At 32.4% G+C, this 70020-nt stretch overlaps 10 protein-coding genes across 11 annotated transcripts in view; 9 read left to right on the plus strand and 1 right to left on the minus strand.

Annotated features, from left to right (window-relative positions):
* The first annotated feature begins 8321 nt into the window (after positions 1-8321).
* LOC129894981 (GATA transcription factor 12-like) lies at positions 8322-10022 on the plus strand. Its single transcript, XM_055970584.1, has 2 exons — positions 8322-8832; positions 9134-10022. Exons 1-2 carry the CDS (start codon positions 8518-8520, stop codon positions 9860-9862), a joined length of 1044 nt encoding a protein of 347 aa, XP_055826559.1. The 5' UTR covers positions 8322-8517; the 3' UTR covers positions 9863-10022.
* Positions 10023-18251: 8229 nt separating this feature from the next.
* LOC129895482 (uncharacterized) lies at positions 18252-19629 on the plus strand. Its single transcript, XM_055971206.1, has 3 exons — positions 18252-18422; positions 18504-18566; positions 19245-19629. The coding sequence occupies exons 1-3, from the start codon at positions 18315-18317 to the stop codon at positions 19446-19448; spliced, it is 375 nt and encodes a 124-aa protein (XP_055827181.1). The 5' UTR covers positions 18252-18314; the 3' UTR covers positions 19449-19629.
* Positions 19630-21773: 2144 nt separating this feature from the next.
* LOC129895585 (nuclear pore complex protein NUP35) lies at positions 21774-26023 on the plus strand. The gene is made up of 4 exons (XM_055971310.1): positions 21774-21931; positions 22172-22772; positions 24087-24198; positions 25425-26023. The coding sequence occupies exons 2-4, from the start codon at positions 22186-22188 to the stop codon at positions 25731-25733; spliced, it is 1008 nt and encodes a 335-aa protein (XP_055827285.1). The 5' UTR covers positions 21774-21931; positions 22172-22185; the 3' UTR covers positions 25734-26023.
* A 401-nt stretch (positions 26024-26424) lies between these two features.
* LOC129895195 (CASP-like protein 3A1) lies at positions 26425-28669 on the plus strand. Its single transcript, XM_055970877.1, has 3 exons — positions 26425-26739; positions 27523-27658; positions 28284-28669. Exons 1-3 carry the CDS (start codon positions 26474-26476, stop codon positions 28497-28499), a joined length of 618 nt encoding a protein of 205 aa, XP_055826852.1. The 5' UTR covers positions 26425-26473; the 3' UTR covers positions 28500-28669.
* Positions 28670-29221: 552 nt separating this feature from the next.
* Positions 29222-30536, plus strand: LOC129896370 (mavicyanin-like). The gene is made up of 2 exons (XM_055972250.1): positions 29222-29611; positions 30043-30536. The coding sequence occupies exons 1-2, from the start codon at positions 29422-29424 to the stop codon at positions 30396-30398; spliced, it is 546 nt and encodes a 181-aa protein (XP_055828225.1). The 5' UTR covers positions 29222-29421; the 3' UTR covers positions 30399-30536.
* A 2000-nt stretch (positions 30537-32536) lies between these two features.
* LOC129894333 (ruBisCO large subunit-binding protein subunit beta, chloroplastic-like) lies at positions 32537-37919 on the plus strand. The gene is made up of 15 exons (XM_055969977.1): positions 32537-32639; positions 33530-33774; positions 33875-34000; positions 34310-34447; positions 34540-34635; positions 34761-35003; positions 35105-35339; positions 35425-35594; positions 35674-35751; positions 35846-35917; positions 36021-36125; positions 36253-36345; positions 36434-36526; positions 37366-37489; positions 37646-37919. Exons 2-15 carry the CDS (start codon positions 33544-33546, stop codon positions 37657-37659), a joined length of 1818 nt encoding a protein of 605 aa, XP_055825952.1. The 5' UTR covers positions 32537-32639; positions 33530-33543; the 3' UTR covers positions 37660-37919.
* A 6364-nt stretch (positions 37920-44283) lies between these two features.
* Positions 44284-45438, minus strand: LOC129895412 (ethylene-responsive transcription factor TINY-like). The gene has a single exon (XM_055971128.1). It carries the CDS (start codon positions 45229-45231, stop codon positions 44476-44478), a length of 756 nt encoding a protein of 251 aa, XP_055827103.1. The 5' UTR covers positions 45232-45438; the 3' UTR covers positions 44284-44475.
* An 8403-nt stretch (positions 45439-53841) lies between these two features.
* LOC129895012 (uncharacterized) lies at positions 53842-57967 on the plus strand. Of its 2 annotated transcripts, none has more exons than XM_055970634.1 (9): positions 53842-54021; positions 54369-54450; positions 55484-55712; positions 55978-56132; positions 56233-56278; positions 56360-56451; positions 56553-56649; positions 57266-57322; positions 57564-57967. In XM_055970634.1, the coding sequence occupies exons 1-9, from the start codon at positions 53985-53987 to the stop codon at positions 57672-57674; spliced, it is 906 nt and encodes a 301-aa protein (XP_055826609.1). In that variant the 5' UTR covers positions 53842-53984; the 3' UTR covers positions 57675-57967. The 2 variants fall into 2 exon arrangements, with proteins under 2 accessions (XP_055826609.1, XP_055826608.1); XM_055970633.1 differs by having other exon boundaries at positions 54374-54450.
* A 1890-nt stretch (positions 57968-59857) lies between these two features.
* On the plus strand, positions 59858-63213 carry LOC129895140 (uncharacterized). The gene is made up of 4 exons (XM_055970798.1): positions 59858-60021; positions 61314-61402; positions 61569-61666; positions 62847-63213. The coding sequence occupies exons 1-4, from the start codon at positions 60012-60014 to the stop codon at positions 62947-62949; spliced, it is 300 nt and encodes a 99-aa protein (XP_055826773.1). The 5' UTR covers positions 59858-60011; the 3' UTR covers positions 62950-63213.
* A 3141-nt stretch (positions 63214-66354) lies between these two features.
* The window catches only part of LOC129894261 (kinesin-like protein KIN-13B), a 6263-nt gene continuing 2597 nt past the window's right edge, over positions 66355-70020 (plus strand). The window contains exons 1-7 of the mRNA XM_055969869.1: positions 66355-66843; positions 66975-67199; positions 67837-68031; positions 68268-68369; positions 68737-68814; positions 68907-68988; positions 69991-70020. The exon at positions 69991-70020 is cut by the window's right edge and continues 130 nt beyond it. Coding sequence (XP_055825844.1) covers positions 66682-66843; positions 66975-67199; positions 67837-68031; positions 68268-68369; positions 68737-68814; positions 68907-68988; positions 69991-70020 — 874 coding nt within the window. The 5' untranslated portion in view covers positions 66355-66681. The remainder of the gene's footprint in view (positions 66844-66974; positions 67200-67836; positions 68032-68267; positions 68370-68736; positions 68815-68906; positions 68989-69990) is intronic.

Consider the following 70020-nt stretch of genomic DNA (forward strand, 5'->3'; position numbering starts at 1 on the left):
TTTTCTTAGATTCAAGTTCCACCCGCGCTTTGAACTCTTTGAAAATCGGAAAAACATCTCTCTTTCTCTAGATTGGATACATCCAGCTTCTCCTAGAGTAATTGTCGATAAATGACATGAAATATTTCGCTCCTTCTAGGGACTTCACTGGTGCTTGCCAGACATTAGAGGGGACCAGATCTAGTATTTTCTTGCTTTTAGCAGAGGAACTGCTAAATTTCAGTCTATTTTGCTTACTGGTAACACAATGCTCACAAAAGGATAGTGAAACCTTTTTGAGCCCTGGAAGAAGCTTTTGCTCAGCAAGAATCTTCAAAACTCGTTTCGACATATGGCCAAGTTTACGACGCCATATCATTGTTGATTTTTTAAATGAACTTGCTGCCACGGTTGATGCTTCTCCTTCTTGGTGTGTTTCACTTTTAAGCATATATAAATTTGCAGGAAGTTTTTCCGCTTTCATCACTACAAGCGCTTCTTTGGATATTTTCATGACTCCACCATATGTCTTATATAAACATCCATTATCATCTAATTGTCCCTAAGACAATATATTCTTCCTCAAGTCTTTTACATGTCGTCCTCCTGGATGGTGCGTATCATGCCATCATACATTTTTATTTTGATGGACCCAATACCAATAACATCCCAAGCATGATCGTCTCCCATGAACACAGACCCTCCTGAGATAGAATTATATTGATGGAACCATTCCCTTCGGTAAGTCATGTGCCATGTTGGTCCTGTGTCCATGATCCAGACATCGGTGAAATGTTTTCTGTTTTCATTATTTGATATTGTTTCACTACATAAGATATTGTCATCATCTGAAGTACATGCAACATTCCCTTGAGCATTTGATGGCTCAGGGTGTTTTCTCTTCTTTTTGAACCGACAATCTTTCTTGAAGTGTCCTTTCTTGCCACAGTTATAGCACTTTATATTCTTCTTACTCCTTGATTGAGATCTACCATGATTGTGACTCCCACTGAGACCACGTTCCGTTGCTCTTTCTCTCACCATCATCAAAGCTTCAGCTTGCTGCGAACTTGGTTGTCTATCTTCCTTATTTTTGTGCCGATTTTCTTCTTCTAAGACAACGGCTGCAATTTCATCGAAAACTAAACTGTCTGTATTATTTGTCAGGTTGATAATGAGTTGATCATGAGAGTCAGACAGACTTTGAAGTAGAAGCTCCGCACGTTCAGTCCCCTTTATTTTGCAACCCATTATTGTAAGTTGCAAAAATAGAGTATTCAAAGTATTGATGTGTTCAGTAATCGACATGGACTCTGTCATTCAAATAGTATACAATCTTCTTTTTAAGAAGATTTTATTTTCCAAAGATTTGGCCTCATACAATCCCGTAAGAGTATCTCATATTCCTTCGCCGTCCGTTTTTCAGCCACACTAGACAACACTTGATCAGCTAGTTTCAAGTGTAGATCAGCAACTGCGTTGCTGTCTTTGTCATTCCACTTGGTGTCATCAATAAAATCTGTGGGCCAGCCTTCAATTGCAGACAAAAGTATTCAGTTATTGGGGAAAAATCTAAGCAATTGTCTTTTCTGAGTATCGCTTTTATTTTTATTTTCTACAATGAGAAATTAGTCCCATTGAATTTTTCAACGTCAAACTTAATCGTACTCGACATTGTTATTTGCTTCACACCTTTCTAGATCATTTCTGAATATTTTTGCAAACAATCGTGACAAACTATACCATCACTAAAATTAACTATTCACGTGAATAGTACGTGAATAGTACTATTCACGAAAATTTACTATTCACGAACAGTACCTTCGCATAAAACAGACAGAATAACCGAGGGCTCTGATACCACTGTTGGGAGGAGAAAGCACCACAACTAAAGTTTGATATGACAATAAATATAAAAATAAATTGAACACGAGAATTTTAAGTGAAAACCCATCAAACAGATAGAGGAGAAAAACCCACGGGGTTGAAGGATCTCACTATTAAAATATGAAGTACACTGCTCTCAAATACAAGAAGAAAACAACAATTAACACTTCTCTCTTGTAAACGAAACAACTACTAAGGAGGATATTCAAGACTAAAATATTTATCATTGTGTATAACTCTCTTTGTATTCTTACTCTCTCTTTCTGGGATGATTTAAAATGAGGGCAGAATGCCCTCTATTTATAAGAAACAAAAATGCGTTTCTGTCAAAAGAGGAACGCATTTTCTATGCGTTTAATTGTCAAAAGAAGAAAAATGCGTTTCTACCAATTTTCTTTTTTCCTTGTACGCATTCTTTTTTTTAAAAAAAAGAAGCAGCAATTGTTGACTTCTTTTTCTTTCATTTTTCAAAAAAGGAGCAGCAATTGGTGACTTCTTTTTCTTTCTTCTTTAGTATACAATTCGCTTACTTTCGGAAATAAACGATGCAGTTTAATATAAACAGCCTGGAGTAGTATAATATTAGTTAAGTAGCAGCAGGATGAAAGAATAATATCATTGTAATGCATCAAAGGCACCAAAATGTGTAAGACCAACGTTTTACAACTAAATTTAAACATGATATGCACATCGAACTTTAGAAAGAAATTTATAAGGTCTCTATAGGATTTTTGGCACAATTACATAAATAATATATTATATTACATTAATTATGAGATATATCTTTATCAAAAATAGCATTAATTTTGTTATCCCAAATAGTAAAACATAATAAATACACATTTTCTCTTTTATTTCTCTCTTTTTTTTTTTCCGGCCATTTTCTCTCTCTTTCTTTTCTTTTCTTCTTTATCTCTCTCTCTCTCTCCTTTTTCTATCTTCCCCTCTCTCCTTCTTCTCTTTTTCCTTTTTTGGTCACTTTTTTTCTCTCTCTTTTCTTTCTCTCTCTTTTAAAAATAATAATTAATTATTTTAATTTAAATCTTAATTTTGAATTGGATATTACGAAAATGAAAATTTTATTATTTTTTAAATTAATTTTTTTTTTATGTAAATACATATATAATGTATTTCTAACCCAATAAAAGAAATAAATATAAACGATAATTATAATACATTTTGAATTTAATATATTATACATATTGTAGACATTTTGTAATGTAGGTGATGAATACATAATTAAAATATTCTTAATACAATGATAAATTTTAGCATCTTTAATAAGCAAAAAAATTAAAAATAATTATAGGCATGTTTCAATGCACGTGGTGAATAAATAACTAAAATATGTGTGAATTTCAAACATTCTAGTACTATTCAAATTAATTTACGTTATTAGAAATGTATTAAATTTTTTGAAATAACAACAATCGAATTCATAACAATGTATAATATTGAATTCGAATTGTAATACATTTTGAATTCAATATATTATATAGGCATCTTTCAATGCACATGCTAAATATACAACTAAAATATTTTTAATACAACAATATATTCCGTTAATAAGAGAAAAAATAAAAAATAATTATAATAGATTTTGAATTCAATATATTATAATTAAAACGTGGTGAATATATAATTAAAATATTTTTAATACAAATATATTATAAGTATTATGTGTGAATTTAAAATATTTTGATACTATTTTAAATTAATTTTAAAGTAGAATATTTGTTTATTATTTTTAAAAGAGGAAAAAAGAGAAAAATGGAAGAAAAAAAAGAGAGAGAAGAAGGAGAAACATGTGCACAAAGAGAGAGGAAAATGGGGGAAAAAAGAGGAGGAGAAACAGGGGCTCAAAGATAGAGAGAGAGGGATCGAGGGTGTGTAATGCGGTGATTATAGTTATTAATTAAGCTAAATATGTTATAGATCGTAATTAAAAAAAAAGTATCCTAAAAAAGGTAATTATTAATCTAAAAGAGTTTATTTATGTAATTTTCCCATTTGAATTTTGATCACACAGGTTCCTACAAACCCAATGGGCCAAAAGGCCCAATACAAGTCATTTGATGTCTCAGATGTTTGCTGGCCCTCCTTAGGCTGATTGTATTTAGGCCTAAACAAGTGAAAATAATGTTACCACATTGAACGTTTTCGCCTTAAGCCCACTATAATGTAACAAGTATAGTTGAGCAAGAATCTAAGGTCTATGATACTTGTAAGGGAAACTTATGTGAACATATACTTCGGCCAACTAGTTTATCAACATGATCGAAGCATATACTATCTATATACTTCATTTGTATATATTGTGTATACTATATATGTAAATTAAATATATATGTATATGTATGTTAAATATAAAATAAACACTACTTATACACTATGTACATATTTTATTAACTAATAGTCGACTGCTATTTGACTCTAATTTTTCCTACTTGTAAATGATTAATTTTACTTTATTAATGGGCTCTCAAAATATTTCTCTTGAAAACTTATAATTATTTTAAATTCCAAGCAAAACAAAAAAGAAAAAGAAAAGGGCATATAATAGCATGAAGAAGCAATAATTGAGGAAGCATTGTGTAGTAATAGATTACCAATTGTCAAGGAGAAGGCACGTGCATTGTTAAGCAACCACGCGATGACCTTACACGTGCAACCATGTTAGCACTGTTGACGCACGTGTGAGAAGCATCAAAGGAAAAAAAAAAAGACATTAGGTAAAGAGTTCGTGAGAAACCTAAGGCAATAAGCTCACAAACAATGGGTTTTGTATCTAATATCCAGCTACACATTTAAGCAAATTGCAAGCTTGTATTAAAATAAAGGTGCAAGTATATAGTATACAATAAAAGAAGGTCGTTTGATATAATTTAAACTCAGCCTTTTATCCGCTTCAGAGGTTAATCAATAGGGAAATTCGTATTTTTTTTATCTTCCTCTAAAAAATGCTTTTTCATGGGCATCTTCTATTCAAAAGGATCTTACTCAATTCAATAGAAACTTAACTTCTACCCCACTTTTTTTCTTTTCAAGCTAAATTGTTGGGACGGACTTTTTATAGGGATTCAAGCTTGTGAAATGCTTTATCATTCTTACTAAAGAGTAAAATTCAACTGGCTTTTGACACAGATGCGAAGCAAGTCTATGTGAAAAGGATAAGAGTTCGATCTATAATTTTATTAGTTCGTTAGTGTGAAAATATTATTGCTGAAGCTAACAAAATGGGACAAGAATAGTTAAAATTATCTGTAAGAAAGTTGTTTCGAAAGACTAAAATATTTTTGAATTAATGTAGAAAAAAAAATTACTCATACGAGAGGCGTTTATAGTTAGTTAGCAGGAGCGGAGCTAGTTAGGTTAGGTCAAACTCCAGCAACTTTGTTCTAAATTCTGTAATTGTAAAGGGGATAGATACATAAAGCATTCGACGTTCGCAGATGAGAAAGATTGTACTCAATGGAGTGTGAAAAAATTATTGAATATACAAATTATTAATCTAAGAAGCCCAATAACTTTAAAGGACTGAAATCTCAAATTTATAAACTTTAAATTCTGACCCTATCTTTGTTTGTTAGAGAACTTTTAATACAACAACAACAATCCAGTGAAATCTCACAATATGGGGTTTGGGGAGGGTAGAGTATACGCAGACTTTACTCCTACCAATGTAGGACGGTTGTTTCCAGGAGACGCTCGGCTCAATAAAAGCATAAAAATTGGTCAGATACAGTTAAGAAAATCAAAGCTCTATGAGCTAACAAATAACTAATGCATCACAGATAAAAATAGAATAATCGAAATATAGAAAGTATTATATAATAACAGAAATTCGAGTACAAAAAATTGTAATGCACTACTACGCCTACGAATAGGGTAGAACAACGAGACTATGTGCTAGCCTTTTACCCTGATGTGGGTCCTCCACACCTTCCTATCTATGGTCATGTCCTCTGTAAGCTGTAACTGCGCCATGTTCCGTCTAATCACTTCTCCCCAATACTTCTTCGGCCTACCCCTACCTCTTCTGTAACCATCCATGGCCAACCTCTCACACCTACCTCTTCACATGCCCAAACCATCTCAGTCGCATTTCTCTCATCTTGTCTCCCACCGAGGCCACTCTCACCTTGTCTCGAATAACCTCATTTCTAATCCTGTCACTCCTGGTGTGCCCACACATTCATCTCAATATTTTCATCTCGACAACTTTCATCTTTTGAACGTGAGAGGTCTTGACTGGCCAGCACTCCGCCCCATACAACATAGCCGGTCTAACCACCACTCTGTAAAACTTGCCCTTAAGTTGTGGTGACACCTTCTTGTCACATAACACTCCGGAATGTTAGAGAACTTTTAATATTTTCATTAATAGTTTTCACTTTTATTTTTTGATTGGTGTAATATTGTTATGAATTGAATTTAAACATATATGTTTTTTCTTAATAAAACTTATTATGGTATGAATCTAAATTTGTTAGAGTCTAAATCTATCGATATTGTTAAACTATAAAACAGCAACTGTGCCTTGGCCTTTTGAATGAAGAATTGAATATGTAGCCTCTTTAGTTTAAAAGTCAGTCACATGATAGCTGACAATATCCCTATCCTTTGTCACGTGCTTAGTCGGACCCCACGAACCCACTTAATGCCCCCACACATCTTAACTTACACTTTGTCCCGACATATTTATTTATTTTTTTGTCAGTTCAGCTAAAAAATTACACATCTTAAGTTCTATTTCATCAATTAATGTATTAATTTTGAAATATTGCGAAGTCTTTTTATATTTATTAAATTTTGTATTCAGTAAAATTCTATAACATAAATTGAGATGAAAGAAATACTTTAGATTCAATTAATAACTATATCAAAATTTGATATTTTAAATTTTTTTGAAAGTTATTAAATTTTAAATTACTAATTTATATTTTTTTATATGTAAAAATAAATAGAAAATTGAAACTAAATGCTACTAAATTGAATGGAACTGGTAACTAATTCTCAAGATTCCTCCGAGAGTAGCGGTATAGTAGAAGAAGAGGATACTGTTAAAAGAAAAATAAAAGACAAAAAAAGTAAAAGAGGAAAGCTGGGAGAAAAGGTGGGCGAATGATTGGTTGTTAATGTAAACTAACTTTATCTGTTTTTAACTGAGTTTTCACCTTGGGATTTGTAATATTATCCCGCCCTGTAATAATTCTTATTACAAAACTCCATCACCCATCCAAAAGATCAAAAAATAAAGAAGAAAAAGAAAAGCAAAAGATTATGCTACAGAAATTGCGCTAAGTCACTGATACATCTGTTGAGAATTTCACTACTTTTAGAATTTAATGTTTATGAGTTTTTCTAAATTGTCAATGAAGTCGTAATTTGTTTGTGCTGTTAGATAGTTGAGTAATCGAACAGAGCTGAATATTTATGAAAAAATGGCGAATTAAACAATAAATTGGGAGTCTTTATCCAAACTGTAAATGAAAGATACAAAATGAAACTTCCAATATTGAAACGTGAATTCATCATGACTGAGCAATTTGAACCAGATTGAGCTGTAATGTTCGTGCTTAAACGTGGGTTAAGGAATATATTAACATGAGAGTTAAGAAGGTAAACAAAGTACTAATAATAGAGTTAAAAAATAGTAGTACCCAGGAAACAGCTAAAACTTTATTTTTAAAAATAAAACAGGGGACAAAGCGCAATTCCCGATGGATTAAGGCAAAGTTAATACATGTAATAATAATAATACATAGAAAAAGAAAAAAAACAGAGGAATCCGGCTGTAAACTTGGACTCTAATGGTAGCTTCACGGCGACAAAACCTGCTGGATCGATTCTTAAGGGTAAAGGGGTTGTATCATTTTAACTATTTCATTATCTTTCTTAATCCACTTCATTAATTTCCATTTTAATTTGTTAATTAATTACAGTAAGTACTAATTAACATTAATTGTACGGACAAAAAAGATAAATCCATACAGATTCTGCATTTAAATTATTTGCACAGCATATGACTGCCACGACATCCAATTTTAGAACCTTTAGTATTCAACTTTTGACCTTATAAAACAAAGTTTCAAACTCTAAAATTCTAAAGTAATCCTTTACTTACCACAAAGATAAAAGTAAAATTTGAAATCATTATCAAAACATTTAGTGGTAACTGGTAAGCTTTCAAATTTGCTTAAGAATTCATTTTATTTTATTTTTGCACTATAAAGAAAAGTAGTAATAGTACTTAAAATACAAGCATGTCAAGGGAAAATGAAACAACTTTACAGAAGTAGCAAGTGACTGTAATTTTTATTATTTAAATTGTGCTATAAAAAAGGGAGAGGTAATAAAATATGCTTAAAAAAATAATAAGAAGAATGTGTAATTTACGAAAAAGACCTTCATTACACTTATGAAAAGCCCACTGACCCGGACCCCTTACTTTTAGCTCTGGAGCACTTGTCTGTCCTCTTCACACTCAATTCCTTCATTCTCTCTTCCTTTTTCTCAGCTTCCGATTCTCCCTATAAAGAATAAGTCTCAAACGTACCGTTACTTTGCTTCTCCTTAAGCGTTTTACTCTCTCCCAATTCTTACACTACACACAACTTCTTCTTTCTCTCTCTTTTTTTTTTTCTAACAATGGAAGCATCGGATTTCTTCGTCAGCGGCTTTTTCTCACATGCCGGAGACGAACAAAATCCGAATAACAACAATAATAATAATAACGGAAATAATTTTTCTGTGGATGATCTTTTGGTTATCCCTAAGGAAGATGAAGTGATGGCCGACGCATTTTTCAACAGTATTACGGGAAATTCTGCTGATTCTTCCACCGTTACCGTCGTTGACAGCTGTAATTCCTCTGTTTCTGGTGGAGATGGCCAATTCAACGGCAACCTGAGCTGCCGCAGCTTCACCGATGCTCCGTTTCCTAACAGCGAACTCTGCGTTCCGGTAATTACTCTGCGTATCACTCGAGAAGATTGTTTCGTTTAATTTTTCCGCCAATTTCGGTATCAAATTATTATTTGGTGGTAATTATTTTGGTTCTTCCTCTTGGATTGACCATAATAATGTGTGAGAATTTGTTCTGTAGCGTAATGATTTCAATAAATTATCCCGTGTTAAATGCAAATAATTCATGCACCGTTTATATAGATTCCAAATTCATATAGTACTTTAGTTTGATTTTTGGTTGATATTCTGAAAATTCAGTGAATTTAACTGAGAATTTTTATTTGTATGTTTGTAACAGTTCGATGACTTGGCTGAGCTTGAATGGCTCTCAAACTTTGTGGAGGAATCATTCTCAAGTGACGACGTTCAAAATCTTCAATTCATTCCTGTAGCAAAGATTAATTCCTCCACCATCACCACCGACAGTTCCTCCTCCGCCACCACAATTTCAAACGGAACTAACTCGCCACCTGCCTTTCCTGCTGACACCTCTGTACCTGGAAAAGCTCGCAGCAAGCGCTCACGCGCCGCTCCCTGCGACTGGTCCTCACGCCTCCAGTTGCTCTTATCCCCTGCCACGTCATCATCGGAGAGTACCAACGTCTCTGCTACTAACACTACTCTCGCCATGGCCAAAGCCAGCAAAGCTCCATCGAAGAAGCGAGAGAGCATGGAAACGCCGGGACGGAAATGCCTGCACTGTGCTTCTGATAAGACACCGCAGTGGCGCACAGGTCCTTTGGGTCCAAAGACTCTGTGTAATGCATGTGGAGTTAGGTACAAGTCCGGTAGGCTTGTGCCGGAATATCGTCCGGCGTCGAGTCCAACGTTTATCTCGGCGAGGCACTCGAATTCCCATCGGAAAGTTCTGGAGCTCCGGAGGCAAAAGGATCTCCAGAGACACCAAGCACATCACCAGCATCAGTTGCTTAATCAATCCTCAATTTTCGGTGTATCAAACGGTGGTGATGAATTCTTGCTTCATCATCACCAAAATTGTGGTCCAAATTTCAGGCATCTCATCTAGTGTCAGTCAGCTAGTGTAGGGGATAACTACTTTGCACTTTTCTCGTTTTAAAAGTTTGAATTAACATCCCATTTTCCTAATTCCATCTAGTTTTAGAAATTAAAAAATGTTCAGGATATGAAGAGAGAGGAGGAAAAAAAAAGGTTCCTATCAATCCCAGGAGCCCCAAAAGGGGAAAAAAAGATTAAATGCGAAATAGAAATTAGAATTTTGTAACGTTTCTCATAATTTTAGTATTAATTTATTAGATTCATTTTAAGACTTGTTTTGTCAAATATTTTTACGTTATTATATCTTGTTTCGTTTCGTTTGTATTTGGTAATCATTTCAGGACTATATCAATATATCAACAACATAAAAATAAGTGTATAGTATACTTTAAGTCAGAGGAAAGATAACTACAAATATGATTTAAGTCTTATGCATGATTCAACATCATCTTTTCGACATTTATATTTTATACCATTCTATTAAGGAATTGTTTGGTTGGTGAACTAGTTAGAGTCTATATAAAAAGTACAAATTAGTAATCTACCTAAAAAGCAAGAGAGTTGCCGGTAATGACAAAGATAAAATTTTATTAAGAAACGTAAAATATACTATGTAATTTTGCACTAAAAAGGTTTCAATTGCCATTCTTGAATATGTACAAAGTATATAACATATGCAAATCGTAGTATATAAATAATGTATACTTCAACAATATTGATAAACTAGATGGCGAAAGAATACATTTACTTATTTTTCTTTACATATTGGTTTGACAAGGGTTAAGGAATTAGATTTTATTCGTTTGTTGACAAATGAAGTAAAGAGATTAAAAAAAAAAATAGTATCTGTAAATAATAAGCTGGAAAGTGGGTGAGGGGGGATGATCGATGCAAGCAAATTGTGCATTTGTCAATGAGGCATGGGCCATTGTGCCATAACTTGAAAACTTGAAAGGTGAGAAATTTGCACATGGAGGGCTCACGGGCTCAACTAATAAATTTCCTGTCTCAACTTCCATTACTATTATTTTCAAAAGCTATAACACCACTTCTTCTTTATTTTTCGAAAATAGTAAAAACAAAAATAGAAGTTTGGTATTGTATCTTTTCATTGGGTAGTGCAATCTAAATTCTAAGACTATATATATATTTCACCGACTTCTACATAGATAGCTTGCTAGAAAATGAGTATAATAGGTGTACTAAGAGGTTATAATTTTTTTTTAAAAAAAAAATACAAGAAAGAAAAAGAAAAAGGTCGAAAGTCTAATCTCATGAATATTCCACTTTTGACGAAGAAATGGCTTTGGGCGGAATTAATTTATTTTTAAAAGCTAGCTTATGAAATAAAAATTGTCCACGACTATACAAAAGATCTCAACACATATAATTAAAAAATTGATGTAGAACTCTAACACTCTCATGTTCAGGACTAAACATATGTAGCTTGAATAATATAAGATGGACTCCCAAAATTGAGTAAACAATGAACTGTGACGAACCTAACTCTAATTCAATGATAATTAAATAAATGATCATAGCCTAACTTAACTACTAGCTAACTAATGCAGATTAAGGCGATCCAATGGCTGTTCAAATTATATAAAAAGATCTCCCCGTCAATTTAGTCGATTTTATTATTAAAAAAATGCCGTTGTTTAATTTAGTCGATTCTATGTATTAATTGATGACCCATACTTTCTCAAATTCTAAATGAAATGAATAAAGAAAATATAGCATAGATTTCAGTGACTATATATTTAGGCCTATGAAATTAAGTATGGGGATAAAAAAATAAAAATGAAGAAGAATATCGTGCAGGATACGAAGTAGCTGCATGGAATTGCGTTGAGAATCAATGTAGGAAAAGAACGAGGAGCGGTTTTGATTAATAACCAGTAGCAAAATTTTCAAGAGAATAATAAATTGATTAGTAATTATATAAAATTAGTGGTATAGTACTATGTTAAATACTCTCTGTTCTCTTTTACTTGTCAAAAATTTCATAATTTGATTTTTCTTTTTACTTATCAAATTTGACAAATCAAGAAAAGTACAATCTTTTTTTTACCTATTGTTGGTAAAATTACAAAATTACAAATTACAATTAAAAAAAATTAATGAAGAAAATAAATTTCACTTCTTGGCTGAGGCGCGGATATCTCGCTTTCTTTAAGGAGATTCAAGTCCACTGCAGCAAATCTTTTCATCGGTCCAGCAATAATCCTCTTTACTTGTCCCTACAACAACCTTATCACAAAATGTAACTCAACAAACTCTGGACAAGAGTTGAATTTAAAGCTCCACAAAAAAAAAACACCTCCCTTCAAACAATAAGAACTCTTTTTTTTTGACAAACTTAATGCACTCAATGTTTTCTTCCATTTTGAAACAAAGAAGACCTCTCTATTTATAGGAGAGGAAATCATTCAAAGATGAAAAAATAATGGAATGCCATCATTATCACCATTATGATTTAGTGCACAACTTATTAGTGATAATTAGGTTAAAATACATAATGGAATGATTAATCCTGCACTAACTAAAGATGATAATGAAATGCATTTTTATGCACTAAAGAGAGAATTATAACATATGCCACTTATACAAATTAATATCACTCAATATTGATATTAATATGCTAAAACTAACACCTATTATACCCTCAATTCATTGAGAGAGTTAATATCTTTGGTATTAAAATATTTTGGAATTTGAATTATTGCTTTAGTGATAAATAAAGATAAAATGGTAAATTTACCATATCAATAATTGATTTATTAATAAATATGTCAAGTCAAAAATTGATAAGTAAAAGAGAAAATTGAATATGTAGTGGGGATAACCTAGGTCAAAGGACGAGCTATATATATCTATATATTAGATAAAAAATAATTATACACTAATATTTGGCCCCTATATAATTGTCTACTCGATCCTAGACATTTGCACTTCTGAAGGGGGCCACTACGTTATCTTTACCCAATCTCTCTATTATTTGCTCCAAGGTAAGTCCAACTATATTAAGTTATATAATCAAAAAAATTTATTGAGAATATTTAAAATATATATAACTTTGAACTTATATATGCAATATAAAATTTTGATGAAGGGGGTTCAGGTCCGTCTATGTATGATTTCCCTGACGATTTATGTAGTATAGTTTGACTGAATATAACAAAGTTTTCAAAAAAAAGAAATAGAAGTTTTAAGAATTAATGATTTAAAACAAGTCTTACAGACTATAGATTATCCAATTACGGGTAAATAAGAATCTTAAAGTTGAATTAATATTTTTAAATAACTGTGGCAATATTTTTCATGGAAATTTTCATTTCTAAAAAGATAATGTACCTATAAATTGAAATAGAGGAGGTGTTATACATGATACTCTCCAAAAAGCAGAGTTGAAGGTTAGGAGATGCATGCATGTACAAGGCAGTGCAATTCTTCTTTGATTTGACTCGTTAAAACGATAACAAAAATTGTCATTCTTTTCTTTTTTATAACATATAAATTTATTGGGACTATCTCGTGCTTACGTGCATATTGACTAATTTTACAGAACGTATGCATCGGACTGCCTTTTTTTTTTTTATACATAAGTATTTCTCCTTGGAATTCTCTTATGTTTAAAGGTGTTTTGTATAATAAGGTCCATAAATCGTGTTTAGTAAATGAAATGGACATCGACCCAAATATGATAATTTAGTATATAATTCTCTTATATATCTTCCCCTATAATTCCATTTATTATGTATTGGTACGGTGCTTTAAATAAAAGAAAACTATAGCCCCCCCCCCCCCCCCGCTTCCTCATGTGTGTATGAACCCGTTTGGATGAGCTTAAAAAAAGTAATTTTAATGTATGAAGTGCTTTTAGAACTTTGAAGTGCTGAAAGTTATTTTTAAAAATAAGCAGTTGAGTGTTTGAATAAAAGTGCTTATGTTGAAAATAAGTGTTTGAATTTAAGGGTTAAAAGAATAAAAAGGGTAGTTTGGAAATTTAGTTAAAATATATGGTATATAAAAGTAATTTTCATGGTCAAACAAAATGGCTTTAATCACTTAGAAAAAAAAAGTTAGAAATCCTAACTTTTCATTTTTGATTGATTTTAAGAACTTTATGGCTTAAAGTTAGCGTTAGGCAAACAAGTCCAAAAGCTAAAAAAGGGGTTTTAAGTTAATTTTGACCAACTTAAAGCTCATCCAAACGTACTATATATATATATACTAGCTACTAGAATGTGAAGAAACAAGAAAATTGAAATGAAAGAGACAAGTATGGGAGCCAACTGTTCCTGCATGGGTGTTTAACTAATATGAACCCACACAAATAAATAGTACTTGAAGGTACAATGTATGTACACACACAAACGTCCAACAAAAATACTGTATGGTCAGGGATACACTCATGTGAATGTAACTCGTATATATATTTATTATTGGAAAAAAAAACTTCTAGAGTATATGCTAATAGTTTAAATTCTTTTCATATAAGGTATGATTATTTACAAAAAATAGGATTGCATAGTGACCTAAAAAAATAAAACACATTATTTGCTATAACATATTTGAAAATGCACGTAAAATAATATTCTTTAAACTGTCTGCATATATAAGATAGAAATTATATTTTCTTAGGGGAGTAGACATGCATGTGGTGAGGAAAGATGAAGCACATGGAAATAAGTGAAATGTAGTGTGTGGATAATATATCCAAAGGTGTTCATGTCGTCTCTAGGGATCTTTCCATGTTATTTGGTAATACGTTTCAATTATTCTTGTCTCCCTATATACCTCTTTTGTGACATTGACTCTTTACGATATTACATATCACAAATATTATTAATTAATTAATTTCTTCCATATATAAAACCTTCCATATATTTTTGGTAAGTTTTCGTATGAAATTATTTTTAGTTATATGATAATGTACAATTTTTATTTATTTTTGTAATATTAATTAAGTCAGAATTCAGGAATTTAGTTGTATGTGTTTTAGATCACAATTCATGGTATCAAGTCGCCCAAAATACATCCATAAGTAAACCATATAAAAATTAAAATTTATAATCTTGAAAATAAAATAAATTGTGACATAATAATACAATTAGTCGCATATTTTTTTTAAAACAAGAAAAGTAGTGGGGAAAAAGGATGAGAGAGCAAGAAGGCGTCAAATCAAAATCATGAATTTGGTGGAAACTTAATAGCTAGACCACATCATTAATAAGGTGAATTAGTGGTAAACTATCAGCTGTGTTTATGCCAAATAATTAAAAGCTGATATATAAATGTATAATTGCCAGTGCTAAATTGCTTTTCTCATTGCTAAAGTTTGGTGAGAAATCTTCTTTCACGTAATGAGTGATATGATGATATTGCTCCAACCAGTCTAACCAATTCAAAAAGGAACAGTGAATAAACCATAATGATCAAATTAAACATGTCCATATGAAGGATTTATCAAAGGAAAAAAAACACCACAAATCTTAATTGTGAATTGCACTAAATATGTTATTATTGTTGTTCGCAAGAGGTTATACATATAAGAAGATGGGCGAAATAATTAAGAAAGATGGGAGTCACATGACTTGTTTAATTACACATTATTATAACATCAAGTCCGTAGACTAGCTTATGTTTATAAAATCAAATACAGAATCAATTACTCTTAAAATATTCTACCAAAAAATCTTAATTAATTGGACAAGACACTCGCTGAAGGAACTTACTAAAATTTCTGCACTCTTAACACTTTTATATATAATTATGAGTTCAGAACTTAAACAAAAAATAGCATTAAATATAGTTATAATTAAACATATACATTTCGTGTAAAAAATATTAAGTTTAATTGAATCGGTTGATCAATTTATATAAATTGCATTTGCCTATGCTTGATATATCGAAACACTCCAAATTAATGAGAAGAAAAGTGGAAATGCCATGCACCATTAAAATCAGCAGAACTAATCATGTAGTAGTTCATTGTTTACACACTATAATAACCATATTCAATTAACTAAAAATGACATATATATATATAGGACATAGGTTCAAGAATTTCATTTGCATATGCAAAGACTTAAGTAAGAAGCAATTCATTTGAGTTAAAGGGTTATAAAGAGCTTTCCAGATACTTATCGGCACCAAATATAATTTTTATGTCTTGGTAATTAAAAACTTAAATTAAAGTCGGAACATATATGATTGAGTGACAAACGTGTGTACATTGAACGCCAGTAAAATTTTCATTTTGGCCATAAAGAATTTTTATCATTTAGATTTTTGTTTTCGGCCATAAGTAGCTAAGAATGAATGTTATTTGGGCCATAATTATATATGTACATGCAATTTTATCTAGTGATCCTAATTTATTAGTTTTTCTTGCAAGCTTAATATATCATTTTGACTAACTTCCAAATAGCAGGTATTTGAAATTAATTAGAAGAAAAAATACTTACCTAAACTGGGATTATAGACTGATCTAGTCTGTCACACTACCATCACGTGTATGGACATATCAAATTAGTAATTAATAAGCTAAGATCAGTGATTAGGTTCTCTAAGTTGAAGATTAGTTGAATAAATTTCAGGCTTACCAAATGTAACAAGCCAAAGAAATTAGGTGAAAAATCCAATTTTACAGCTAAAAAAAGAAGAAAAAGATAGGGCACATGCTTCTGGACATTGCTTGCATGTGCAGAAAAGACTACAGGGATTAGAGAGTTGATATAACTATTATTAATGGGTGATTAAGTAAAAGTGGTCCCGTTAATGTAAACTTAATTATAATTGCTATAATTCAATCCAGTATATAAGTTTGCTTAGTTAATGTCGTAATCAAATTAAACTAGGTTAATATTTTTTCTTCTATTTACACAGTGCTTCGTGTGTCATATTGTCGTTATAAATGTAACCAACCAAAAATACAGTTGCATAAAGGGCTGGTCCAAGAGCACCACACCTCCTATTGATAAAAGAAGGTAAAAACTTAACAGGTATAGTCGAACTGAATTGTTTGCTTTTAAGTAAGGTGGATAATAAGTGGATGTATCCGCACTCAAGCAGGGGCGGAGCTACAACCATCCAAGGATGGTCATATGAACATTCTTCATCGGATTTTTTTTCCTGAATATATAAATTAAAGATAGATGATTTTGGATGTATACCAATTGTTGAACACCCTCAACACATTATGGAGAGATAGCCTAGTTCGTGGGTTCGAGCCCAAGTTCTTACACTTTACTGAAAGTTTTCTTTTTACTCATCAAAACAAGCCAAGGGCTCATTTAAAGTGTTTGAATTTGTCCTTTTAAATTAAAAAATAATTACTAATTTTTTATTTTTTTTAATTAAAAAAATTACTCACCCTTGTCCTAAAAGTATTTGACGAGAATTCTAGCTTCGCCACTGCACTCAAGGGTGTGACCTAGTTATTAATAAAGTGGTTTAGAGACATGACGTTACAGAGTTACTTGGTACATGTTGTCCAAATACCACGGTCATTAATAAAATAAGTAGATGTATCCATATCTAGCCTACTTAAAAAAATATATTTTTGTATTATTTTGATAAGTTTTTCTTATAATTCAATTAAGCCACTATCCAATTGGGCCTAAATTTACCCGTCAATGAATATGAGCCCAGACCAACCATCCCCCTTATGTAAGAGGCCCAATATTCCCTGTAGCCCATTAAACTTGATTAAGGAGAAACCGTGACATCCCCAAATTAGGAGAAAATTGAGTGGAATAGCCACTTGTAAGATCGGTATTCAAACTTTAACCTAATTTGAAATGTAATTGAAAAATAATCACATTTAATGTGAAAATCAAATTTAGACCAAAACACACCTAGTTAAAATATGAAAAACTCCAACACATTGTGTCGAAGTTCAAATACTTAATTATGGATTAGACTTGCATTTAATTAGTCCGATTACACTATATCAGTGATACAATAATTTAACGGGTCATATAAAATTCAACTTGCTTGTCATAGTCGATAAATAGGTCATAAAGCCTAATTTGTCAATTACTAACATAATCCACGAAAAGAAGATATCCTTTCGAATATTTATGTGCTTACATATATATATATATATATATATATGGGGGGGGGGGGGTTAATTCATTTTAATTTGCCCAATATATTTACTCCTCAACCAACCAATTAAAGGGAGAGGACATTGAACTCGTGAATGCCTTGTTCTTCAACTTCTACTTCAAACAAGTCCATCATCTCATTTTCAATATCCAGTTCATCCTCACGAGATGTAAATGCATTACAAGACTTTTTTGGCTCAATTCCCCACCAACAAAAAGACTCCGTGACTCCCTAAGCATTATAGCATATAATAGTACTATTTAAGAGTCACAACAACATACATGTTCATCTTAATTATAGTAATTATTTTGTGATGGGCAGTGGCCTATTACTAGTATTACTTTTGCATGCCGTTGTCGAGTGTTTCTCCATTTATTCTTCTCATGGCTAACTTTTGCTGTTCCATTGAGATGGAGCCTAAGACATTAAGCCAAGGTCGACTCAACCTTGCTCGAGTAATGCTTCTGCCTTAGTCTCTACTTTTATTTATTTATTTTACTATTATTTATTTTATGACAATGAAATGATTGATGCAGGAAGTTGCTGTTGACATAATACAAAATACACAATCGGACGAAGCATCAAATCTATTTCTAGAGGTCTGCCACCATGATCACATTTATATACTTCACTAATTTAGGCATGTGAAAATTTATCCTTAAACTAGTAGAAATAACAATTACTGGCCACTTTTTAGCCTATGGTTATGTAATTTCAAAATCAAGCAAAGCTCTATGATAATGTCCTGGAATTTCACTTCTGAGATTTGAAACTCAATAGCATTTAGTATTTACACAACCAAAGCCCCATGCTAGACCGGTTGATAAGGGTAGAGCTAGTGTAGAGGTCATGTGTTCGACTAAACTCAATAACTTAAGATCAAAGTGTGTATTTGCCCTAAAAAATTCATTAAATATGTAGATATTATTTAATTTAGAATCCATAAATTTTAAATTTTCACCATGCTCAATATTGAGTGAGCCAAAAATAGTCAACGGTCTAACTCTTATACATCGGTAAATAAACCTGAAACCTAACTCAAATTTAGAATCTAGCTCATGAGCAGAAGTACATGCATAAGGAGATGCCGATCCATTCGTTATCGGACAATATAACAAAACCATCGACTCAACTAAATTTATATATGTATAAAGTAGTAATTAAAAAGATGTGTTAAAGTTATACATCTAAATGCTAATTTTAATACGTGATTTTATCTTTCTTTGTATGTGGGATCGCATCTGAAAAATGTAAATGGTACCATTTACAAAATATAGGGAGGAAAGGCAGTTGTTCAAATAAAGGAAGCCCTAGTGCTAATTGAGGAAGCAGAAGCAGTAGAACAAGAAAGTTGCATTGGGGAAGTAGTGAAAACAAACGTGGCGATCGAGGCATCCTGTCAATGCGCCTGTCCATCGGCGGTAATTGACGACTCGCCTGATCAATCTAAGCTCAAGGAACCACTTTCAGCTCCCTTTTGATTTGTAACTTCATCCATCATCTCCAAATAAACAGATGCAATATTTTAATTTTACTGCATCATCTTCTTCTTGTTTATTTTATTTTATCTTTTTGTTTTTCCTTTTCGTTTTGAGCCTGACTAATTCAGATTCACATCATGTAACAATGTAAGTTTCATAGAAATGAAAGTGTTTTCTATCAGGTGTTTTTCATTTCAGGGATCGAACCCGACAATTTTGGCCAAGGATAGTGAAATCTATTCATCTCACTGTAGCATAACACGGTGATAGTGTAGCGTTATATGATTCATGGGCATTCAAGTGTTCATATTAATATTTTGATTACTGACAATGTAAAAGATGATTATTAGATAAAATTTATATTCCAATCCTCAGTTGCAGTAGCCAGTAGATTTTTTTTTTTTATTTATTTATTTTGAGAATGTAGCCTGTAGTTGTTCATTTGCCAACTTTTCAATTCCAGGAAAATTTTAGTGGACATTTTTCAGTATAAAGCATTTTTTTTTTCGACTAAGAGAAAATGCTGGTGGATTAGGGAACCTTATATAATTGATATTATTAATGAAAGTGAATTTTGTGATTGACTAAAGTTTATTTAAGGCCAAAGTGATTCCCCTGTCAGTTGCTTTATTCAACCATTTACCAAAGTGATCTTAAAAGTCTCATATCTTTGGGAAAAATAATACATTCAACTAATAATATGTATAAATGTGTAATTATTTCTCATCTCAAGAGTATTATTAATTATTATTTTTTGCTTTATTCACTCTTTTGGATTGTAAAGGAAGAAGTACCATTAACAACTTATTTAGCATCAATGTTTAAACCAAATTTACAAATGCAAGATAATAGTGTATTTTATAAAACATATTTCCTCATTTTAAATTTTGTTTTTTAAAGTTAAATTGTTTAATTGGATATAAATATTCGGCATAAAAAATATATTTATAGGATAAATATTCTCAATCAAAGAGTTTTTTAATTTTAATTCATGAATCAAGACTCAAGTTAATGATAGAGGAATTTCAGTTTTCCTAACCACTCCCAGGGGCAACTAAATTATCATTTTGCAAACAAAAAGGCAATAATAATCTCTTTTGGGTGGGCAGAAATAAATTGAAAAGAGTTTTCTTCTTTATTGATGGTTGAAGTATGACAATTGAGACAATCACTTGAGAAATTCTATATTTTTGAAACTTAATTTAGGAGAAATGGGGGACACACATATTAAAAATTAAAAATTCTTGTATAGCTAAATCTCGTTATGGTAACAAAATTTAATTTTTATTTAACTATTATAATTAACAAAAAATATGCTAAAAAAAATAATTTAGTGATTTTATGTATCAAAAAGAAGTAATGTATTTAATTTGTTAATTAATTTAATGAAAAATAGAAAGAAAAACAATGTAAGAAAGACAAACACTATTAGTCTTTACTCCGTTTTGATTCAATCTTTCAATAGGGAGTCAAGATGGAAGTAATGTATTTAATTTGTTAATTAATTTAATCAAAAATAGAAAGAAAAACGATGTAAGAAAGACAAACACTATTAGTCTTTACTCCGTTTTGATTCAATCTTTCAATAGGGAGTCAAGATGTCCCCTCTAGTTACTCTGTTCCTAGCATCCCTTTCTTCCCCTTCATCTTCGGTCAAACGGGTGAACTTCATGTAAAAGAAGAGTTCAATAGAAGTCATCTCTCTGATACTCTTATCATTTTTGCCTTCTAAACTTTTTTATATCGAGGAACGAGGAACCATATTATCCTGCAATTCTTAAATAAAATTACTATAAGCATGACAATAATGATGATTATCATAAATATTATAATATTTTTATTTGTAGTATATTTCTTATATATTATTACACGATATTTTTGTGTAATTGTGACGAAGAGTTATTTTTAAAAATATATTATTACACAATATTTTGTGTAATTGTTATGAAGAGTTATTTTTATAAAGAGTGAATCGCTATAGTAAAGTTTTTGTTATAGTCTTATCGGTAGAATAAATCTTGTGGAGTAGGTCTCGAACTCTTAGGAAACTCGTCTTTTTCATGATTTTTATTACATCTTTACCTATACACTATCTTCTCAAATTTCATTTATAAAATTACATTGGATATAGTTATCTTAGATAGAATAATATATATAGAAGTAAAATATAATATAAAAAAGTCAATTTTGAATAAAATTTGACCATTATATAGTGAAATATTGATACAACGCTACTGTAATAATGCGGTTTGACGGCAACTGGTTATTACAGAAAGACCAAAAAGCTCGGGCAAAATTTGGTCTGGCGTTCAACCACGGAAGGACAAAAGGAGTCATTTTGTTGAAAGCCACCGCTGGCGTCGAGCTAACGCCTTTATTTGAATTCACAGAATAATAAAATTCTAGGGTTTTTCGGTCTCGCGCTCTGTAGCCTAAAATCCCCCATTTTCAAATCTCAGTTCTTCGTCTTCCAATACATCCAGGTACTCTCTGCGTAATCAACCTATTGGAAATTTTGAGCTATGTTTAAATAATCGAACTCGAGGAAAAACCAAACATAATTTGAATGCGAGTTTTACAAAATTGTATATTACTTCCATTTCACAAACTGAATGTATTTCGTTTTTTTTTTCCTTCTCAAATAGGTTATTTACGTACCTGCATATCCTGTAGCTTCGTTAGTTAATGTTTCAATCTCTGAGAATTTGATTGTATCTTTTAAGGGCTGAGAGGGAGAATGAGTACAGCAGTGCGAACTCCGAAAACTGGAAGACAATCATTGTTCTTCCAGGACTTAGCGACACCTATTTCTTCCCGGAAATCTGGGTCGAAATTCAATACCCCGGGTCAGGCAGCAGCTGTTTCTGCCTTATGGCGTGAGAATTTTGCCAGTTCAGATCTGCCACCACCGCCTGTATTTACCCTTGAAGATCGATCAGATGTCTCTCCGGAATCAGGGATGCCTGACTATATTACTTCGCCAGAAGTCAAGTCGGACCCTAGAACGCCGGTCCTAAATTCAGGAAGGGAATTTTCAACACCTAAGTCTAAGTCTGAGACAAGCACTTCATATGCACTGATGGGTAAGCAGCAGCAACAGAGTCAGCAAAGCCCCTTGCCAAGTTTGACATGGTGGTCCCCCACGAAGGGTAGTGGTAGTGCTGAGCAGGATGACAAGGGCAAAGGTTCGCCAGTAGAAGGCGTCATTCATCCTGGTGCCTTGCTAACCTTACCTCCACCAAGGGAAGTTGCAAGGCCAGAGGTCAGGAAGAACTCAATCCCTGTGGGGAACTTCAATGAGGAAGAATGGGTTACCGTTTATGGGTATGTCTACATCTTTCATACTTTATTGTCTGTCCTTCCACTTATGTTCTTGATATTTGTAGGAGTACTAGGATAGTATCTAGTATAGTCATGATGCTTTAGTGTGTCTCTAGGACTCCTTGATACCACACGATATTCATTTTGCCTGATAACTTCTTTAATTTAACTTCTAGTTCAAGTTGTTGCGTTTTAAAGTATGTTGCTAACCACCCATTGTTATAATGTTTTTCTGTTTATTTTTTTCTTTTCCTTTACTTTTTGTTTCCTCCTTCACTAGAGTTGTCATTACTTTCTACTAAAATCAGATGTATCAGTGTCATTTTCTATGGCAGGGTCTTGAGGATGTCCTTTGGGGTTAGCCAAGTCATTATCTAAGGTTCCATTGGATGGAAAAAATTAGATTTTAGGGGGTCTAAATTTATAAATTTGAAGGTTTGAAATTAGAATACAGGCTCTCAAATGTTTTTGACTCACTTGATATGAATCTAAGCAAAGGCTGACATTGCATGTGATTTGGGGTTCTATTTCAGATCCATTTTTTCTGTAGTATATCCAAACAAGTGAAAATGATATGAATTTGGAAGACCTGACCATATCTCTCCATCCAAAATAGGCCATACAAGACAGAAAAACATTGGTGTGAAAGAACAAGGAGAATAAAATGAAACTTATTTTTATGCAATAACTTTGTTTCTTCATCCTTTAATGTGATATCCGCGCTTCAAAAGTTAGAGGGACATTGATACATTCTTGCTTTTATTTCACATCTCGCTTGATATACCGAGGTTATTATAGAAATGAGCAAAGTGCCCTCATTGGTATTCCTTTTCCCGGTGAAATTGAGAAGAGTGGATGTCTCAAGGCTCCAAGGATGTAGCTACAATTGATCATTTACTTCCTTCTTATGAAGAATCCTCTTCTCCTCACATCTACCCAGAAAATAGAAGCAAAGGATTAGATCTTTTAAGGGGAAAACCAGTTCTTCTCCTCTAGCTTTCACTTTCCATTTAGTATACGTCACTGTATTTTCAAGAAATGGAGGAGACAAGGATTGTTAGCTGTCTAAGCTTAGTTAATTGCTTGCAAAATACATGTGTGGACACTCACAACTTTTATGATCTACATGTTCCTTTCACTCTCTTTGAGATGTTCTATAGGGACCCTAAATTCTGCTCTTTTTACAGTTTGCTGGGCATTTATCGTGCATAAATGATGACAATTAACCGCTTAAATTCTTTAATAATTTCATATCATTTTCTGGCCATATTTCTTTTATTATGTCTTCCATTTTATATTTACCTAAATTACATGCAGGTTTTCCCCTATTGACACCAATTCAGTTTTACGGGAATTTGAGAAATGTGGCGTCATTTTGAAACACATTCTAGGTCCCAGAGATGCTAACTGGATGCACATTCTCTATCAGGTTTGTCATATACCTGTAAACATGTCATCATGTTCAGATTCTGTTGTATATGCTTGTATATTCATACTGTCTCAAAGGCCTCTTTAGTATTTGTATTGCTCTGGTTTAGTGGTGGGGTAGTGCGATGTCTAGTGTCAGTAAGTGCTTACTTGCAGCCCACTGAAATGTACCAGCGCAAAGTCCCCATTTTTTATTTTTTTTGATAATGTGGTCTCCGTTTCTTCTTCATCATTTTGCTAACCTCACCCCCTGTAGAATTAAATCTGTATTTTAACCCACCTTCCCTGTTCTCCTTTTACCTTGCTTTTCAACTGTCTTATCCGTCTTCGCCCCTTAAACTGATGTTATTATTATTATTTTTTCTGTTTGATTCTATATGTATACTGCGAATCGTAGTTTTTTCATTCTGATATATGTATGATTTTCTTGCTAATTGCTGTCTGTTCGTTTGTAAAATGTTTCTGAAATACAAATTATAGATTGTTTGGATGCATTAGGTTTAAGGTATTCTCCACAACATAGTTGATCTGGATTCCATCACGTCTTTGTTGGAATGAATGAAAATAATGACAAATCTTTCATCAAATTACCTCTCTACAATAATTTAGAGGTGTTGTGACTTTACGTTCTTGCTTCATCCTGAACCTGTTCCAAGCAACCCTCGTGTCCCTTACCAGGGGTAACTGTGCTGATATTAAATTGACATCACATTTGGCTGGGGAACTTTGTGTTCCTTAAGCAATGCCAAAAAAAAAATCAAGTTTTTGTGATGTTAAATTGGCATGATGTACTTCTTTGAATTAGATAAGGGCTTCTTTACTTTTGACACTTCGCTTCTGCAACTACAGATTTGCTTACTCAACTGTATTTTTGAAACTAATAGGGCTATGAGCTTAGTTTTACCTCTTTAAATAAGTCTGTTATCCTTGTGTTGGTCTCCGTAGCTGGGACTGCTGATATGACCTTACCTTACCAAGCATCTTTCTTTGTCTTTGGATTGATTTCTAACTGTGCTGTGAAGTCAATAAATAGTGTGGCCACTTGCAATGCCACTCTTCTACTCTCTTTGCAGGATATGTTTTTTCCCTTCTTTTTTTAAGTTGCCCATTGTGTTTATTTTTCTCTGTGCGATCTTTTTGTGCTATCAATGATGCTAGACTTTTGGAAGGTAAAAGCTTTTCAGGACCATAAAGCTGTGGCTTATTTTCTCTACTTTTATGGTGCAGAATCATGCTGATGCTCAGAAAGCTCTTAACAAAAACGGTATGCAGATAAATGGAGTTCTTATGATTGGGGTTAAACCAGTGGATCCAACACAACGTCAGGCACTAAATGATAGGCTCAACAAGCAGGGATTTATTCCTTTACCACATGCTTCGTCCAGTAAAAGCAATAATCCGACTCCGTTTAGAACCTCTTCTCAACCTTATTATCTCCAAAATGGCAGCAACAGTGCAAAGCAATCTTCTGGATCTGTTGCCACCCCAGCGAGATCTGTTGTGTCTAAAATTGTGGACTTAATGTTTGGTGTCTAATATTTACATGCTTCTTGTTGTTCCCATACTTTTTGTTATTTCTTCTCAATGATGGCAAATATCAAAATTGATCCATCCCCGGAATGCATATCGACTTTAAACGGCTGTTGAGTCATGAGTCTGTGATTCTTACTCCCTTCCTCCCCCTTCCCCTCCATTGTCTTCTCTGTTTCTCCTCCAAATGTTTATTCATGGTGTATTTGTATTCGATGTGAGCCAAGACTTGTCCTTATTATATTTGGGAAAAAAGAGGGGTTGTAATACAGATATAGAAATTTACCTTTCCCTTGCATCTTTCTGTCAATTTTGTTAAATGAATAATAGATTCTGATGTTTTCTCGTGACAAGATCTTGGGACTGTAGTATGCTTGCCATGAAGTGAAGGTATTGTGTATTGATTTGTTCTAAAATTTTAGGCTAGTGATGTCTTGGCCAAGTGATTTGGTGGCTTCACTCGTATTTTATTTATTCATTACCAGTGGTATTTAAAAAAGTAATGATGTAGAGCCCTCTTTTAGCTATTTTATTGTATGACCAAAGAGGAACAAAACGTCAATTTCACTGTTCACTCACGGACATATCTTTGACTGCTTCATCCTACCTATACTTGCCATGTGTTAATTTCTCATGTCCCCTGACCCCACTGCCCGCTTTCTTACAATTCAAAAAGAACCTCTCTTGTCTCCAAAACAGAGGAAATTGAGCAGCAACTACAAATTAAATACTAGTGTAGTGAGAAGATGATCAACGGCGGGAAGAATCCACCGGATATCGGGATTCAGCTGCCAGAGATGAAACTAACGGTCACGGAGAGCTCAAACGGTCCACCTGACGGAAATGTTATCCGGAAAGCTCAAGTGATGCAACTGGTCCTACGGGCATTGTGTCTTGTGACTTCAGTCACAGCTTTATCGCTTATGGTTACTGCCGAACAAGCTTCTACCATCTCTGTCTTTGGTTTTAATGTACCATTGCACTCCAAGTGGTCCTTCTCTCACTCCTTTGAGTAAACACGATCTCTTACCATATTATATCGTTTCCTATTTTATGTTAGCCAATCTGTTGATGTGAACCCAATAACTGTTGACTTTTGCCCAGTTAAAAACTCACTAAACATCAATAAATGTCCTGATTATTGTTGTATACTAATTTGATGTAGTCGTAGAAATTCATAAACTTCAAATCTTGGATCTGTCTCTATTAATGTCTATGTTGTTGATGGAATACCATGAACTTAATGTGATTGTCGTTTGTTGACAATTTCTCTTAACATTTTCTGTAGGCGACTCTTTGGTTTGGTGTTGTTTGTTGTTGTTCTTTTTTAATTTTGAATTTTGAAATGTCACTTCCAGTCCTGAAAATAGTGGTAGTTACAATAGTAGGTAATAAGATCAAATCACATCAAAAGGCCCGTGAGCAGAATTTTGTTGTGGACATTCTGTTATCTGACACTAATGAGAGAGAATCTTCTTCCTTTTGGTTCTTGCAATTGTTTCTTGGAACTTACTTTTAGTTCATTCTCATCTCAAGCATTTATGACTTCCAATTATAGTCAAATTTATGAATAGAGACACTGAAGAGAAAGGATTAATAATGCTTATATGTATCGCGTAAAATTCTAATCAGGGAGAGGATGTGATTCATTAATTTTAGAATGGATTAATAATGCTTATATTTATCGCGTAAAATTCATATAATCAGGGAGAGGATATGACTCAATAATTTCTATAAAAAATGCACATCTTGGATGACAAGAGAAGTTCTGAGGTATTTGATATTTACTGATCAGGTACCTGGTTGGTGTCTTGGCTGTTGTTGCACTTCATTTAATACTTCAGCTACTTATCAGTGGATCAAGACTTGTACGAGGATCACCTATTATTTCTTCTCGAAATCACGGATGGCTTATTTTTGCTGGGGATCAGGTAAATCGTCTGTCACATCTTGCTAAATTAGATATTTTTTGTATTCTCGGTTGTCTCTTTGAGGTTGAATTAGGCTCAAGACTTCCTTTTCTTATAATAATATCATAGCTAAACTATCCTTGTTATTGTATTTTCTCTATTTTGAGCCCCCATTTTGTGTTATCCACTTTTCTACTGTTGCCATATCTGAGATCTTGTTTCTGGACAAAATGCAATATGGCAATCTTAAGTAAGATTTGTGTAATAAAGTTAGAGGATTATGCAATATGTCCAATTTGCAATCGATCTTGAAAGAATGAATTGTAAAGTGGAAGAGTAAATCAAGTCTTTAAAGGTATGCAAAATATATATATTCAATCACAAAGGTGTCATACAATTGAGGCGATACTTGGTTTGTGGTAAATGCTATTTTATCATCCTTATTCTCCTCTCCCCTTTCGCTACTTGCTCCTTCAATCCGAACTGAACACGTGTGAGCGTACATGTATGTGCAAATTGGATTTATCACTAATAGTTCATGCCGGGTACAATAGCCCCGTGTGGTCTTGTCCTTGGACTTCGCTAGTAGTGGACACTTAGTGCACCGGATTGCCAAGAATTGCTGATTGACTTTGTTACTATATAGGTATTTACATTGGCGTTGATGAGTGCTGGATCGTCCGCATCAAGTGTTTCCAGTTTGAATCACTCGGGAATTCGACATACAGCTCTGCCAAATTTTTGCAAACCGCTGCATCGTTTTTGTGACCGTGTTTCCACTTCAATAGTCTTCACTTTTTTCAGCTGCTTTCTGCTTGCCATTTTAGTAGTTCTTGATGTACTTTGGCTGTCTAGGCACTAAACTTATTTGCTTCACTTAATCTCAATGCAAGTGATTTATGTTGTAAACCTTAATGTGAACTTGTGGTCTCATTGCAATGGCCCTTGATTTCTTGATCATAATATAAATGTGGCTACTAGAAACTCACCACAACGTTTTAGATCAAGACTCTTTTTTGGTGGATGTGTATACATAATGCTTATTTCGTTCTTTGCTTCTTGTAAAAGTGTGTTTATTATCATAATAATTTTGTATATTTGAATACACAAAGAAACAAACTCTAATCATATCATGAAATTATTTATGGCCGACTGTATGCTAGTTAGTAAGAATTTCAAAAATTAAAGATTTTTTGTTTAAATTCACAGTTAAGATAATTGACTTTCAAAATGTGGAAAGAACAACATAAATTGAGATGGAGGTATAGAATATTCGACACTTGTGAGATTATGCTGGATTCAATGTCTAATATTTTTATCACAGTTGCCTATACCTTACCAATTATTAGACTAAAACCATACTCTCTCCATCTCATTTTAACTATCGTTTTAGCTCTTTTTACACTCATTAAGGAAAATAACAAAAAATTACAGGATTAAAATAAAAAGGGGAAATTGCACACGCTTTTTCTCTTTTTCTATTTTGGGGACGTTTTTATTCCATTCTTTTCGTATTTCAAATAACAGTTACAAAATAGGACTAAGTCAACAAGAAAATCTTAGTGGACACTCCCACGACCCCTCTCCTGTAACACTATAACTTCCACGTTCACCACGTTACTGCATCCTTAGCTTTCAATTTTCTTTCTTAAATAGCTTCATTATTGCACAGAGTTAAACCACATAGCAAAGTGAGAAATTTCCTAAAGCTCTCAAATTTCCAGATAGCTTCACTGACACAAACAGCAATTAGCAATATTAAATCACTAGTGAGGAAAGCAAAAATGGGTTCAACTTTCTTCTACACTAGCCTCTGTTTTGTCGCGCTTACAATTACATCTTTTGTTGTTGCTGCCTCCGCTGAGGAATTCAAAGTTGGTGATGCTGTGGGCTGGCGTGAGCCAAGCATCAATGAAACGGATCTCTATAATCATTGGGCCTCAAACAAGAAATTTCATATCGGCGATACACTTCGTAAGTCATAAATAATCACTCATTTATTTTATTCCGTTTCCTCTTCGACGTACGTAGCATACATATAGTAATTCTTCATCTCCTAGTCTTGTTTATTTACGATTGTAACTTTGTTCTATACTATATAACTTAAATACGTGTGGTGCTTAACTGAGTTCGCATTGGTAATTTTGTTATGAGTCTTAGTATTTAAATTTAAAACTTCTAATTAAGGTCATAATTTCGTTATTCACCACACTCTAGGGTAATTGGCTAGTTGCAATGAACTTGAGCGATTCCACAAAATATGATAAAAGTTAATCATTATTTACATCAACTTAATAATTTTATAATACACGTTTAAATTACTCTTTTTTCTTCTATTAAGTAATATGATTTGAGTACATATAAATTTTTGGTAATGGAAAGTTAAATGTATGATCCCTGTGCAGGTTTTGAGTACAGGAATGACTCGGTTATTAAAGTGGGCAAATGGGAATTTTATCATTGCAACAGGACTCATCTGGCCACGGCCGGTAAAGATGGCAACAGAACAATGAATCTCAACAGGGCCGGCACGTTCTACTTCGTGAGCGGCGATCCAGAACATTGCAAAAACGGCCAGCGTTTAGCCGTAGAAGTTTTCCCACTGCATCCCATCTCGGAATCTCCACCGCAACCAATTTCACCGTCGCCGTCGCCATCGTCGCTCTCAATCTCGGCGTCGGTTTCTTCATCAATTCCGTTGGCGTTCGTTTCGGCGTTGTTTATTTCGGTTATTGTTGTAGCGATTGCTGGGTTAGCATGAGCCCCCTCCCTGTTGTTGTGTGTTTATTTTTCTAGTATGAATATTTTATTTAGGTTAGTAATTTAGGTTGTTTAATTTCATGCATTATGGTTGGGATAGGTTTTAATTAGAATGTTCTATTGATTTCTATTTTTCACATTGGATTTATGGCTCATTTTGAATTTATTATGTATGGACAATTCATTATTCGTAATGGGAATTTATATACTAATGTCTATTTAGTATTTTGTTTTAGCGTGTCTACACTAAATTGTACTTTAATTCATCGTTTCAATCTTTTATTGATTTAATTTATTGTTTCAATCTTTTGTTGAGTTGAATGATCCTTTAGATTACGTACAAGGGCCTATATATGTTTCGTCCTAATTTATATATTTAAAAATAAAAAATTAGCTTGACTAAAATATACACCCACTAAAAAAGATACCAAGTAAAGTGGTTTTATATGAAACTAGGACTAGGGAGTAGTAAAGTTCACAAAAATAAACCTTAAAAATAGCTCAGAAAAGGTTTATTTGTTAAAAAAATAAACAAATACTTTTCCGCCAGCATGTTTCAGAAGAGAAAAGGCTCAAAAATAGTCTCTTTTTTTTATCTTTGGACTAAGGCTCAAAATTATTATTTATTTTTTTACATGGGACACTAATAATGGCTCACGTTTATAATATTAGCGTACTTTTGATCCTTCCTCAAATTTTTTCTTAGTTTTTAACATTGATTTTGTCCATAATAAACCACTTTATTCAATATAAATATTATTGCAGCTAAATTAAAAATTTATTTGTGCTTTTCGAACTATATCAATAAAAATTGATAACATATGGCATTGTAAGAAAAGAATTTTCTTACTATTGCACATGAAATCGACGTGAGAATCCTCTGCGTTTTAATAAATAAATAAAAATTGACGGAGGATTAAAGTGCATCAATAATACTATAGACTTGTGAAAAAACAACGGAAAGAACCTAAAATGTTCTCGAACTATTGAAAATAATATAAAAATGTCCCTTATCCATCTAGTGGCCTAAAATACCCTTGACATCCACCTTAGATCAAAAAATGACATTTTCTTTAACGGAAAAGGACATGAGGACATTTTTGTACCATTTTCAATAGTTTGAGGGCATTTTAGGGCATTTTCCATAATTAAAATTTTGTTAAATAAATTTTGATATATAATTAATTTTGAAAAATTAAATTGTAACTAATAGATAGCCGCCACGTGTTTAAAAAAATTATTCAAATTATTTAATTAAAATTATGTTAAAGAAATTTTAATTTATAATTAATTTTAAATAATTAAATTGTAACTAATAGATGGCCTCCATGTGTTTAAAAAAAAATATTCAAATTATTTAATTAAAATAATGTTAAAGAAAATGTCATTTTTGGATTTAAAGTTGGATGACAAAGACATTAATTTTTTAAATTTTATATGATAATCATCCACCATTAGTTCCAAAATAATTAAACTGTAACCATAATTTTTATTAAATAATTTCAATAATTATTTTCAACATGTAGCGACCATCTATTGATTATAATTTAATTATTTAAAATTAATTATAAATTAAAATTTCTTTAATATAATTTTAATTAAATAATTTGAATAATTTTTTAAAATATTTGGCGGCCATTCATTAGTTATAATGTAATTATTTAAAATTAATTATAAATCAAAATTTATTTAACAGAATTTTAATTAAATAATTTAAATAATTTTTTAAAATACGTGGCGGTCATCTATTGGTTATAATTTAATTATTTAAAATTAATATAAATTAAAATTTATTTAACAAAATTTTAATTATGAAAAAGTCCCTAAAATGCCCCGAACTATTAAAAATAGTATAAAAATGCCCTTATGCTTTTTTCTGATAAAGAAAAGGTGATTTTTGAATTTAAAGGTGAATATCAAAATATTTTAAATCAAATAAATGAATGAAAGATATTTTAATACTATTTTAAATAGTTCAAATTCATTTTAAGTGCTTTTTCCAAAAAACAATGATTACTTTGAGCGTGACTATAAGGGACAATTTTAAGAAATGTAAGGAACAATTTGCGAAGAACGATAACTACAAGGTTCTATATTGCATTTTTCTGAAAGTTTCTTCTTAAATGTAAAAGTTTGCTATTTAAGTAGTGAACTTCTAGAAAATTCCTTTTCAAGGAAGCCTTATCTTCTCCCCTTGTGCTCCTACCATTTCCACATTCACACACTTTGCGTGCGAGCTCAGGTACTCTTCCTCATTCTTCATCCTCTTTCTTCTGTAATCCTATTTTCTGATTTTTATGCAAAAAAATTAATAGAAAATGCGTTCCTTTCTGTTTGAATCTACTACTCCATTGATTGCTTTTAATTGGAAATCCGATTCTGCTACTGAATAGATTTATCCACTGTTGCCTGAACTGAAATTCTGCATTATGTTGTGTTATTTCTGAAAACGAAAGCTCGCGCTTGATTGTGCTTGTTCCATTTTAATACTCAATAATATTAACTGAAAAGTATTGATTACTGATGTTTTCTTCTGTCGTTTTATTAAGTTTGTGATTGAACAATAAGCTTGAGAAACAAGCATAATTTCGGATAATTATTAGGATTTAAAATGTCCATGGCTTTAGTTTGTTAGCTCTCCTTATGTATATGGGGACTACATGAAGTATAACACTTATTGAACCTGTAATGATTATTTTGTATGTGTCTTACTTAGAAAGTTTTGCTCTTGGAGTGAGCATTTCGATGAGGCCTTCCGCACAAGTTTTTCTTGAGCTTGTCTTGCTTTCAAATGCTCTTCTGCAGTACACCCTAATGGATTCCAAAAGACTGTAGATTGAATGTAGATGGTCATAAGTCCAACCATCCATGCTCCATGCCTTAGATTTTTAAGTTGATGTCTGTTTGCTTGCATCTCTTTATTTGTCCATAATCTATGCACTTGTTTCTACCAATTCCTAATTGTCAAACATACCAAATATGACCTAGTGATACATGAAGTCACGGTATCAATAGTACCTTCATGGTAATCCAAAAATGTGCTTGTGTTTGAACATTCAGGCCTTCAGTGTGTTTAATTTCAACCAATTGGATTCTTTTTTTATATGCTTTTAATGATGCACTATGCTGCAGGTCTTTTGTGGAGCATGGCTGCTACGTTTACCTCAGTGTGTTCGATTGCTTCCACAAGCCAGTCAGTGGATAAGAAATTAATCAATTCTTCTGTAACTTTATCTTCGTTCTCTGGGATATCTTTGACTTCATTAAGGGGCAGGAGAAAGAATAATGTTTTAAAGAAGAGATATGATTCCAAGATTCAGGCTATGGCCAAGGAGTTACACTTCAATCAGGATGGTTCTGCCATTAAGAAGCTGCAAGTAAGCTTGATAGGAATTTTTAATTGATTTCTCTAGTATGGACACCTCATTCCTTTTGTACCCGGTTAATTCTCGTTATTCCTTGGCCTTCAAAATTCAGGCAGGTGTTAACAAGCTTGCAGATCTAGTAGGTGTAACTCTTGGTCCAAAAGGAAGAAATGTAGTTCTTGAGAGCAAATATGGCTCTCCGAAAATTGTAAATGATGGTGTTACTGTTGCCAGAGAGGTATACTTCCCAAAAGCTCTGTATCTGATTTTCTTCCTTGCACTCAACCGTCAAATGCTATGCATTTGTTGTGACTTGTCGAAGAGAAATATGTTGTTCTTACCATGATCAGCACTGGAATTGGTCTTTGTGATTTCTTATGTATAATATTCATAAATTCATTTCTGAATGTCGTACTCCTTTAGTAGATATTGTCACACTTAAAATACTGTATTTCAGTTCCTTCTCTTGATCCCCACCCACCTCCCGTAGAGGTTGAACTATGCAGAAATAAGTATGTTGTAATGTATGCTCTGAATTGCTCAATAGGTTGAACTAGAAGACCCTGTTGAGAATATTGGTGCAAGTTTGGTGAGACAAGCTGCTTCAAAGACAAATGACTTGGCTGGGGATGGAACAACTACATCTGTTGTTTTGGCACAGGGGCTCATAGCTGAGGGTGTTAAGGTTTGTAAGAAGTTGCTTTCAATTTTGCAAGCTATTTCAAGATTTTGATGGTGTTACGGATTGATATAGCTTCCTTAACGCTGGTCATTCAGGTTGTTGCAGCTGGTGCAAACCCTATTCAGATTGCCAGGGGCATCGACAGGACCACCAAAGCCCTGGTTTCTGAGCTAAAAAAAATGTCAAAAGAGGTGAAAATTACAAAATTCTATGTCAAATTTTACTGATGATTCAGTACAATTGCTTCAACTTTTCAAAACTTTACTTGGTTTGGAACAACTATTATTATATTTTAAAGTTGCTGATCACTTTTTAGGTTGAGGACAGTGAACTAGCAGATGTAGCTGCGGTTAGTGCCGGAAACAACTATGAAATAGGAAATATGATAGCAGAAGCCTTGAGTAAAGTGGGTAGGAAAGGTGTAGTGACTCTCGAGGAAGGGCGGGGTTCTGAGAACAACTTATTTGTTGTGGAAGGCATGCAGTTTGACCGTGGCTATATCTCTCCATACTTTGTTACAGACAATGAGAAGATGGTAGCTGAATATGAAAACTGCAAGGTATGATGTACCATACATTATGTCCTGCATGCTATCTTTAAAAAAAATTCCTGGATATGCTAAAGAATGTGTTGCTGACAACTAGTTTTCAAAAAATTCAGCTGCTTCTGGTAGACAAGAAGATAACAAATGCAAGGGATTTAGTCAATGTTTTGGAAGAAGTAATCAAGAGTGGATATGCAATATTGGTAATCGCTGAAGATATAGAGCAAGAAGCTCTAGCCACACTGGTTGTGAACAAATTAAGAGGAGCATTGAAAATTGCTGCTCTCAAAGCTCCTGGTTTTGGAGATAGAAAAAGCCAATATCTTGACGACATTGCTATCCTGACTGGAGGTCTGTCCATAATGAAGTGATCTCACTGTTCTACCAAAGTTATGTTTACATGTAAAGTATGTTTATTTTTGCAATATGCACTCAGGTACTGTCATTCGAGAGGAGGTTGGTTTATACCTGGACAAGGCTGGAAGTGAGGTCTTAGGGAATGCTGCCAAGGTGTTTTTATCAAAGGATTTGACAACAATTGTTGGTGATGGTAGTACACAGGATGCAGTAAGCAAAAGAGTTGCGCAAATTAAAAGACTTCTTGAGGTAGAACTTGGTCTTATATTTTCTCACGTGGGTCAATTAATTGCATTAATCACAAAACGATGTCGGGCTTTCCATGCAGGAAGCTGAGCAAGACTACGAGAAGGGAAAATTGAATGAGAGAATTGCAAAACTCTCTGGGGGCGTTGCCGTTATTCAGGTCAGTAGATTCACTTATTTTAGGATGATATCTTTTTCGTTGTTATAATTCTAAGTATACCTTCTTGCTGTAATCTGGGATCATGAAATATCAGGTTGGTGCACAAACTGAAACAGAACTCAAAGAAAAGAAATTGAGAGTAGAGGATGCACTCAATGCGACGAAGGTTCGTTCAAGTGTCTATGCAATTATGGCCATTCTATTAATTTGAGAATTGCCAAGCACTATAATCTTACAGCGGTAATGAAATTGATCTATGGTAACCATAGGCAGCTGTTGACGAAGGCATTGTAGTTGGCGGTGGATGCACCTTATTGCGGCTTGCTGCCAAAGTTGATGACATTAAAGGAACTCTTGATAATGATGAACAAAAGGTTATATTACTTTTATTTAGTTTATTGAGGAATATTCCTTATACAGTTGTACCATAATTATTTGTATATGTTAATGTTAGTTTTCTGAAGGTGGATGGCGCTAATTCGGTTTTCATGAATACTGCAGATTGGAGCTGATATTGTGAAGAGAGCTTTGCGCTACCCTATGAAGTTAATAGCCAAGAATGCCGGTGTTAATGGAAGTGTTGTGATTGAGAAGGTATACCAAGATTAAAATGGGCTTATTGTTTATGTCACATCGTATGAGAGTTCAAAGATTCATTGACTGATTTCACTATCATTCTCAGGTGTTGTCTAATGACAATCCAAACTATGGTTATAATGCGGCCACTGGAAACTATGAAGATTTAATGGCTGCTGGTATAATTGATCCTACAAAAGTAAGTATCTCGAATTCTTAAGGGAAGCGAAATGCTGAAGAGACGTGTAGATAATTTCAGCAATATGTATGTTAGAGTGGGTTAGAGTCTCATATTGGTTAGAGAATGGATTGGTGGTTTGCTTATATGGACTTGGGCAATCCTCCCGTCATGAGCTAGATTTTGGGGTTAAGTTCGGCTTGGGTGCCATATCTTTACATGTTATTAGAGCCAGGTCCATTACTTTTTGGGCTCCCTTCCCACATTGGTTGGGGAATGGACTGGTGATTTGCTTATTTGAAGAACTAAACATGTTGTAATTCTCTGCCAATAAGGTCTCCTTCCAGTCTTCGTAGAGATTAAAGGATGGCCCTCATTGTCAAAATCAATATTTGTTACTTTAAACTATACATATCTGATCTTTTATTGGTAGGTACATACCTGACAAATCTGATTTGTATTAACTGTGTGTTTCAATTATAACACAGCGAAAGTTTTGTTATTTCATTTTTCATTTCTTTGTATTTGGACTTCACAAAAGTACCAAGAGTTGGTGGAGGACCAGTGATCAACAATTAAATATCTACTATTTTTCCTTCCTTGTTTTTGTAATTCAGCAGTAAATAGCTTCTTGGAGATTCTTTCTCTATATTAAAAATTTTAATACAATGGGTGGCTTGTGTTTGTGAGAATTCAAATATCTTCTTCTTTTTTTCTCCTCGATTTTGTGATTCATTGATAAATGATTTCTAGGGAATGCTTATTTTCAATCCTAAAGGTTTTGCACTCGTTGTTTTCATGTTGCTTCTCATTGTGTTTTCTATATGAAAGCTAAGGGCTGCATGTTTTGTGGAAATTAGGTGGTAAGATGTTGCTTGGAGCATGCAGCTTCAGTTGCAAGGACCTTTTTGACATCAGATGCGGTGGTCACTGAGATCAAGGTGCCTGAACCTGCAGTTGCTGGGAACCCAATGGACAATTCAGGTATTATACCATAGAGGCCAACGATTAGAAAATACCCCCCCTCCCCCCTGCCCCCCCTCTGATTCTACCACAGAGGCCAACGATAGACAATTTTAGATACATTTGAATGAGCGAGATTTTTGAACTAATAATTTCTTTTATTTTGATGTTAAATAGGTTATGGACCCTAGACTGTTTGAGAAGGGATTGAGGACATGCTGATAACTGGTATGCTGAAGTCCAATGCTGGTAAATTACGAATAATAGGAATTAATTAGGCAACATAGAAGTAACTAGTTGATGAGTTTATATTTACGAATAGCCAGTGTTATTCTTATTGTTCCAAGTTGGAATTTTATGAAGGTTGGCTTTGCATGAGTGTGCCCAAATGGTGTAGTTTGCATTTTTGCAGTGATAGAAATGGTAAAATTAAAGTGGCAATATTGCTCAATTTTGTTGCTTTTTTATTTCAAGTGAAAATATTGCTTGATAATAGATCAAAAATTGTCCCTCTTACGCTGGTGACGGTCCAAGTAGTATAAACACTCCAGCTAAAAAATTAGTTTATGTTGCTGCTCTCAGCTTATAAGTGTAAAGGTCATGTTCAATAAATCATTATAATATAGCATATACCATATATTAAGAAAATAACATAGTACTAGCATCATACCACTACAACATACCCATTTTTGTGTAATCACACAAGTGGGGCTTGGTGAGGATTGTGTGTATGTATTCTTATTCTTACCTTGCCTAGGTAGAGAAGTTGGTTGCGATAATCAAGTAAAGCATATCAAAAGTTAATTATGCAAGGAAATATAGTAGTGAAGAAGCTCTATTAAAAACAATGGAAAAGGTAACAATAGCAATAAACAAATAATACAATAGTCAAAGCATATGAAACACCCGATATTAATAAAATTGAATAATATTAACAATACTGATAAGGAAATTAGACAATGTTTGACTATCTATTAATTTTCCATCCATATTTTCGATCTTCAATGAACTGTAGGTGTTTCATGCATATCTTGGGTTTCACCTCTCCTCAATATTCTACTAGTCTACTTCTACCTCTTCTCATATTCGGTATAATCAGCTTCTCATACCTTTTCATTGAGCCATCCATTCATCTAGTTTTCACATGCCCCAAACTATTCTTGTTTTCCTCATCTTGTCCACCACGAGGCTACTCTCATCTTGTCTTAAATATCTTCATTCTTAATTTTATATCTTCCACTTTTTGGCCGTGCAAATTCTTGTTCAACTAACACTGGTTCACGAATAGAAAATTTGAGGAGGATGGTTAACCCTACCTGACTTAAGTTTCCTTTATGTTATAGTAGTATACTGTTGACAAGAAATCTTATCCATGTCTCACAAGCAAATTGTCCGTGGTGTTGTGCAAGCTACCTGCAGGATATGTTTATAATTTGTATAAATACCAAGAAGAAAAGAAAGCACCAATCTTTGGTATGATGATAACAGCTCACCCATTGTTTGGTGTAAATAAGGATACATAGAACTTTGGATAAAAAGTTGTTCTGCCGTACTATGTGCTTTGGTCTGTTTTGTCCTCTCTCATGATGCGACTAGACTATCTTAAAATTAGAGCTTTAATTTATACTAAGATTACGACAAATCATAGGGAGTACTGTTACCTATTCAGAACAGAGGAGCAACTTCTTTTCTTTATGACTTTCCTCAGTTAATTGAACTGGCCAATGTCTTCGTTTTGGATGTTGATATTTATTTGATAAATCACTTTTTTTTTCTTTATAAATGTCGTAAAGACAGGGACTTTCTTGTTAAGCCCCCACATATTTTAATTGACGAATTTGACAAAAATATTAATTTCATTTTTAAATTATTGACAGATTTAAAAATACTTCTTTACTTAATTAATTAAATTTAGATACACCCTCGATCTAACACATGACATAACAAATGGTTTCAAACTCTTGTAAGAGTATGTGACTCTTAATAAAAAGTCGAGAGAAGTATTAACAATATCCCTAAACTTAGCGATAATTTAGGGGTGTATTTCACTCATGTTGCAAGATTGAAATGTATTTAAATTCAGTTAGCCAAGTAAAGGAGTATTTTTAAGGCTGTCAATAGTTTGAAAATAAAACTAATAATTCATACCAACTTTAAAGGTGTTTTGGTACTTGCCTCAAAATAATTTATATTTGTCTTTGGTTATACTTTTCATACTAAAATATCCCAGACATTAGTCCACAGTTCAAGTTGAGTTCAATGCGATGATGTGGCATTAAGAACAAATAAATTGAAGACCAGTAAAGCAACCGAAATAAAAGAACCAACACCAAGCCTTCATCTTCAGACACATGATCACCAAGGACTACATTTTTCTCCGCTCATCATTTATTGCGCTCTTACCACTGGACCAAACCTCTATAGGGGCAGATTTGACTATTTCGCCCTACTTTTAATGCTTTGAGCATAACATTAAGTGCCAGAAGTAATAAAGAAAACATGAAACATTGAAGAGTGCATAATCTGTTATCAACTATATTTTGTCCTTTCTATAGGAGCATTTTGTTTCAATCTCTGTTTGGCATAAAACTGAGGCGGTCTTGTGATTAGTACGAATGCTTTGCCGTAAAATACTTCATATTCTTTGCACTATAGTCGTATATTCTCCTCTTTGACATGATAGAAACAATAAAGGAGCTGAAAAAAAATATACTCTAAGGGTGTGTAAGTATCATCCCCAAAAATATCATGTGTTATTTAGGTCTATGCAAAACTTACAGGGTTGGGGTAGGGGTGTGGGGGATGGGGTGGGGTGGGTTGAGTTGGAGCTTGGATAAGAGACGATTCATGTGGAATGCTACTAATTATAGAATTCATTTTTTCTTATTTTTACAATTTTATTTAGAAAGTCACTTTCCTCATTTTTAATAAATTTTTTATTTTAAAAAAATAATCTTCGAATATTTGATCAACCAAACATGAGAAAATTGAAAAATTATTTGTACCAAACACACCCTAAAAAAAGGATTACATAAAGATGATTGAATTGGTGCAACAGGTAATAGATCTTATAAAGGAGATTAGGGATCAATTTCTCTTGTCAACACCTTTTCAAGATTCCAAAGAGTAGGACTGTGAATTTTGCTGGGCTACCAAAAATGTACTCTGGCTAGTGTGATTGAATTAGTTTTTTTCAAAAGAATACTAAAGCATAATTATTAAGAGATCAATTGGTAGTAGTTAAATTAGTGGACGAGTCTGAGGACATGAAACAAGTGGACAAAAGTTTTTTAAAAAATAGTGATTGATACAAGTGCCCAAATTAACAATAACTGAGACTACAATTTTACGGAATTAATTGAAAGGTGTCATGTTAGAGAGGAAGCTTCTTAATTAACTGGCTAGTAATAAATAAATAAATACAAAAAGTAAATAAATAAATAAGAATTGATTAACTATGACGTACGTTTGACAGCGGTGTTTGTCTGTTTGATAATCCAGTGGTCATTAATATGAGTACTACGCTTATGGCATCTGCATCAATTTTTTATTTTAAAAAATAAAATAATATATATATATATATATATATATATATATATATAATAATATAATATTCAAAGGAAAATAAATAAGTTGAGGCCCCAAAATCTATTGAAAAGAATTTTTCTATCCCCAAAACTAGAGATTTATGCTTTTCAAATTTTTCTTGTGAAATTATATTTAATATTTTCTTGTGATATTCAAAGGAAAATAAATAAATAATTGTTAGGAATTAGATAGATTGTCATTTTCAAAAGGACTTAAGATAATTCTTGGTCGTCTTTCTCCCTCAAATGTTTAATCAAACTTTAAATTTGGCAAACTGTGCATGCAATTCATTTGGAGCGTGACAAATGGATTGAAAATTGAATGAACTTAAGAGAATAAATAGTACTCGCTCAATTTCATATTAATTAAATTTTTAAGGTAATTGCACACATATTAAGAAAAGCATTCAAGGACAAAATTTGAATCATATTTTCCTCTATTACCCTTTTGTTTAATCAACTTCATAAAAATGATTAAATGTCAAATCATAAATACAAATAGTCTTTTATTGGAGTATAACTTTATAAGTAGTGTAGTTTATTCCTAGAAAATTACAAATCTTCATTAATGGAAAGGGTAAACATGAAAAAAAAATTAAACATTTCTCTTGAACTTTGAACAATTCAACTATTTTGAATAATAAAAAAAGTCCTAGAAATTCAGTTAATATGAAATAGGCGGAGTATATTATATGCTTTTCTATGCTTATAACTCTTTGTTCCTTTTATCATAAATTCTTTCTCCTAAGGGATAATCTCATCATTAACGGCTCTAATACCTTAGACCTTTTCTTCTTAGACTTTTTTTGTTTTTGAAAACTAACACGACAAACCTTAAACACGTCAACATTATTATTATTACTTTTCTTAATGACAATAAAAGTTTCCTTTTCACACATTAAATAATAACGTTATAAAATGAAAATGTCATAAATTTATAATGTAAAATTTGAAATGAGTGGACTTCACGTGTTCAAATTCTTTAAGAAAGCATATTTAAATTTATTCCAATTATATTTTGCAATAGTTTAAAATTGCCCTCAAGGTGAAGCTTTGTTAAACACTAGGCTATGGTCCATCGGAGTCTTCAATTACTGGTTGCTACAAGTTATGACATCTTTTTAAATTGATACCGATCCATACGGGTAGAATAGAATCTGAGGCCGTTGGATAGATTCGAGGCCTATGATGGACCTTATCTACCCGAGAGGGTAGGCTTTCTGTACCAGGTTCAGCAGGAGTTGCACTACAATGCCTCAGCTCTGGGAACAGGAAGGAACTGAGCGCCCCGACGAATAAAGAAAACCTAGAACAAAAATAGGAGGGTGAAAAAAAGACTGACATCAGAGATATTATTGAGTAAATACTTATCTGAATCAACACAAATATAAATTACTTAATCATTTATTCAGTATTAAATTTTATATGCTGACACATATTATACTTATATAAAGTTGATGTAAACATTTAATACAAATAATATTTTACCGTAAAATTGAATTAAAGGATTAATTGAGGGCAAAGTTACTTCATTTCAAATTCTACCTCTAACTAGTTTAGTTTAGAGCTAGTTAACTAGTTATCTCTAGTGATCGAAAATTTTGAATAATTTGAAGCGCGTACAAACCATAATTACAAGGTGGAAGAAAATTGGAGATTAATGCATTATTGGCATCTAATTTATTAAAGCATCGAAAAGACAAAAAGTAGGAAAATGGACGAATTAGAAAGAAGCATGTATAATCCTAATAACTAAATTAGAGAATGTCGACTTCAATCAAATACTAGTAATTTGAGAAGAAAACAAAATTGTAAGCTAATACGTGGATGCAAATAGCAATAGCCAAGGGTACATAATAGTTGCCCACATAAGAACTTTTTACTATCTCATCAAGTCAATTAAATTTTGAACTACCACCAAATCACTATTTGTACAAAACAAAACCCACGAGCATAAGTTATATTAAAAAGTTCTCCAATAGTGATTAAATTAAAATAGGAAGTTGTCATCCATTTTGTCTAATCTATGGACTAGGGGGCCCAAAGGATAAAAACAGGAAAATGACTTGCACTTTGAACTCTGAAAGTGATTTTTGACCACCTATGTTTTTTTACCTCAATTATAATTGAAACAAGTCCTACAATTTTTCTCTACTTGTATTTTTTCATCATCTTATTGTTTGGAGGTCCTATCCACTTTGTCTCTTAATGTGGTATTCAGGTTAACTTGAATGAACGTTAATTATTTATTCAATAAATAGCTTTTCTGAAAGAGCAAGTCTAAAAAATTTTACCCAACAAAACTTAAACAAAAAGGAAGAAGTATATTAATTTGTCTTTGACCGAATTTGCTGCCCCTATCCAATGTGGTTTGTGGCTCTATGACTGTAGTCGTTAAAGATAAAGGTTGAATTCGAGTTAGGAAGAAGGCCTGATTAGGTAAAATAACAATAATAATATATCTAATATAATCCAATAAATATGAAGAATAGATAGTATGTAGAACTCATCAAAACAGTAATGGAAAAATGATGAATGAATAACTATATTAAATCAGTGAAGACTAAAGAATAAGAGTCCTTAACTAATTTTGTCACAATGAGCTTGCATGTCATAACTCATAATCATCATATTTTGATTTACATGATCCTTGATTATATGGTGTCCTAATTATCTTCTTTTTTTTTTTTTTTAACTTTACCACTTGCCAAATTACCTAATTAAGTCAACTTCTTCTTAGTAAAAATTTAAGCAATTTACGTCAAGATCATAATTTCTCGAATTCAATTTATATGTCATCCTTACTACAAATAAATATTCTTTAATACATGTCATTTCACAAAATCAATATATAAATAATACTATTCTTCTTATTTTACTATGAGAGTTATTAGGTTTGAAAGTACGAGTTTAAACCAAACCTAAATAATTAATTCATGTTCATTGGTCTTAATTAAAATAAATTAAGTGATATTTATTTATTGAAAACTAACTTCAAGAAAACACTAAATAAGAGTATAATAAATAAACTTATCTAATTATTAAAGGAACGTGAAACCTAAAATGATTACATATAAATAGGAACGGGGAGTAGAAATCTAAGTAAAAAGGCAGAAATTTATACTCTTGCAATTTCTTGGAAAAAAAAAAAAGAGAACCTGTTGGCCAGAACACTAGTAAGCTTAACCAAGCAGGTAGTAATTATATATATTAAACATATTTCTTTTATATTCAAATGCATAAGAAAGAGTAGATAAAATTTATGTTTATGAACAACTAAACTGATATTTAAGTATATTTACTAAAACAGTAACTACTATTCCACAGATATATTCAAAACATCCACAAGAAAAAAGACCAAAAAAAAAAAAAAAAAAAACAGAACAGAGTTCTCAGTCCAAAAAGCTCCATGACCAGCTTTTAACAAGCCCATTTCAGCGTCTCAAAGCTGCAAGAAATTAAACTTTCTCCAGCTGTTGCAGACTGCTCCAGAAAATAACCACAAAAATCTGTACTATGATCTGCCCACCACGGCGAGTACAGCAATCCTTCAACCGAGTCACTCAGTCTCAACTCAGTTTTTGGATCATCACTTTCCTCTAAATTAGGTAGCTGAATAATCTCACAAAGCTCTTCTGATCCCGCTGCTATTGTTGTTGTTGAGGACGAGGATGGGGACGACGAGGAGGAAGAAGATGAAGATGAAGAAGGTGGGTCCCTCATTGAAGCTGCTTTAGCAGCAGCAGCTTGAACATCTCTGGGTGAATTTGACAATGGACGAGGCAGCGAGTCGATTAGATGAGGGAAATTGAGAATGGCGGCATTTCCTTTGATAGTCACAGCTGCCACGTCATGTGCCCTAGCAGCCATTTCTGCTGTAGGGTAAGTACCGAGCCAAATACGTGATTTCTTCCTGGGTTCACGAATTTCAGATACCCATTTTCCCCAACTTCTCATCCTAACTCCTCTGTAAATATGGTGTCTACTCTCACTATTAGTTTTAGCCCTCTGTTTCTTCGTTGGCCGTTTCTTCTCTCCCAGTAATTCGATTGACGATTCAATAACCGATTTGTGCATGGAATCAGTAGACAATGAAGATGATGAAGAAGAAGAAGAAACAGAGGAATTAGTATTAGAGCTCTCTGCCTCCAATATTCGTACTTCAACTTCCGCCATTAATGAATGTACAGAAGCAGTAATCCCGTGAAGCTCTTAATATAAGTCGGTTTATGCAATGTGTTTCGTAATTATTATTTTTTGCCTTTTAAGTGTTGGGAAGAGTTCTATATAAATGACAAAAAAGAGTACATATTAGTAGTATATTGAGAGTATGAAAGTTGCTAGAAAAAAGATGTGCAAATGAAAGTGAAAGTAAAGACAAATTTTTGGAAGTTCCCGTTGGGTATTGATGGAAGTGGGAGCGGGCGTTTTTATAGCGAAAAGAGACGAATTTACTTCATTACTGATGTGATGTGTAGTAGACATTTTTTCCTACCTTTCACGGTACAGAACGACTATAATATTGACCAACGTACCAATACACAATACAAAATTCTGTAATTCATTTTTAATTAAAAAATATTTCAGATTTGAGTTTATAAAATTAAAAATAAAATATTATTGAGAGCATCATTTTAAGAAATAAGCTTTATAATATGCAAATTCAAATTTAATCGAATCAAAATATTAATAGCAGATATCGTGAGAAATAATTATAAAATAAAAAATGTTGGGTGTGAATTGATTGAAAATGGATAAACTTTTAATGGAGAAGCTTCCCGTTCAATGGAGTGTAAATATGTGAATCAACATGCTTTCTATTAATTTTGTTAGCGGATTCTGAATATGATATGGTTATATATATTTAAATAAAAAAGCACAAATCAACAACCCATATGGTCGCTGGATTTTATCCGCTTTGAATGGAGTTGTAAAATTACTAAATTTTAGGTAAGTTCAACTACTTTAATATAGTAAATTGATTTTATGACTTTATTATTATATTAATTATTTCTCAGATTACTCGTAATTATTAATATTATTACACTAATTATTCAACTAATTCAAATATGAACTATATAGAGCAATTCAATAGAATTTATGGCTTAAAGATAGATTATATTTACGAGGCTCTTAAACACGTTTCATAAAATTCATATACTAGTAACACTCAAAAGATTTGTTTTTTTATTTATTGATAAAAAATAAATAATACTAAACTCAATATAATTACACAAATTGAATCTAAAAATAATTAATGTGTACATAATCTTATTTGTGCCTTATGAAGGTAAAGTGACTTATATAATTGAACCTTTTATTAATGATTAGTAAGTAACTTATGTCATATATAATAAATGTACATATTAATAATTTGGATGCTCTGTGATCAATTGATTAACAATAACATCATTTTACAAATTGTGATCGATATGAATTAGAAACTTCCTCCCGCAAACAACCCTTTTACTCAAACAATGACTAAGCCTTACACTTGAATAGGGGAAGGTGATAAGGGGCCCCTCAAGAGGAATGGGTCATATCAGCTAATTAGCTATTGAACAAAAAGGTTCCCAATTATTCTGTGTGCCACAAAAGCCGGGGAAAAAAAACTGTCCCATACTACCAATAGATTTTTTTTTGTTCTTCTTTTTCAAGAATATACGTTAGAAGTAAATTTCTTTTGGTAAAACTACAACATCATAGTCATATACGTATCTTTCATTCATGTGTCCGTTGGAAGTTGTACTGTATGCGTTCTTATAAATCTGTCCGTTACTACGTGTTCAAACTTCAAAAATAAATAAAATAAAAATCTGAACCATATCTACAATCTCCATATTTCTAGCTCGTGATATGTTTTGCTTCTCTCCTGGAACAAAGAATAAAATCAAACTCGTTACTGGACAAATAGTGGCAAAGTTGCCACCCTTTTTGACCATTTTCTGGACAAAGAAAAAAAATTACCACAGTTTTTGTTATATAATAAAAAAAAAGAAATGATTCAAATATGTCATTCAATTTTGAAAAAATATTTAATTATATCATCTATTAAAAATTTAACTCATTTAAGTTATTTCTATTTGAAAAAAAGGTTCATCCATGTCATAATTTGTAAATTAAAAATATATATTTTTTGCAAAACTATTTTGTACACATGATCAATTATGATTAGGCCACGTCATTAACTAAATTATTTTTTAAATGAAAAAGGTTCAAACATGCTATCAAATTTTGAGAAAAGACTCATTTATACCATCCATTAAAAGTTTGGCTCATTTATGTCATTTCAGTTAACAAATAATGACATGGATGGGCCTTTTCTCAAATAAAATGGTATAAATGAGCCAAACTTTTAACGGATGACATAAACTTTTTTTCAATGTTGAATGACCTATTTGATCTTTTTCACAAAAAAAATAAAAAAATTGAAAACCAAAATTTAAACTTTATAGATTTTATATTTTAAGATAGTGATATATTTCCTTAGCTAACGGTTAATTTTAATAACATGGTTTTTTGATTTCAAAATACTTGTTATTTTTTATTTTTTAAGAATCAAATTATAAAAAATTTGATCAGCATTTTAGATATATTTTTATTATATTGATACAAGAAAACTGTAATTTATATATAGTATTTATTCGTATATTTTTGAATATCTAATTATATCATAATTTTAAAATTAATTTTCGAGAAGCGAAATATGAAAATTAATATAAGATGAAAGGAGTATTAATTACCTTCCTAATTTACTATTTTTTCCTCAATAAATATTAATGTAGTCTGAAAGGGGATCTTGAAATAACTGGTAAAGTTGTGATCAGGAGATCACGGGGTTCAAGCTGCTGCGTACAATAGACCCTTGTAGTCGGACCTTTCTTGTTTTGAGTCTTTTGACTTTTGCGATATTAAAGGATATAAATAAATAAATAAATAAATAATAGTTATACATGGATTGTGTGTTTTGGCGTATGACTACTTCTAAAGATGCGAGAATAATAATGAAGATCTCAAAATAATATCACGAGATATTAACAAGACTTGTATTGTATACTTGGACTTTCAAACAGGGCACATTTTTTATAAATCTAAATTAAAATCACAAGTCAAACTAAATTGGCGTAATGAACATTATAAACACAACATTTGTCGTCATGCTATTGAAATTCATTCCCAAGTTATATAATAATAATATTGGAAGTTCTCTTCACTTGTTCTGGTGATATAGACCAATTCGATCAAAATAAAATAAAATTGAGACGAGTCATTAGGTAAAGTACCAAAGAAAAGTCCGTCTTGAACAATAACTGATTCAAAAGAATTGAATAATTGACATACTATATTTACATGAAACCATTTTCTTTTTCTTTTTTCGTTTACATGAAACCATTTTTGTACTACACAAAAAAAATATATATATATATAGCTCTAGAATACCGATTCAACATTTGTGCCAAATTATATCATACACCAGCAGGAATATCAAGTAGAAAACAAACTCACAAGTCCTTAATATACGCTAACAAATAAACTGATTTCATTCCAAATCCATAAAAATCTCAATGTCCCTATTTGTATCTCCACTATATATTATATATTATGTGTACCTTTTAACTTGACTTTAGAGTCTGGATTTTAAGTTGGTCAAAATCAATTTAAAGTCTCTTTTTAGCTTTTGGACATGTTTGTCTAATGCTAACTTTAAACCATAAAATTCTTAAAGTCAGTCAAAAATGAAAAACTAGGATTCTTAACTTTTTTTTTCTAAGTGCTTAAAGTCATTTTCTTTGGCCATGAAAATTACTTTTATATCCCTTATATTTTAACTAAATTCCCAAACTACCATTTTTATTCTTTTAACCCTAAAATTCACATTATTTTCCTCAACACTTTTATCCAAACATTCAACTGCTTATTTATAAAAATAATTTTTAGCACTTCAAAATTCTAAAAGTACTTCATACATAAAAGTTATTTTTTTTAAGCCTATCCAAATGGACTCTTAATATATATCTATGTTTATTTATACCCTCCAATTTAAAATGTGTATATAAATAGATATTTTAAAATTATATAAAATTAAATAAATAAATTTATGTGTCTAAGTTGAATGACATGAATGAATATTGAACTCAAATTAAAAGGCAGGTTATGTATTGTGCCATTAATATACTTGTACTAATTTTCTCTTACGCTGATAAGTGATATCCGTAGTACCGAGAAAATAAAAATAGCATTTGTTTACATAATTATTATTTGGTTCAAATGCCACCACCATAAAACGACAAGTTTGCCTCCAGTGTACTAATTCTATTTGCCGTACACTACAACTGGCCTCTATATCCCTAATGACTGTCAAAAATATTTTACTCTATTTAAGAATCTTATGGCTCCAGTAACCTGTCCTGTCTATTCTCCCTAGAACGTGTGGTCATGAACCTTTTGAGAAAGAAAAAATAAATTGGAATTGGTGATCAATTCTAAAATTGTGGGTTTTAGTCACAAAAAAACGAGTATAAGGTTTTAAAAATTTGTAAAATTGAAAATTATTTCCTTCATTGATCTACGTGAACAATAAAAATTAATCTTCCCATTCCAACTTAAGTTGCAACAATTCAAAAATAAATAGAATAAGAATTTATGAGTAGATAAAGTCGATGATTTATTAACAATACGTACAAAATTTTGCTTTCTAGGCAGTACATTATTGGGCCATAAGACACTTTTGCCTGTTTCCTTGTTAGAGCCGGATTAGAATTGGGCCGAGGCAAATAAACCTACAAAATGTTTTCCCATATATATCCCCTTTGCAGTTACATAACTAATCTCCCATTCTGTTTTTAATTATTCAATCAAATATGAAGCCAGAGTTACCAATGAAAGAATATTCTAAGTTTCTAATGGTTCCAATTGATGAAGATAGAGGTATATCAGAGTTCAGTTTTACTCAATCTTCCGTCGCTAAATGGAAGAATACTATCGACGAATTGATAGAATTGGACTACGATTTTGCTATTTACAACAAATCTACCAAACGAATTATGCGTAACAAGTGCCAAAAGGATAGCGTATTCAATGGTTATCACTTGCGATGTGTAGAGATGGTCGATGAATTTAAAAGCAATGATAATAATGCTGTGGATATTTTCATGTTTCAAGCTTCATGGAGACGTGCATTTATTTATGAGACAACTATCTTGAATGATTTGGATCAGTATTGGTTGTTTTTCGACGAATCAGATTGCTTCCCAACAAGCTTATGAGCCTGTTTCCGATTAGCTGATTAAAAGTACTCGGCAGTTGAAGTTGATTTTATAAATAAATAGTCACTTTTTTTGCCCTTGCCTTTGTATGCATGGTTTGGAGTTTAATTTGCACGAGTAAGAATTTTTTTTCAACTTCCATCGATTTATCATATTATCAATTGTCTTCATCGCAGAATTTTGTGATTCAATTTCATTAATGTTGTTCATCGTTTCCAGTGTAAAGTTTGTCGTAGTACCATGTTATTTGTTTTTGAGTAGAATGTTTACTACCTTATAGCCAGAAGATATTTACATATAATCTTCCATAAAAGGTAATTTGTAACCTTAAAAATAAGGCACGTTATTTATTATCATTCAATAAAAATATGGAACTCAATATTGTCAAGTAAAATCTATTAGTAATATCCAAGTTAAATATGCAAATTCAAGGAAAAACTAAACTTTTTTTTGATTTCCCACCCGCTATCCGATACCCACACCCATTGAAGCCTGACTAAATTCGAATTCGCATAAAAAAGTATTACTGAAAACTTAAACTACGGCAAGCTAAATAAATTATCAATATTTAAATTATTCAAAATGCAACCATTGAGGGCTATTTGTCTCACTACAGAGGGAAAAGATAGTACATACAACAATGTTTTTTTTTTGGGGACAACCTTCGATATATTGTTGTTGTAGTTTTTATATTCTTTTTACTAAATACTTTTATTTTACATATAAAAATTGTGATTTTTTTTATTTATTTCAATTTGCAAGTGATTATTATTTTCACAAGATTTTTAATGTAATAATTTATTTAAAAAAGAATTACCTTTATTTAAAAGAAAAAAGGTCTAGTAAAATAAGAGGATTTTATCTGTTTCGTTAGTTTCTGGTTGAATAATAAGTAAAAAGAAAAAAGAAAAATAAAAGGGGGAGAATAATAAGTGAGTTGAATTCAATGTCCTTATTTATATGACTTAATAATATCAAGTAACATTATCATACAATAGAACCTTCCTAAATAAAAATTGTCGAGATCATGAAATATTATTATTTTGTAGAATTATTATTTAATCGATAAATTAATATTTAATAGTTTAAAGAGTGTTTTCGAGGTTCAATAAAGGTTAATTTATTATATCAAAATTATTGTATCTTACTAATTTATGTATCGGTAACTGTAATAAAATTGATGTCAATAACTTGTTGCCTGTTGGATTTCCATATTGAAAATGATAATATTCGGAGGTCTAGAGTTTAGAAATTATAAATACCATTGAATGTTCATGATGAAGTTAAAGATAATACAATATCTTTGGAATTAGTCATGAGTACAAAATCACCTATCGCGTCCATAATTCATCACAATTTTTTGGTACAATTTGAGAAGATAACATCAAAACTTTTGAATAGAATAAGAAAAGTTAGATACGAGCTTCAACTAGATTTAAATTTTAACAAGAAAAACAACACTAGAATCTTATTTCACTAAATTGTCTTAAATATTTTTGTAACTTTAAAATTTATTAATTTATAATATTAATGGGATCATAATTTATATAAGGATCTTTAGAAAATATATTATCTTATATCTTATCGGAATCAATGATTTTTTTCCACGGGCCCACGACACGACTAGGGAAAAATATTATTTTACAGAGTTCATTAATTTATCGAGTATTAATTTAGCGAGGTTATACTGTTATTGGTAAAATCGGCTCATAAAATTATGATCACCTTTTATATTGGGTGGGTTAGTGATCCACATATTTTATTAGTTTCGTCCATCTTGACTCACTTAATTTAGCCATTTTAAAACTAGGTTGACATGCAACTTATATTTACCCATGAGAAACTCTGTCTAGATATTTTTAAAAGGATATTTGAATTATTTGATATGTTATATATAGTCGGAATATCATATTTTGTTTTATTTGGTTTCCAAACAAATTATTAGAGAGCAAAGAAAAAAATTAATTTAATAAGAATTGGACGAATTGAATTATGATTCGGCTTTAGCCCCCATTTCAGTTCAATTCATTTCAATCTAAATAACTTTTGAATGGGTCAATAATCCACTTATTTATTAACTCAATCCATTTTAACATGCTGAATTTCATCCTAACATGCACTAATTTTCTGTTTTTTTTGTTTACTTGAGCAACATATGGTAATGGAGTGGGATGGAATAAAGTGAGTTTGTTCAACTAATATAGTTGAGACAATTCTGCACAACCACGTTAAGTCATACCTTAAAACTAAAATTTGAAGGAATTGCTTAGTCGCCCCTTAATTTGCTCAGAAGTTTTCAAGTTGTTGATCTATTGATATCTTCCTCCGTTAATAAATTTTAATATTATAAAAGTCATTTTATGAAAGAACTAAAAAATATTTCATGAGGATTATAAGTTTTAATTAATTAGAATAAACATTGTTATAGTGGTTGATCAATAGTTTCTGTGTTTTTTTTTTGGGTGTTTATGAATGCGTGTCACATATATTCTGTTTGAATGTTTCGGTTAGATAATAGCACGAAGTTTTAGCAGCTGAGCACGTCTGTCTTATAAGGAGAGAAATGGTTTCGTTGCATCACAACATCATCATGCACTTTCAACTACTTTATTCCACCCATTAGTTTTCTATTTACTCATGTAGCTATCTCATCACTTTTGTATAGTTTTGACCAACATTTTTTTTTTAAAAAAAAGTCTCAAATAGTTGTAGTTGTTTGTTAGGATATTTGTTTTTAATTATTTAACAATTTACAAAAATAAGAAATTGTTATGATTTTTTTCTTTTTCAAATTGTGACGTTTATATATGTATATATATGCATTCAATATTATATTATACGTTGAATTGGATCATTCTCTAGTGCGCAATACTACAACAATAATTTATAAGAATCGTATAAAATTGTATAATAGCAATAATCAACTTTAGCCTAAATTGTTTATAGGGAAATATTTTTACCTTATTTGATTTGTTCAATACATGGTGAATATAAGCGGAAATTATGAACCGTCAAATCATATTCAACTAAGTAAATATTAAGTGAGTTGTAATATGATTTTTATGTTCTTTTCCAATGTTAAGATCCATTTGATCGTTAATCATGTTCTAAAACATTATGAAAAGACATGGAAACGTAAATATAATTTTTATTTTGTCAAAAATAAATTCATTTTTCTTAATTTTTATTTAAGTGACTAGAAAAGTAGAATAGAGAATTAAAATTAGAAAATGTAAAAATACAATACATTTTCATACCGCCAAATAGCTGTGACAGATGAGCTCAAATGGGTTAAAATGTGGTCAAAATCTAATTTGTAATTTTTACTAGTTTTAATTTCTTTATTTGTTCTTTTATAATCATTTAATATCTTGTAAAGTTTTTTTTTTTTTTTATCAACCTAAATTTTAATAGACTAAAATAAATTGGGCTGAAATGGTAGTTGAATTATTATTTATTTATAAAAAGAAAATTAAAATGGGGAACGTGCGTGGTGCGTGCGTATAAATAGAAAAGCCATTGCCGACTGTCGTTGAGAATGAAAATTAGCCGAGAGAACACAATGGAAATTTCATCTGATTCCAGTAGAATAGACGAAGAGTATCGGTCGCTTCCTCCTCTCTATTTCATTTTGACATTAATTTGGTTCTTCTCCGTCTGTTTATGGACTTTCAACATTTGCAAAAACCGCCATTTTCAGGTCTATTTCCTTTTCTCTTTCTGCTCTTTTTTCCCCCTTTCTAGTATCGATTTTATAGAGAACCAGTAATTTGATGCATCTAGTTGCTTAATACACATTTACTGATCAATACTTTTAGCTTTAATTTTGCCCCGTGTTATTATGAAAGTTTGGTATTATAATTAGCTCGTTTATAGAGTTTTTATTTATCGTCGTTAATCAATTTCTCTGCGTTGTGCGTTTGGAAGACCTTTTTTATGCAAATAATTTTTTAGTTGTTTTTCTAATTTTGTATCGTATTCCCGATTTATCCTTTACTGTCGAACTATTAAAGTAATTTGTTTAATTTTGTTGTTTATGTGCACTAGAACAGACGAACAGATTGCAATGGACGCTGACTACTGTTCCACTGATCAAAACTCTGCAACTTACCCTATCTTTCCTCTTTTGGTAAGGCATTTTTGACATTTTTATTATTTTAGGGATAAAGTGAAGTTTTCCTCCAAATTTGACTGGTTGATGCAAATTTATGAAAGTGTGTTTGTTATGGAAACATTTTGTTTGAGAAAACAAGTTTAGTACAAATAAGGAAAATGACTTGTCCAGTGGAAGTAAGAAAAATAAGGTCCACAAACGTTGATTGTGTTCTCATCACTATCCAATACACCTCATATTCAACCCCACTCCCATAGCCACCATCGCCCACCTCCTACCCACCTCCACGTCCCATAATTATTTGTTTACACTATATATAAGTGAAAAGACTCAAATATGCCATTGAACTTTCAGAAAAAGCTTATTTATGCCATTAGTTAAAAGTTTGGAGAAGTTGAGGTGATTTCGTAAAAAATTGGAGAAGTTGAAAATTTATAGTTCTCGGTGTTCTTCATGTGTTCTTGGTGATCTCGAAGAAGGAGGAGCAAAAAGAGTTGATTTGATCCAAAACTCCAAATGAAAAGTGTTAAAAGTTGTTTGGGTGGTTTTGCAAATGTTGAAAGTCCATAAACAGATTTTTTTCTCATTAATAGATGAACCTTTTCTCAAACGGCAATGACATAGATGAGCCAAACTTTTAATGGATGACATAAATGAGCCTTTTCTGAATGTTCGATAGCATATTTGAGCCTTTTTCCTATATATAAATGCTTTTAGGACAATTTTTTTTTGCTTATGTACTGAACTCAAGAAAATAAATAAGAAGCTCACTTATTTTCCTGAAAAGCATTTTCTAACAAGATATTTTCCATAAAAAACATTTTCATTGATACCAAACACACCCAATTTGTCAATCCGTTCTCCACTTCAATTTGATTACCTAACCATGGCCTGCTCTGCCTAAGGTTTTTAGATTTCAGACAATAGTTTCTGTGCTCTATTTCTTGAAGGAAACAACCAGAGTGAATATATTCACTCTGAAGTTAAACTAGCTCATTGGAATGCTCTATTTTTTCTTATTGTTTTTCTATTTGATGTTGCCTTGCAGGTATTCATGCTTTTATCATCATATATGCTCTCTGTGGATATCATTTGGTGTCTACGTTACCGGAATTCTGTTCCAAACAGTAACTTTTGTTTCATTCTTACTCATTTCTAATGGATACTGCATCACGTGTGAGCGTCTTTCAATACAAGAGCGCCGCATCACAGCTGCTCTTGGATGTATTTCCTACTTGACTCATGTCGGCTACAGAGCTTCTGTGCCTTATTTCTCTGTGAGTTCACTCAACATTGCCTATTGCATTATCCTTATGTGGAGTAATTTTTTTTTCGCACAATGAATTAGTGGTGCAACATTGCCTACCGTATTATTGTTCTGTTTAGTTTTCTTTGTTAGACCATTAATTAGTTGTGCAGTACTGCCTACTGCATTTTTGTTTTATTGTAATTTATTTTTCACACTAGGAATTAGCTCTGTAGCATTGCCTACTTTATTGTTTTCACACACGATATGAATTTTCTGTTATGTATGTAATACAGGTACTCCTCACAGTTGGCTATTTCATTTCATTTTATGTAATATTCAAGCACATATCGCAGAACTTGATAGTTCTGCAAGAACAGTTGACCTTTATAGAGGATGAGGAAATCCCTGCAATGCATGAAGCAATCTACACAAAGTATACAATGCTCAAGTATGCAATATTCACTAATTTTAATGTGGTATCCTTTACTTCTGGACTCAGTGTTTCATGAAATATTGGGTTTTAACTCTTCATCTCTGTGATTGTCCAGAAAATTTCAAAATGCAATGCATATGATGGCTGTGGCAGAACTGGCGGTATTGACACCCACCTTTATTTGTTCTTAGTAGTCAGTTTTACTGTAAAATCTTGTGATAATCAGATATTTTAATTTTCAGATTCTCATAAACGTCGACAATTCAATAGGTAACTACTGGCTTCGATTGTTGGTTCGAGAATGGGCACAGTTTTGTATATTCTCTTACATTGGGTAAGTGAAAATCTCAACAAGTTTTCTGGTTTATTTCAGTATAAATTGATTCCTTATCAACTTGTAATCTGAGAATATCATTAATCTTTTATTTACCTCAGGTGGATCTTCAGGTCAAAAGACTTAGCACCCCGCTTCTCTGTTATGCCTGTAATAAAGTCTATCGAGGAGAGAATGATACCTCCTATTTATAGCATTGTAAGTGTCCTTTGATACCAGAATTCTAATTGCCTTGCTTAGAGTTGACTGATCTTGGTGAATATTGTCTATCTTTTGTCTAAGGTCTGATATTAGCAAAAAAAATGGAAGCGGAAGATCATCATCTCCTTGTTTGACAAGAGCAAGGGAGATAAAAGAGAAACTTGATCAGTACATAATGATTTCTGAATAGTCAAATATGATAAAGAAGAAACTTTTAAACGATGTTCTTTCTTTTCCCAATTCCTCACATATTCTCCCCACAAGACCTTAGCCAGATCTTTATTTGAAACCTTACCCCTGCCAACTACTGTCAGCAATGAATAGCTACATATAGAATAAATATGTGTTGCCTTAGTCCCCCTCTCCATTTTTCAGTATAAATTCTTTCTGTGCAGTTCAGTCTCTTCTGAACAATTAACATTTTGTAATTTCCATAGCTGCTTGTGGTTGACTATTTGATTTTAATTAGTAGCATCATGAGTTAAAGAAACTTTAAGGTAGGTATATGGTTTGTGTTGGAGCTGGACTCAGGAGTATTATCTCATAGTATCGACTTGTACATATACTGTTGTATGAATCCCCAAACCTCTAATCTTCAGTTGTGATACTGCAGGAAATGGATGCAGCTACTTTTAAAGACTTCAGTAGTCATGGATGGCATATAGGGGTGGTGAGTGTTCATTCACGAGAGTCGTTCTCGAGTTCCCCCCACCTCACATCAGTCTTCATGTCTTCATTACTTCTTCTTGGTGTTATTGTTATTAACTAACTGCCAATTAGAACTTGATTCGAGTTTCCTACACAAATGTTTCTAGGCAGAACGGTTTATAATCTTTATATTTGTCACGATTATTTTTGTTTTAACTGATGATATTTGATATGTGAACTGAAACCGGATTCTGATCTTGCAGCCAACTTCACCCAAGAAAGGAAGCTTAAAGAATTCAGTTTTAGTGGTAGTTCAACACCCACATGTGTGTAGATTGACACCACCTGGTACTCATTCTCAGACTGTAGCTTAGCTACTTATGCTGCAGATGTAAATTATTCATTTGTTGCCAATCGCAACAGAAGCCAGTTTCAGGACATACCGCAGATCAACATCCATCTACTTATAGGGAAGGAGGATTATAATCAGCATTTTCTGTAAATCTTTGTACACATTTCTTCTGAGGAAACCTCAGAGGTTTTCCGCTGTAAACTGTACATTGTTCCCTGGATATTGTCTGCTTCAGGTGTCCATATTTCGGTGGTACAATGCTTTCGCTTTGCTGCAAATACACCGTCTCGGTGTTCCTCTTTGTTTGCAGCTTAATAGTTCCTTATTTTCACTACTGATATTATAGTTTCTATGAAGAAACAAAGAAAGAAAATTGACTGATTCAAATACTGAATATTCCTCGAGTGTGTAGACTGTAGACCGCGAAGCGTTGGGATGTATTCCCAATCATTTGACCATCAGGCAAGATTCTGCAGTGTACCTTGGAAACACCTTAATGCAAGATCATGTGGTTTGGAAATCTTTAAGATAAAAGTTGAGTGCTTATTTTGCAGAACTTTTCAAACAAACAAAACATAACAGAGCCTGCAGAGACTATTTTTTTAAAAAAAAAAATCAAACAAATAACACCTAGTTTTTGAATTAGCTTTTTAAATTGGGAAATTTTCAGATATGACAAACCTTTTAAAGCATAATTACTCCATATGGATATAGTTTCCATAATTACTTATAATGGCAAACATAAATTTTGTCATTATACAAAAGTTGTAGCGAATTATACAATCACTATACCCATGAATTATTTGTCTACCGAAATATATAAACACTGATATACATATGTATTTGTATATCTGCCAAGCGAGATTGAGAGAGAGGAGGAGAGAGGCGAGCGATAGGCGAATTGTATAAAAATATATATATATGTAACTGGTATTCATATGTATTTGTATATCCGGCAAGCGAGATTGAGAGAGAGAAGGAGAGAGGAGAGTGAGATCGAGAGAGGAAGGAGAGAGGCGAGTGAGATCTAGATAGAGAGGAGAGAGGTGAATTGTATATATATATCTATCAAATTGTATATATGTATTTGTCAGAAAAAATGTATAATGATAATTGATATACATATATATTGTATATCTGGCAGCGAGATTTGCCATACTGAGTAAATATGTTTGCTGCGACCCTTTATTATTTTAAACTATACTCATATCTAGGGTTGTACAGGGCAAACCGATAAACCGCACCAAACCGACAAACCGAATCAAACCGGAAAAAAAACCCGACTAGTGGTTTGGTTTGACTTGGTTTGGTGTTTGGAAAAAAAACCCGACCATTATAGGGTTGGTTTGGTTTTAACTAAAAAAAGTCAAACCGAACCCAAACCGACCCGATTATAGATATACTACTTTTAAATTATGTTATACATATAAATATAAATTATGTTATACATAAAAATATTTATTAAAATATAATTTATAAATATTTTTTAAAAATTTTTCATAATTTTTGTTTTCTTTCTTACATTTAGATTTGGACTTGAGAAGCTCATCTAAATAATATACAAAAAAAGACATCTTATAAAGTTAAAACTTCAAACAGTGTTCTGCCTTATTTTTATGTTGATATTTTTATACTAGAACTCTTTTTAAGAAGCATTACTCTGTAATTTTTATTAGGTATTATGAAAAATACGACAAACTCAAAAAAAACCGAAAAAATCCGAAAACCCCGAAAAAACCCAAAAAAACTGAGAAAAATTGGCATCGAAAAACCCGACTTTTATTGGTTTGGTTTGGTTTATAGATTTTATAACCCGACACAAATGGTTTGATTTGGTTTGTAAAAAATCCGAACCAACCCGGTCCATGTACACCCCTACTCATATCGCATAATATAGTAGAAAGATTTGTCATACCGCATAATTTTTCTCTTTTAAAAATAGTTTATAACCAAAAAAAACTACAAGTCATAAGTTGGTTGTACCCAATTTTTAGTTTTTGGCTTATTTTGGTACCTTTTTTTTTGCCTAAAAGTAAGTGTTTTAAAAGTATTTTTTTTTACCTTTCCCAAGCACTAGAAAAATTAAAAAAGAGCTTAAATGCCAAAAACACTTCAAATAAGTTAATCCAAATACCCTCGAAGTTGCTTATAATTACCATTTTACCCATGTAAAATCCCTATTTAAAACCAGCCCATCTTGTTTTTCAGAAGGGTTGGGCTTCCGATCGAAGCCCAGTTAAAAATTGCTTCTATTTGTCTCGTTGGTCTTAGAAGTCCAGCCTGTATACTCCGTCGTTATCAGATTTCCGGACAAAATCACGGCGACTACTGCAAAGATACTACAATCAGCTTCTCCAGAATGAGTGCAGGTGAATTTACCCTCTAATTTCCCAGCAATTAATTCTATGCGAATTTTTCACAATTATGGAGTTTTCAGTGAAAAGATATCTTATATAAGCACAAATTTAGCTTACTATATTTTGCATTCACTTACTCAGTAAGTGATGTATCATAATTGATTCCAAACGGAGTCAGTAGTAAGTTTAGTTGGATTCTATATCAATTTTGCTTGCCTTCTCTGTCCTTTTTAGTTGCTAATATTTTGGAAAAATTAGATTTATGTAACCGGAAAAATGTTGATACGTATGCAATTACTCAGTATGAATTCATATATTAGATTGTCAATCAGTTAAGGGAAAGAGCAAAATATTTGTTTTTATGCCATTTGGAGTAGGGCTTGAAGTGTGCAAAGTAAATTGCTATGAGTTTCAGCATCATATTTTATTATTGGCAGGGTGAAAAAGCATGTTCTTCCCTTTGGTTTTCGATGGTGCATGATACCTTAATGTGGTCTTGATATTACTATGAACTGTCTTGCAACCCATTCTAAAGAAAAGTTGTATAAGTTGATCTCTAAAGTTTATGTGATATCAGCTTCTTATAAATAAACAGACATAATATGATGTACCTTAAAGAAATTCTCTTTTACAATATTGTGGGCTAGCGGTTAATGAAGTTGGAGTTGATCATGGAAGACTAGGGTTCATCCGAGTAGCAGCAAAAAAATTAGGTAATTTCTCCTCATTTGTATAAGTCAGTAGAGAGTTGCCTGGATCGTGTGTGGTGGGAGGTAATAAGTACCTAGTGGATTAGTCACGGTGTGTGCAAAATGGTCCAAACACCACTTTATAGAATCAATCCCATGGAGCTTATATTTTTAAAATCACTCTGGTAGTTGATCCTTTGTCCTCACTGTGAAACTTCCGAGTTTTCAAGTATTAATAAAGGAAAGTAGAAGCCAAGAGGATGAAATTTTGATAGGAAATTGGAACTGACACAACAGACTCTTTTTTTTCTTTTCTGGAAAGCAAAAGGTATTTCAATGCCTTATCATGATGGAAGACACAATGCAAAGCCATTTTCTATATTTCAAGACATTCTGGTGGGACAAACTAAAATAAGCCATTCGAACTAATCAAGTGGTAATATATATAAATGTTTTTTTTCTCATTTCATTTGGAATCACGAGGTTGCGTATATTTCAAAGTGACGGTTAATGAGCAGCAAGCTAAACCAGAGGGAGAATCTTTGTAGTCCTATTTGTATTTGTTTCCTTATTCTTTACTCTTGTGTTTCAAATATTTATTTCAATTCTTTGAAGGGGGAGCATTTGGTGGAAATAGAGGAGTGAGACCGGTTCCACCAGAGAAAGGAGTTTTCCCGTTGGATCACATGCATTTATGTGACCTGGTAGAGTCCTTTCAAAATTCTCATAGTTAATTTGTTTTAGTGATGCCTTCTGTGTGTCACTTCTATTTTAATTGAGAAAAATGGAATTTTGTTGTGATAGAGCATATGTTTTCCGTGGTACATTCAGTTTCTTTACTTATTTTGTTTTCTCGTTGGTTCATTTTAGGAGAAGAAGGAATACCTCAGTTGTCTTAAATCTGCTGGGCATAAATCCGAGGAGTGTAGACATCTCTCTAGAAAGTACCTGGAGTGCCGAATGGAGAAGTAAGTTCATTTCTTTGGTTTGGAAACTTGCTACACTACTTAGTGGGCGTTTGGATTTGCTTACTTAAAATAGCTTTTGTTTTTTAAGCTCTTTTTTTAGTTTTGAAAAAACAACACTTTTTTAGGCTGAAAAAATACAAAAAAAAAAAGAAGCCAAAAGTTGGGTGTTCCCAACTTATAACTTTTACCTTTTAGCTTCTAAGACAATTAAAAAAAGCCAACACAACTTAATGTAGTCATCAAAGGTCTCTCACTTGCTTTTTTCACTGCTCTATAAAGTGTTCGAGTTTGTATAACTTCTATTTAGCAAGTTTATAAATTCATCTTCTATATCCTCAAATATATGCAAATTATGCCTCGGAATGCATCCGAAAGAGTGCTTCCCTAAATTTTGTCCACTGGAGCAAAAGGTGAAAAGTTTCCTAATGTAGAACATGATCAATCATGGTGAAAAGTTTCCTAATGTAAAACATGATCAATCATCTTAGGCGATCGTGTCTCAACAGTCAATTAATATGGTTATGCTCCCAGCAGAGGATGATGACACATTAGTTGGAATCAGGACACTTGTTTCTCTTTCATATTACTTCACAGTGCAACTTCAATTTTTTTCAATCCGAATTTACTGAAAAGAAATCTTCTATTTGGTGTCTTTTATGAGTTATGCGATGCATATCTTCATAAGAAATGAACAATGCAATTTTGGTGCTCGTTGATTTTGAATTTGTTGCTAGTCATCTGATGCATGTGAGAGTTTAATTTGGACCTATTGCTCTTTACATAAGTAGCAGTGTTCTGAGTATTGTTTTCAATGTATACCAGCAGTAGATGCTCAATTTGAAGGGAAGAGTTCCTCCTTAAACTATAGGAATATAGAAAGAGTTCAAGGATAATTTCCCATATAGTTGAAGAAAAGATTGCAGGAAGTGCAAAACCTTGATATTCTGAACACGTGGAAGTCTGAAATAACTTCTCTCTTTTTCCTTTGAAACAACACGAGGCTTTGTTGCACGTTTAAACACATGCTGATGGTTTTTAGCGAGATGGTTTGACTAAAATATGCCCTTTTTAGGTCCTCTGTGTTATGTAATCTATCTTTATGCTAATAAACAACAATTATTCGTCATAGTATAAAATTTTAGACGGCAAACAAATGATTGTTTCATTAGCGCAATTGCAGGAATTTGATGGCAAAGCAAGACATGTCAGAACTTGGCTTTGGCAAGAATGTTGACACCGGAACTAAATCAGAAGAAAAGACAGAACAGACAAAAGTGAAATGAAGAGTGAGTTACTTGTTTAGTATTTTTTTAATAGTCTGGCTGTAAAACACGCAGGCTGACAATAGTTGCATCTCCACAATTTCTGTTAGTTCTACGTGGAGGCGCACAACCCTTTTGTAGCATTTTTATTTCTTTCTTCTCCTGGATCCTCTCTGAGCTGTAGTAAAAAATTGTATAGCGAGAGGGGGGAGCATCACGAGAGGAAACTGAGGACAAACACCGAGTTTACAATGTTATAAAAAAGGGAATAATCTTGTCTGAAAATTGATATAATTCAGAGCAATGTGTAAATGTCATTATTTTCTTTTCACACGAATGCAATTTATTGTAGATATGAGTGCTTAATCACTATTAGGGGTGTGCATGGATCGGGTTGGTTCGAATTTTTTACAAATTAAATCAAATCATTTGTGTTGGGTTATTAAATTTATAAACCAAACCAAATCAATAAAAGTCGGGTTTTTCGATATCAATTTTTCTCGGGTTTTTCGTAGTATCTAATAAAAAACACAGAGCAGTGTTTCTTAAAAAGAGTTCTAGTACAAAATATCAACATATAAGATGGATGCAGAACACTGTTTGGAGTTTTAACTTTATAAGATGAGTTTTTTTTGTATATTATTTAGATGGGTTTCTCAAGTCCAAATCTAAATGTAAGAAAGAAAATAAAAATTATGAAAAATTTTAAAAAAATATTTATAAATTACATTTTAATAAATATTTTTATGTATAACATAATTTTAAAGTAGTATATCTATAATCGGATCGGTTTGGGTTCGGTTTGACTTTTTTTAGTTAAAACTAAACCAACCCTATAATAGTCGGGTTTTTTTTTCAAACACCAAATCAAGTCAAACCAAACCACTAGTCAAATTTTTTTTCGATTTGATTCGATTTATCGATTTAATGCGATTTATCGATTTGCGCTATACAATCCTAATCGACCTTCAGCAGAATGCCAACCTTTTGGACTTCATTTACAATCCGTATAATAAAATTGCTATTTCCAACAGTAGGTATTGCTGACGAAAAATAAAAATCAGTTTGGTGTGATTTTGAACTTCTTTTCAAGTTAGTTGAAAAGACTGGATATAGAGATCGAGACACCTTGTCGGCATTAGACCAAATCCCGCGCCTCATATTTTGTATTTCAAAAACTTTATGATACTCGATTGTGACTGATGTAATGGAATTTGCATATTAACCAGAATTAATTACTCCATCAATTTTAATTTACTTGTCTTGTTTTGACTATTCAATTTTGTGATCTAAAATTAAAAATATGCATAGAATGTATTAAAATATTCTTAATCTTGTAGTTTTAAATATGTTATTTGAAAAGTTAGAATTATAAAATTGCTAAAATAGAAAAATATATATATATTTTTAAATAAATTAAAAAATTAAAATATAACAAACAAATTGAAATCGAAAAAGCAATTACTATTAAGAATTTAAGATTGACTCGACTATATATTTAGCTTAGAGGAGAAGAAGGCTAAATCACGATCAACTTGTCAGTGCCTTACCCTCTAAAGTCTAAACATTGTGGGCCTCTTCTAAGTTACCATGAACACACCTGATTTTTCAAATAGCGTTCTTGTGTTGTGTGTGGTTATTGTCCTCTTAATTTCTTTATAGGTAGTTTAATATTTAGATCTTATTTCTTTATAAGTAGCTTAATTTAGATCTTAATTTAAAAGCTTTAATGAATTTGTGTGATACCTTTATGACAAATTTTAGATCATATAGACAGCGATGAAGTCACCTTAGGTCAGGTAAGATTGAAAAATTATACAAAGTACTAAGTACGATACGTTTAAAGAAAAAAAAATCCTATATTATGCAACTTTTAATTTAAAATAAGAAAAACACAACGGCTACGAAATGTATAATCTTAATTTTGCGAACCTCATTGTTAAGAAAATTGTGATCGCAAGGCATCAAACCCTTATCATTCTACAATCGACCAAATCATTATGCTAAAGATTGTTTTGGTATCTTAAAATGAAAAGAAACTTATTTAAAAGTATTCCTAACGAGATTATCATGAATACAAATAAAAATAATACTATGAGAATTCATCAAAAGACTTGTAGTAATATATAGTTAAATTGTGATTTAGTATCAATGTATTTGAATCGAGAAACTTTCAAAAACAGTCTCTCTGACGACTATTATCAACAATTTGTGTAATCATAAATTCTATTTTATTCATTGAAATTTGTTGACTTTGTACACCATATCCATCGTAAATAAATGATGCTATCATAGATCGGCTGAGGTATTGAAATTATTATATAAATATGATAAGAATGGAAACAACAACCACCCTAGTATCTATCTTCATGCAACTCTACCTTGGGGATTAAGTTTCACTTTAACTGGTAGATGAGCAGATTCTGGGATAATTTTTTTTGTCGGAGTGGAACCTACCCTTTTGGAGTGAAGGATTGTCATCCTATAGCCAAGTATCTCGAATGTTATCATTTCGGTACGTAGGCCAAATAATACAATGAAAGCAAAAGTTTCTAGATTCATGGAGATATAAAATAACACATAAATGTCTTCTCGAGGTTGAGATATGATTTACACACAACCTATTCTTCTTAAAATCACATATAGGATTACACTGTGTATGCTTTTATTATTGTTGTGTTTTTAGTATTAATAAAAAGCATTTTGATACATTTCACCCACTTTTAATTTAATATTACAAGATTAAAAAAACTTTTTTCTTTAAAGTTTGTATAAATTAAACCTGACAAACAAATTAAAATAAATAAATAAAAAAATTCAAAAAATAAAACTAAGATATAAACGGTGACCTAGAAAAAGGATATCTAATTAAAATTAAATTTTGTGGCATGGAACATTCCATTGAATACTAAATCCTTCTATCTATTAAAAGTGCATCTAAACGGGTCCATTCCAAAACATAGACACCGTCACCTGCCATTTTGATTTTAATTACCTCCGACCACGATATTCGCACGTTTAATTATTTGAAATCTATCGTTGATATTTTCCACGTGTTCCAATCTAATCACCACTCCGAACATGTACGAAAATTTGAATACAAGTCAAAGGCGGGTTCAGAATTAGGCAAAATTTAACCCATAATTAATTAAATTAAATCCATATATTAATAAACAATGTCTGGCCCAATCAATGCATAAAACGACGTAGCCCCACCACGTGAGCCGGCTTTGCTATCTTCAAAATTCAAAAATTAGCGGGCCCCCACCAAACCCCTCACGCACCCTAAGCCTAACCAGGCTCCTCACACGTGCCTAACCTTCCTCACACGTGCCAAATTCAAAAAAATCCTCTTTTGAGAATTTCTAATTAATCGGGTCCGTTCTGGTTGGTAAAAAAATAAATCAAATATATTTCTGTATCCCATCCCCTCTTCGCCTGCATCCTCTCCTTTTATCGCACTGAAAATACCTTCAGCATTACTTTTTACTGTTTGTGACGGTGAAATGAATCAGAACAGTTGAACTTTTTTGATGCTTTGAAAGCCCACCGAGTCTTTCATTTCATCTTTATTTCTCTCGTTCTAATACTCACTCTGAAACTAATCTGTTCATCGAATCGTTGATTTATATATAGAGAGAGAGAATAGAGAGGATTTAAGCTGATTGATTGTTCTTTGGAGGTGTGGAAATTTGTTGTTGCGGAAGAAGAAGAAGAGATTAGCTTTAATCGGAGATTGAAGTAGTGAAAAACATGAATGCAGTTGGAAGGCAAAGATCTGGAACGTCGACGGCGCATCACCAGCGGCAATACTCCGATAACTTCTTGGAGACTTCATCTAATGGAAGATGGCTTCAATCAGCTGGTCTTCAACATCTTCAAACTTCAAATAACAACATTCCTCAGGCTCCACAGGTTTCCGATTTTCCCTACATTTTTTTCTGATTTTTTTTTTGTTTTTTCGAGCTTATTGTTGCCCTAGCTCATAGATCTGATAATAAAGTGGGTTTATTCAATGTGTTTGTTTGATTTTGTTGTCGGTAAAGGGACAGGAATATGGATACTATGGTGGAGCTCAAGGTTCGAGAATGCTAAGAGGTGCACAGAGGACATACAACGGAGGAACCGATCTCTTTGCGGAGCCTTTGACGCCGCCGGGAAATCATCGACAGTCAAGCCAGAGAAGGAATGGGGACGAAGAAGTCTGTCCCAATGAGTTCAGTCCTGGACTATTAGATCTACACTCATTGGATACTGAACTTCTACCAGAGGTTTGGTTTCTTCATTTGGGCAAAATCTGCGTTCGTATTTTAAGGGGATTCGGATAAATAATTTATGCAATTGGACATCATCCTTGTTGTATCAGTGCAAGATGTGCAATTACTTTGTAAAGTTTGCTGCTTTAGTAAGTTTTTATATGATATTCGTTGGATTAGAGCTTCACATTTTACAGTGCCGCGAAATTCTTGTCCACTTATAATAAGTTTCACATGATTAGAGCTTCTTACATGTCCAATGCCTCCAAAGTTCTTGCCATTCTGCCTGTTGATTTTTCTGTTACTACACTCGCTTTGCGATTGAACTTTTTGTTGGTTTCTTTGCGTGGTGCACCTACTCCTGCATTCTCTATTTCATCTCTTACACGATGGACAGTGGCAGTTAGGCGTTAGAAACTCCACGTTGACACACTTTGGCTCTTTGAGCTACATTTGTTGTAGCATCATTTGGTCAAACACTACAACCACATATATCTGGATATCAACAATTAGATATACCTCAATTTGATCCTTGTCTCTGCCATGATAATTCACATAATATCATCTAGTTTGACTGAAATTTTGTAGTTTTATCTTTATACTTCCGATAGTTTAGTTTTCAAGTTCTCTTATCTGGAGTTTCCATATATAGATGCCTGTTGCTGGCTTGTATGATGCTCCTTCCATGCATCATTTTGCTCGAGCAAAAAGTTTTGATGACTCAGAGCAATTCCTTGCAAACAACAAGCAAACTGGTCGAGTTCGGGGCTTGCCAGAGAGTAACGTCTCTAAGAGTTTTGCTGTTGACAAAGACAAGGCCAGCAATGTTGCAAAGATCAAAGTGGTGGTATGTTTTACTCAACTTCATTGCTTCTAGTTTTGGAGTCTAGTATTCTACTTCTCAGTTTGTATAGCGCAGAATCATTCTTATTTTCTTAACGATATCCAGCATATAATACCTGTTATGCGATTTCATTATTTTTTCACTTGCACAAGATTAGTCTACTTTCTTTCATGTGTAATTTCACGTAAAGAAGTTGTTAGTACTTGTTCAAGTTTTTTCTAATGGTTATCTACTTCCAGGTGCGTAAGCGACCACTTAACAAAAAGGAATTAACGAAGAATGAAGAAGACATCATTGAAACACGTTTCAACTCTCTAGTAGTCCATGAAACTAAACTCAAGGTTTGTGGAAATGCAATTGTTTTTATCCTGTATTGGCAGCTAAATAGGCATGTTTATCCCTTCAATTTCAGTCTCGCGACAAGAATGATTATTCTAGTAATCGGCAACCTGAAAACCATTGTTATCAAACAGTTGCCCATTATTTGCCTGATGGGAATCATTTTGCTAACAAGATATCTCTTCTTGAATGCCAAAAACTTCTGCAATAAGATTACGCGAATGTGGAAATCTGATTATTTGACATGACCATTGATCTCTTTGTGTTTTGTAAATCTCCCTCCTTTGTCTTGCTGCTTAGTTTTGCCCAAGTTGGCCCTAAAACCTTTATTCTTTGAGTTTGAAGTTCTTATATCCGACTATAATACAGGTTGATTTGACTCAGTATGTTGAGAAGCATGAGTTTGTCTTTGATGCTGTGCTAAATGAGGAGGTTTCGAATGATGAGGTGATTATAAAATACATGATTCTACATCAGACCCCAAACTCCTAAGTGCATTCAGATCGTTGTTAACTTTGGTCTGCCACATGTCTCCTTAGGTATACCATGAAACAGTGGAGCCCATTGTTCCAATAATTTTCCAACGCACAAAAGCTACTTGCTTTGCATATGGGCAAACAGGTATGCTACCTACGCTTAATCAGTAATTTTTATCGTCACCATTATTTCTCTTGGCACAAGTTGTTTTGACTTCATCTACTTACTTATCCTTTTGCTTGTTCGAACTGTGAAAGATAGTGGTCTGAATGCATTTACCTATTGTTACTATTTGCTCAATTTATCAGTGTTCTCCTATCTCTATTGATGCACTTATCATATGGGGTGAGTTTCTTACACAGCACTTTTGTTAATATTGCACTTAGACCCTCTGCTTATTGATGCTAGGGATATATTCTACACCTGTAATCATTTGTGGTCTTTCTTTGTTATTGCAATGTTCAAACTCCTTTATCAATTGGTTGAAGATCAAACTTTAAAACATCAAACACCCTCTGGTGCTGTGCAGTCAGGGAGTAGGGGGATTTGGTTTACTATGAAGCTTTTGTACTCAAATTTCCTGATTGCAACAATTCCTGAAGTCCCAAGTCTTTATAAATATAACACAATCAGAGGCTTCAAATCTCAGCCCTGCAGAATGTGCAAACACTAACTTAGAAATGAGAAAAGATCATTCTACATTCAATGGTAACTGCTCATTCTCCACGGATTTAGGTCATGGCAAGTTCTAGTGTATTTTATTCATACGACTTCAACTTTTTTAGGAATCATTACAAAAAAATATTAATCAGCTGATGATGCAATTGCTGATAATAATAGCCTAAAGTTTTCAATTTTTCTTCTTGCATTATCTTCAAAATTTGTCTTCCAGTCATTTCACATGCAGTGATTTCAGTCCACTATTTCAAATGCAAGGCATATGAAACAACTGATGCCCAGTCAATTTATTCTGTCATATGCCAATATCACAGCTTCCTTGAGAGGTCTTTGACTGTGCTTTGAAGTTTGTTTTCATAATCAATCTGGTGTCAACTATCTGTGATGATCGTGCAAAGAGGCTTGGTTTTCTTACTTTTTCTAAACACAAGCTTCCTCTAAAATTCTTTTCATCTTTGGCTTATTCAGGAAGTGGCAAAACATATACCATGAAACCAC

The sequence above is a fragment of the Solanum dulcamara genome, chromosome 7 (assembly GCF_947179165.1).
Source record: "Solanum dulcamara chromosome 7, daSolDulc1.2, whole genome shotgun sequence".
Classification (NCBI taxonomy): Eukaryota; Viridiplantae; Streptophyta; class Magnoliopsida; order Solanales; family Solanaceae; genus Solanum; species Solanum dulcamara.

Excerpts from the sequence above, each read along its gene's own strand:
- LOC129894981 (XM_055970584.1), top strand. The coding sequence starts at position 8,518 with ATGGAAGCATCGGATTTCTTCGTCAGCGGCTTTTTCTCACATGCCGGA. Across the intron at positions 8,833-9,133 it reads ACAGCGAACTCTGCGTTCCG|TTCGATGACTTGGCTGAGCT; the intron begins GTAATTACTCTG and ends TGTTTGTAACAG.
- LOC129895482 (XM_055971206.1), top strand. The coding sequence starts at position 18,315 with ATGCCGTTGTCGAGTGTTTCTCCATTTATTCTTCTCATGGCTAACTTT. Across the intron at positions 18,423-18,503 it reads GTCGACTCAACCTTGCTCGA|GAAGTTGCTGTTGACATAAT; the intron begins GTAATGCTTCTG and ends TGATTGATGCAG. Across the intron at positions 18,567-19,244 it reads CATCAAATCTATTTCTAGAG|GGAGGAAAGGCAGTTGTTCA; the intron begins GTCTGCCACCAT and ends TACAAAATATAG.
- LOC129895585 (XM_055971310.1), top strand. The coding sequence starts at position 22,186 with ATGAGTACAGCAGTGCGAACTCCGAAAACTGGAAGACAATCATTGTTC. Across the intron at positions 22,773-24,086 it reads GAATGGGTTACCGTTTATGG|GTTTTCCCCTATTGACACCA; the intron begins GTATGTCTACAT and ends AATTACATGCAG. Across the intron at positions 24,199-25,424 it reads GGATGCACATTCTCTATCAG|AATCATGCTGATGCTCAGAA; the intron begins GTTTGTCATATA and ends TTTATGGTGCAG.
- LOC129895195 (XM_055970877.1), top strand. The coding sequence starts at position 26,474 with ATGATCAACGGCGGGAAGAATCCACCGGATATCGGGATTCAGCTGCCA. Across the intron at positions 26,740-27,522 it reads TCCTTCTCTCACTCCTTTGA|GTACCTGGTTGGTGTCTTGG; the intron begins GTAAACACGATC and ends TTTACTGATCAG. Across the intron at positions 27,659-28,283 it reads TTATTTTTGCTGGGGATCAG|GTATTTACATTGGCGTTGAT; the intron begins GTAAATCGTCTG and ends GTTACTATATAG.
- LOC129896370 (XM_055972250.1), top strand. The coding sequence starts at position 29,422 with ATGGGTTCAACTTTCTTCTACACTAGCCTCTGTTTTGTCGCGCTTACA. Across the intron at positions 29,612-30,042 it reads TCATATCGGCGATACACTTC|GTTTTGAGTACAGGAATGAC; the intron begins GTAAGTCATAAA and ends ATCCCTGTGCAG.
- LOC129894333 (XM_055969977.1), top strand. The coding sequence starts at position 33,544 with ATGGCTGCTACGTTTACCTCAGTGTGTTCGATTGCTTCCACAAGCCAG. Across the intron at positions 34,001-34,309 it reads GTGTTACTGTTGCCAGAGAG|GTTGAACTAGAAGACCCTGT; the intron begins GTATACTTCCCA and ends ATTGCTCAATAG. Across the intron at positions 36,527-37,365 it reads GTATAATTGATCCTACAAAA|GTGGTAAGATGTTGCTTGGA; the intron begins GTAAGTATCTCG and ends TGTGGAAATTAG.
- LOC129895412 (XM_055971128.1), bottom strand. The coding sequence starts at position 45,231 with ATGGCGGAAGTTGAAGTACGAATATTGGAGGCAGAGAGCTCTAATACT.
- LOC129895012 (XM_055970633.1), top strand. The coding sequence starts at position 53,860 with ATGAAAATTAGCCGAGAGAACACAATGGAAATTTCATCTGATTCCAGT. Across the intron at positions 54,451-55,483 it reads ACCCTATCTTTCCTCTTTTG|GTATTCATGCTTTTATCATC; the intron begins GTAAGGCATTTT and ends GTTGCCTTGCAG. Across the intron at positions 56,452-56,552 it reads TGTATATTCTCTTACATTGG|GTGGATCTTCAGGTCAAAAG; the intron begins GTAAGTGAAAAT and ends TATTTACCTCAG.
- LOC129895140 (XM_055970798.1), top strand. Across the intron at positions 61,403-61,568 it reads ACATGCATTTATGTGACCTG|GAGAAGAAGGAATACCTCAG; the intron begins GTAGAGTCCTTT and ends GGTTCATTTTAG. Across the intron at positions 61,667-62,846 it reads CTGGAGTGCCGAATGGAGAA|GAATTTGATGGCAAAGCAAG; the intron begins GTAAGTTCATTT and ends GCGCAATTGCAG.